The sequence below is a fragment of the Danio rerio genome, chromosome 5 (genome assembly GCF_049306965.1).
Source record: "Danio rerio strain Tuebingen ecotype United States chromosome 5, GRCz12tu, whole genome shotgun sequence".
NCBI lineage: Eukaryota > Metazoa > Chordata > Actinopteri > Cypriniformes > Danionidae > Danio > Danio rerio.
Genome location: NC_133180.1, coordinates 38,844,497 through 38,904,350, shown reverse-complemented (window position 1 = coordinate 38,904,350; position 59,854 = coordinate 38,844,497). Strand labels below are relative to the sequence as shown.

General features: G+C 35.2%; 4 protein-coding genes across 9 annotated transcripts; 2 read left to right on the top strand and 2 right to left on the bottom strand.

Annotated features, from left to right (window-relative positions):
* The first annotated feature begins 2,808 nt into the window (after positions 1-2,808).
* Positions 2,809-19,133, top strand: rnf214 (ring finger protein 214). 2 transcript variants are annotated; one of them, XR_012406173.1, is made up of 16 exons: positions 2,809-2,971; positions 3,135-3,224; positions 3,305-3,461; positions 3,540-3,599; positions 6,219-6,359; positions 7,080-7,213; positions 8,460-8,528; positions 8,621-8,717; positions 8,812-8,900; positions 8,991-9,078; positions 9,165-9,260; positions 11,113-11,687; positions 13,201-13,318; positions 13,416-14,963; positions 16,034-18,320; positions 18,410-19,133. XR_012406173.1 is itself a non-coding variant. In XM_001921490.9 (16 exons), the coding sequence occupies exons 2-16, from the start codon at positions 3,169-3,171 to the stop codon at positions 18,470-18,472; spliced, it is 1,986 nt and encodes a 661-aa protein (XP_001921525.5). In that variant the 5' UTR covers positions 2,809-2,971; positions 3,135-3,168; the 3' UTR covers positions 18,473-19,133. The 2 variants fall into 2 exon arrangements, 1 of the variants encoding a protein (XP_001921525.5); XM_001921490.9 differs by having other exon boundaries at positions 13,416-13,565; positions 18,228-18,320.
* On the bottom strand, positions 19,071-22,077 carry apoa1a (apolipoprotein A-Ia). Its single transcript, NM_131128.1, is given in 4 exon segments — positions 19,071-19,816; positions 21,230-21,374; positions 21,858-21,909; positions 22,061-22,077. Coding segments are annotated over 3 exon segments (789 nt in total). The 5' UTR covers positions 21,901-21,909; positions 22,061-22,077; the 3' UTR covers positions 19,071-19,215.
* Positions 22,078-27,076: 4,999 nt separating this feature from the next.
* pafah1b2 (platelet-activating factor acetylhydrolase 1b, catalytic subunit 2) lies at positions 27,077-37,375 on the bottom strand. 4 transcript variants are annotated; one of them, XM_073950792.1, is made up of 7 exons: positions 36,720-37,375; positions 35,790-35,827; positions 34,007-34,087; positions 33,815-33,904; positions 31,597-31,713; positions 30,933-31,055; positions 27,077-29,915 (listed from the first exon to the last, which is right to left on the bottom strand). In XM_073950792.1, the coding sequence occupies exons 3-7, from the start codon at positions 34,082-34,084 to the stop codon at positions 29,637-29,639; spliced, it is 687 nt and encodes a 228-aa protein (XP_073806893.1). In that variant the 5' UTR covers positions 34,085-34,087; positions 35,790-35,827; positions 36,720-37,375; the 3' UTR covers positions 27,077-29,636. The 4 variants fall into 4 exon arrangements, with proteins under 4 accessions (XP_073806893.1, XP_073806892.1, XP_005165401.1 ...); XM_073950791.1 differs by lacking the exon at positions 35,790-35,827 and having other exon boundaries at positions 36,652-37,375; XM_005165344.6 differs by lacking the exon at positions 35,790-35,827 and having other exon boundaries at positions 37,016-37,375.
* On the top strand, positions 36,759-53,459 carry mpzl2b (myelin protein zero-like 2b). 2 transcript variants are annotated; one of them, XM_073949913.1, is made up of 4 exons: positions 36,759-37,481; positions 42,941-43,110; positions 47,044-47,254; positions 51,429-53,459. In XM_073949913.1, exons 2-4 carry the CDS (start codon positions 42,961-42,963, stop codon positions 51,590-51,592), a joined length of 525 nt encoding a protein of 174 aa, XP_073806014.1. In that variant the 5' UTR covers positions 36,759-37,481; positions 42,941-42,960; the 3' UTR covers positions 51,593-53,459. The 2 variants fall into 2 exon arrangements, with proteins under 2 accessions (XP_073806014.1, NP_997928.2); NM_212763.2 differs by lacking the exon at positions 36,759-37,481 and adding an exon at positions 40,845-41,063 and having other exon boundaries at positions 51,429-52,314.
* The last annotated feature ends 6,395 nt before the right edge of the window (positions 53,460-59,854 follow it).

Below are 59,854 nucleotides of genomic sequence, written 5' to 3'. Positions count from 1 at the left end.
GATCCATAAAAATGAGAGAGGTCTCCTAGGGCTTCACCTACCACAATATGTCATTGTATGGGACAATGTGAATTTCCACTGTGGTTTGCTCATCAGGGCCTGGTTTACTACCCCTCCTAGGATGGTCATGGTGTTCCCAGATAGATAGATAGATAGATAGATAGATAGATAGATAGATAGATAGATAGATAGATAGATAGATAGATAGATAGATAGATAGATAGATAGATAGATAGATAGATAGATAGATAGATAGATAGATAGATAGATAGATAGATAGATAGATAGATAGATCGATTTATGATAATCATAATTTTACATAAAATATGTAACGCAAAATAACCGCCGTTAAATTACAGAAATTTATCAAAAATTTAAATTTATAGACATTTCTGTAATTTAATGTCTAACATTTTACGGCTGCAGGAAAAAAACAAAACAAAAAAAAATAATTTTACAGTGTATGTTTATAGGGATAGTTGATTCAAAAATTGAAATTCTGTCATCATGTGTTCTCTCTTCAGTTGACAAAATTATTTTAATTTATTTCTTCTGTTGAACACAAAAGCAGTCACTGACTTCCATGTAGTAAATTCTGTAATGTCAATGGCTGTTTTTCCCCAACATTTTTGAGAATATATTGTTTTGTGTTTAGTTGGACAAAGAGAGAAAGTACTTGGAAAGTCACTTGGGTGAGTAAATTGCAAGGACATTTTCATTTTTGGGTAAACTATCCATTTAAGTCATTTTAAGGTTTATTTATAGCATGTCTAAGAAAGAAAAAGTCAGAAAAGGCAAATTTGACTGATCAGGAAAATTATCATTATTTCATAAACATTTTGGGAGATCAATTGTACAACTGATACAATTGTATGGCAAGATAGCACTGCAATAGTAACAGGCATTTGAACAGAACAAGAGCTTGAACAGAGAGTTATGTAGCATGCTTTAGGTGTCTATATAGGTGGATTTGGTTATGATGTGTAAAGTTCAACTGATCATCAAACACAACTCTAAAGTTCTTGGCTGTCTTGGAATGAGTTTTAGTTGATGCAAAATAGGCTATGGCTATTGTTTTAGACTCAGATTGTTAATGTTAACCAGAGTTTGTTGGTTTCAATGTCTCTACAGTCTAATCTTCAATTGCCATTCGAATATCGTATACAATATTGTTTTTTAAACCCAAAAAGAAATACATTTTTCTTAAAAATGTTTCTCTTTGAAATATACAATTTTGTGTGATGCAATGAAGAAAATACAAATAACAGAAAGCTTTCCTACAAAAACCTACAAGTAGCCAACCGCTTAAAAATGTTGTGAATCAATCAAATGAGGACATAGTTTTGAACTCTGCCTGTACTTACTTAAAATGTATTTTATCCAAAAGAAGTTAAAGACTGCATCTATAATGTGGCGACGCGGTGGCGCAGTAGGTAGTGCTGTCACCTTACAGCAAGAAGGTCACTGGTTTGAGCCTTGGCTGGGTCAGTTGGCATTTTTGTGTGAAATTTGCATGTTCTCCCTGCGTTTGCGTGGGTTTCCTCCGGGTGCTCCGGTTCCCCCCACGGTCCAAAGACATGCGGTTCAGGTGAATTGAGTAAGCTAAAATTGTCCGTAGTGTATAAGTGTGAACGAGAGTGCATGAGTGTTTCCCAGTGATGGGTTGAGCTGTGAGGCATCTGCTGCGTAAAACATATGCTGGATAAATTGATGGTTCATTCCGCTGTGGCGACCCCAGATTAATAAAGAGACTAAGCCGAAAAAGAAACTGAATGAATGAATCTATAATGTCCTTTGACATGCCGGCACTACTCCAGAAATGTGAGAGTGGTTTATGTCAGGAAGTTCCAGTCTGGAATGATTATCCTCATCATCAGTATACCTGACATCAGTATTATTCCTTATTTAAAGACCCATTGTTAAATGGCACACAATTAATAAACATTTTTTTACTCATAGCATTACATTTAATCATGTGTTCAACAGATTTATGTACTTTATGTTATTAATTTATTTTACTTATGGCATCTTGCATACTTTTGTTTTTGGCTTATATATAATATCAATAATTATAAAATATAATCATCAACTAATTTTTACTTATTCATTTATTTTTTATATTCATATTTACATACAATACAACACAACAGTTTATTGCCAGACTTGCATCTGAAAGGTTTCTTGAATAACAGCATGATAAATACTCCTTACGGACACAAAGACAAACAAAAAAAGTGATTCATTTTACACAGGCCTTATTCAGCTCCAAGACAGTCTAATGTACAAATGCCTTTTAAATTTCACTTTATTAAAAATTGGGACTCCAAATCGACAGTCAGACTTTAATGGTATACATTCATGATTCAACACATGACTGGTTCAAAATGATGTTCCTTGCCAGCCTTGTGATGTTGTTGTAATACGAACTGTGAGATAATTTACTAATTTACATATGATAAACTTTGTTTATTTAGGTTAATAAAGTATTCATTTAAATTATTTACATTTTTATTTTACTATTATAGATTTTATTAAACATTTTAATACACTTTTATGCTTCTACTAACATTTTCTGGGACCCCCTAGTGGCCACCGGCGTGGTTGATAAAAAAATCCTGGCTTTATGTTGATTTTGGGAAAAAAAATCTTGAGAAAATAAAACAAATCTGACCTCAAACGTATATTTGTTTTTATACATGCCTATATCCAAATAAACAGACTTTGATTTTGCTAAAAAAAAATATTAGACCACATCGCAAATCAAAACGCAACGCGCTCCAAAATGCGTGCGACGTCACGTGAAGTCCCGGAAGTAAAACAGGTTTTGATGATGTCACGAAAGTTGCGCCAGTTGTCTGTGCCTTTTTAAACTAAAATAACAATTTTACTAATCGACTTACATGACCTACTTTATCCTCCGAGCATACTGTTAGCTATTTGTCCATCAAGACCAGCTTTTCGAATGTTTAGAGTGAGTTTTGCTTTAATATCTGTGCGCTTTTGTTTATTGCTCTTTGGCGCTAATATTTCTGTGGGAAAAATAATCTTCATCAGTACATTGTCGGTGTTCATGAAATCCCAATATATGTTCATGTAATTGTGTCGCATTCGTTATAACTCTGTTGTTTTTTCAGATCCAGAGTCTTTGGTCGCTGAGTTTGCCTGTCAATGGAAAGTGAAATACACACCGAGTGGAGCTGGGCTTTAGAGGAAGATTTACTTCAGTGAGAACACAATGGCCTGAAATACAAAGAGTGTTTGTGCATGAAGTAAGTCAGCACTAATGTAACTTCTCCATCGACAGGAATCCCGTTTCAGCAGTGACTCGGCTGGACTCATCCCCATGGAGTTCATCCGCCGGGCCCTGGTCCACAGAGAGCGGCTTCCCGACAGTGCCGACACCGTATGAAGAATCCAACACGTTTACAGTCAGCAAAGAAACACAGAGCCAAACTGTACAGGTCTGAAACACATCCTAATCACACACAATGTAAAGTTTATCACCTATATGTTTTGATTGATTGCTGTTTCCAATATAGACAGAGGATTGGACGGGGGAAAGAGCTACGAACACAAATGAGGACTGGGAGTCTGAGATAGTAAGTTTTCATCAATACCTCAAGTTTTCTTCATGACATGGTGTGTGTAGAAATGAGCATAATGTCTGTGCAAATGTGATAATGAAGCGAAACATGTTCTAAAATGACATATGAAATGCTCCTAGCTTTTTAAAAGCTTTTAAATGGGGTAACACGTTTAGTTTTTTTTGGTAAATGGTTTGTGTGAGGATATTTATGCTAAAGTTAATCTTGGTTTGTGTGATGGGAGCCTTGAGCTGCTGGACACATCGACCATGTTTTTGTTCTTGTAAGAGATTTGTCTCTTTGAATATATCAGTAGTTTTCAATCAAATGTGCGTTATGAGACCGTTCAGTTTCAAACCACTAGAGAAAATATTTTTGTGTTGTGTTTTCTGATTTTACAAAAATCTTTTCATTACAAAATGACAACGTAACAACAGATATGTTTGAATGAATTGATGGTGTGTCAAAGAGCTGTCTCCTTTTAAACCTGTACCTAAAATATAGTTAGTCATATTACATTTAGACATTTAGCCAATGTTTTAATCTAAAACAATGTACAAAATGAGGATAATCGAAGCACTTCAGGTCTCCAACGATAATCAAGTTAATAAGTGGTCGTAATAAATGTTATAATATTATATGATCAAAAAATGACCAAAGTTTGATCCTAAATAGAGTCCTATAAAGGGATAGTTCATCTGAAAATTTACTCTGTTTACCCAATGATTCATTTGAAATATTTAGCCTGACATCTTTACTGCTCCAAAATATTATAAATGTTTCCTAATTTAAAATTTATTTTGTTTAATGGGGGAAAATGCTTCTTCTGTTTTTTTACCCAAACATATAAAAAGAACTTATTATAGAGCAGTAATCACTATACTGTGAAACCGTAATATTTTTATCCAAGGTTATTATACGGTCAGAAACTTACCGGCCCAAGCCTACTTTGAAACCACCTGGCAAAGAATAAGTTCTTTTTATATGTTTGGGTAAAAAACAGAAGAAGCATTTTCCACCATTGAACAAAATAAATTTTAAATTAGGAAACATTTATAATATTTTGGAGCAGTAAAGATGTCAGGCTAAATATTTCAAATGAATCATTGATTTCTGCTGTCTTTATTAGTTTCAAAAACACAGATATCTTTACAATTTAAAATTTAAAACTTTACAATTTACTCCATCCTTGGAGATCTTCTCTGCTAGAAAAACGGTTGTCCTAAAAACAAAAACAAAAAAATGTAAATAAAAAAAATCTTGCATATACCTTAGGAACGGTAAAGCAGAAAATTTTAAAACATTTTTAAACCGTGGTATACCTTGAAAACGGTTATCACATTCCTCAAGTGAGAATGATTATGTTAAAGCTAATGTTTGTTTGTGTGATGTTAGCCTTGAGCTGCTAGACATATCAACCATGTTTTTGTTCTTGTAAGAAATTTCACAAGTATATAAGTAGTTTTCTATCAAATGTGAGTTATGACACCCTTCAGTTTGAGACCACTAGAGAAAATATTTCTGCTTTGTGTTTTTCAGATTTCACTTGACATTTTACAAAAATCTTTTCTTCACAAAATGACTGTAACAACAGATATGTTTGCATAAACTGACAGTGTTTCAAAGTGCTGTCTGCTTTTAAATAAACAAAACCACAACTTTGCTCATTTTATTAATGATCTAAAAATAGGGAACCATATTACTATTGTCTTGCTAGTATCACAATTGTCTTTTTAATGTTTCAAACAGCTAGTATTAAAAAAAATGAAGTATTGTTTCTTTTTTGTCTTTCACTGTAACACATTTATGTAAAAATAACGCAACATACTTGTTCTAACCTGTACTTAATATATAATTAGTCATATTGCTTTTAGTCATTTAGCAGATGTTTTAATCCAAAACAATGTATAAAAGGGATAGTTGACTAAAAAAAGTCCAAAAGCTAGTCCTTTAAAGAGATAGTTCACCAAAAAATTAAAATTTACTCTGTTTAGTCACCGCCAGGTGGTTTCAAAGTTGGCATGGGTCAGTATAAGTTCCTAACTGTATGATAACCTTGGATTAAAAAAAATCACAATTTCACGGTATTGTGATTACTGCTGTAAAATATATTATTTTTAAATGTCTTGGTAAATAAAACAAAAAACGTTTTCCCCTGCTGAACACAATATAATTTTTATTAGGGAACATTTAAAATATTTTGGAACAGTAAACATGTCAGGCTAAATAATTAAAATAAATCATTGATTTCTGCTGTCTTCATTAGTTCCAAAAACACAGATTCCTTTACAACGCATAAAAAACACATTAAAAAACCTTACACTTAGGAACAGTATAATAGAAATTATTACAGTTTTAAAACCTTGACTTTTCCAAACCGCTGTAAACCTTGAAATCAGTTATCGTCTCATCTCTATTTCAAATCTTTATGTTTTTTTTTCTGCAGCTAAACACTAATGTAGAGTTCACATTGCATGATTTTAGTCCTGATTTTCACTCTCTGAGAGGTTTTGTGAAATATAAACAAATGTCCCAAGTCTGAGGCAAATCGATGCTCATTCATACAAGCTATCTATTTCAAAGTTTGGATGCTTTTTATCTGATTCATATTTCTGTTTATCTCTGTCTCTTAAGCGTGCTTTAGTAGACTGCACTACTGAGTTGAGTGAGCAGTATGAGGCTTTAGTGAAGCAGCAAGCGGCAGAGCAAGAGGAGCACAACCTTCATGTCCACAATCTCCAAAAGACCAGAGATGACCGGAATCATCAGTACCAGGTTCAGCATCACATCTGTACATCACAGACCATCGCTCATTACACACAGCCTGTAGAACAGGGATGTCAATTCCTGAAGGGCCACAACCCTGCACAGTTGAATTCCAACCCTGCTCCAACACACTCTCCTGTAAGTTTTAAACAAGCCTGAAGGACTCAATTAGTTTAATCAAGTGTGTTTAATTGGGGTTGGAACTATACTGTGCAGGGCTGTGGCCCTCCAGGAACTGAGTTTGACATCCCTGCTGTAGAGCATTCATCTCTTATTCATCTTGAATTGTACATATCCACTGAACTTATACATTTGTAATTTTTCACATCTATCTGCATACTTCTGATTATTAATAGCAACCTGTACATTTATTCATCTATTGTAAATCTCTGATCATAGTTAATCCAACCTGTATATAATGTATTTAGTAAACCCATCTGTAAATATCACCATTGCTTTCTATAATTGCTCTTTATAACTTAAAGCTATATCTTGCACTTGCTGCTATTGCACTCCTCGTTAGACCTAAACTGCATTTTATTGCCTTGTACATGAGTAATGACAATAAAGTTGAATCTAATCTGATTTAATCTAGAGGATCACACTTTTACGCATAGTCATTTGAATAGCAAAAGTACCCATGATTTAGTAGGGAATGTTGATACTTTATGATTAAAAAATGTTACTTCTAAAGCCTAATTTTATTTGGTTTTCTTATCATTTTTACAGGAGTTTATTGAAAAAATTGAGTCTTTACAAGTTAAATTGAAGCTAAATAGCAGCAAGACTACACGGAAAAACTTCATGGTAAAACGACAAGAGCTGACTGCAGAGAAAGAGCGAATGGAAGAGGAGAAAACTAGGTAAATGCACAGCAAAATGTTTGTGAGATCTACCCACTTCACCATGTGCATACAGTCAAAATAAATTGCTGTACTGTTTACATAATAGTAATAGACTTACACAATAGTTGGTCTGTTAATACAGTTACGCTGATTATATTATACAATTTATTTATATAATTGATTGTATTACATAAATTCTGACATTGTGTTCAAGACAAATGTTTTACTGTCAGTGTTGATGCCAGATGTGCTAATATTTTTGTTGAAAAATTTAGGGCGCTTTCACCCCTGTAGATCGATTGTTTTTTTCCGAAACAAGGATTAAAATTGTTATTATGTTGCACTTTGTTCTTTGTGCTCTTTGCTTTCACATGGCAAAGTTTCTAAATGGACCAAAAGAGCTAAAACAAGTCACGTGCGAGTAAACACTCATTACATTGGTCAGAGTTCTACATATTATTTTTCATAGTCCTGCTCAGCTGTCATGCGTACTTATTTTAATTAATGACAATGAGCAATAAGACATTAGGGAAAAGCTGCACTTTCATTTTAAATGGTGACACCAACAGACATCGTCACCAAACTAAAACCAGACTTTTTCATACATAGCAGTTGGCTTATGCGTTATAGCCTTTATATTATAGAGAGAAATAACAGATAAACCAAGACTGCAATTTTCCTAAGGAATAAACAGCTCTCATTAATAGCCTAGCATGCTTTCACTTTTGTATTTGACATGAAATGCACATTAGCCGGTATGAAAGATGACATACCGCCCTACTCATAATTCTCCCCTCATATAGCCATATATGCCTATTGCATGTCCATAATACACTGTGATATAGCCTGGTTCGTTAGTTTGTTGTATCATATTGCTTTCTCACTACAATCGATCCGCTCCAGAGTTCGCTCCAATCAAGCTGAAATCACCTTATTCAGGTGATCTCCGTCTGATTGTTTTGGTGTGAATCTAGCGTGATTTCTGGATTCACATATGGCAAACGAACCTCACTAACTCAGGAAACACGCCAGGTTCTTAAACAAAAGTCTAGGTGTAAAAGCAACCTTACTCTTCAGAATTTTTTTTAAATAATAGAAGTCATCTCTCTCTTTTCATCAATTTTATGAATCCTTGCTAAAAAGTACAAATCTAATAAATAAATAAATTGTACTCGCCCCAAAACATTTGAAAAGTAGCATCTGATATTTTATAGGTATGGGACTAATATGTATGGGTCTAAAATTATTTATGTGTGTGTTTTAGACTGGCTCAAGAGCTGGAGGGCACAGAAAAGAAACTCAAGATGCTGATTGAAGAACAGAGTCAAGAGAAGTAAACATTCAAGACATAAAAGAAGAACCACCACCTACAGTACCAGGCATCTGTGTTTTATATGTTTATTTATTTTTATTTTGTTATTTTAGGCTGTCCTGGGAGCAGGAAATAGCAGACTTGAGGGTGGAGATGGAGACGCTGTGCAGACAGGCCGAACAGGCCAGTCAGACGGTTCTTCAGGATGAGGTCAGGCACTGCAAACGATTACTAGAAAAAACCCCAGTCGATGTAATGAAGCATGAATATTATTGTCTGACTGTGTATCTGTTCATGTGCGCAGATAGCTGCACTTGAGATGCAGGAAAAGCTTGCTCTTTCTCAAGTAGAGGACTGGATTATCGATGCTGAAAAATATCTGAATTTTCTCAGGTACTTTGTGAATTGATGTCTAACATGTATAGATGTGCAATAAGTATACATGCACACAGGATAAAATTAATTTGTATTTATTCTGGACAGATTAAATCCTTCCCAGCAGCACTTGCTCCAGCGGCAGAAGTGGGAGCATAATGTGGCGATAGTACGCAATAGTGTGGTAGGGCTAAAGGTGAGTGAAAACCTAATGTTAGAGGATTATGGGGGGAAAGAGTTACTGTTTATTCTTTACTTCGTCATTCTGTTTTTCTTTTGCAGAATAAGTATAATGAAAATCATCAACTCTTGCAGAGGGGGGAACAATTGGATAGTTTACCTTTAGTCCAGCTGCCATCACTTCCACCAGTGCCTACGGTGAGAGCCAGTTTAGTTATATACATATAGATACTATCATTCACTATCATACAACATTTTTTAAATGATACAGTAAGATGGCTTTTATGATCATGTCAGCATTTATTTGATCAGATGTACAGCAGATATTGTATTATTATAAAATGTGGTGTTAGTTCAAATTAAAAATACATTTGCTTAGTTGTTTATTTGAAAATTAGATTTGTTTTGTCATTTTAGAAACATAAAAATTCAAATCCTTCTAGATAGAGAAGGTATTAGACTCTTAAAACCTTTGAACGTTTCTACTGTGCACTTACACTGTGCTTGTTGTAGAATGAACATTCTGGTAGAGAGCTGCTAAAATGATTAGCTGGATTACAATGGTTTGAACATGACCGTGGTTATATTTTGTTTTGTAAGCTGACAGTAGCTCCATCCAAAGATGCAAATTAAATTAATGCGCAAAACTGGAATATTGCATAAAAGACGTGGGAATAAAGCAGCGTTTTCATCAACGAGTCAAAGAGAACAAAATCGTCACTTCCTGATTAACCGACGCCAAATATCAACAGTAAAAATGGACTTTACTGCAGTCAGAGATGCATGAATCTTTAATAAATTACTTGCGCCTTAGAAGAGAGTATGCCGACACACAATGAACGTGTGGTGGCGTCTGAGCCACTGAGCACAGAATAATTAATAACAAAATAACACTAATACTGAAATAATTAAGGCGTTTTAGAATGACCAAAACAACATTTCAGATGTTTTACAAATGTGCTCAGCCTGCTGGTTTGTCCATTCACACATTTTTATCATCACATGATCTCTGATAACAAAATCACATGACTTTTTTAATGCCCATACTGGAATTTGTTCAGTAAAAGTGTTTCGGTTGTAGTTCTTTTCTAGATCGAATTCTTTATTCGATTTATTTCTTATCGAATAAAAAGTTTATCCTACTCAATTATGTGCACACATTTTATGCAGATTTTCAAAATTAATGCGCATCTTGCTGTTTTCATCAACTGTCTTTGATGCGCATATCCAAAATTCACGTAAAAATGGGTGGTTTGAAACATAGCTAGAGTCAGAGCAGAACATTTGTCAGGTCTCAAAGTTACAGTGCAGTGTTTCATTCTTGAACAAATCCAGTCAATGATATAATATACCATTCTTAGTTAGTTTAGTGCTTTATTTATAAACAAATTGTTTTTTTTTTTTTTGGCATTTTTTTTTAAATAAATTTGACCAAATCCTTTAGGATCTGCTGTAAAGTCCTTGCTCATTTATTCAGGAATGAAACAGTGGTGCTGCTTTGAAAAACAACTTTTGCTTCACCTTAGTTTAAGTTTATTAACATTGGAACAAAAAGGTAAACTGACAGCTTTGGTTATTGTGAATTACTAAATTAATTCTATAAAACTAGTTGTTCTGGTCCTTTTTTCCAATTGAGCCATGTTCAATGCAGTTTTAAAACATACACCTGTAACTGTTTTTATAACCATTTCGCGTTTTGTGAAACTTTGCTGTATATAATAACTGTTTTATAAATGCAATAATGCCTTTGAAGCTGTGGCTTATAATTCATTTATAACAGCTAAGGGGTTTTAGAGATTTTTGCACTGTAAAGCACAGCTTGTGGCTTATTGCTTTATTTTATTGTATAAAAGTATTTATATTTTATCTATAATATTGTTTTATAATATAAAGAACAAATAACCATTCAGGGATTTCTTTTTTAAAAAACTTTTTTGGTATTGCTATTTTAAGTGACATACTGGAAATTGTTAGATCACAGTATCAACAGTCCTACTGATGTGAAGAAATGTTTCTACTGTATATAACTTTTATCTTTTGCTTTTCATAGTTGGAGATGATAATGAATCCTCTTCAGAATACTTCGTCCCATCCTGTTTTTAACAATGGTCTACCAACTACAACAACTTCCCCTCCTATAATTCATCCCCAGCTTCACCATTCGGTTACACCACCCCAGAGAGCCACACCACCACTTTCTGCCCCATCTCCTCAAAACACACCATACCTACCCAACACTATAGGTCCACAATCTTCACATGTCCCAAAGATGTATGGCCCTATGACAGCTCATTTACCTTCCCCTCAAATACCCATGCAAACTATCGGCCCACCTCCACCCTCATCCCACGCTCCTGTCACAGCAGCACCACATGTCTTACATCAAACACATGGAGGCCCCTCCTATGCGCCCTCAGTTACACCAGCAAGCAACTTCGCTGGATTAAAAAATAGTCATGGTGCCAATTTTCAACCCCAAGCTGCAGTGCGTCTTCCCCAAACCTTCATGCAAACCACATCTATACGAAACCCCTCCCCTCAGCCCCTACCTTCCAATCCGGCACCGGCAGGCAAACTGGACAAGCTGCTGGAGAGACTGGGCTCACATTTCCCACAGTGCACAAGGTACTAAGCTCATGTTTACATTAAGCCACTTTATGCAGGAATATATATATATATATACGATCATTAAAATGGTGTACATTTTAAAACAGACTGCACAAAATGCTTCAGGGGACTTCCAGACCTTCAGTGGCTCAAATGAAACTAAAGGTTCTATGTTGCTTTCTTGGTGCTTAACGGTCGTTTTTCAATTAAATAAGTGACTCCAAATCTTCCAAATAATCAGGTGTCAATAAAATGCATCTGATCAGAAAAAAATGCATGAAATGAGAACTGTAAATAAGCCCAAACTGTTGTCTAAGCTTTATTTATCTGTATGAGTAAGGGCTGTGTGATATGGGCAAAAGAAACCCATCACGATTTTCTTGAACAATATTGCGATCGATTTTAATCACGATATTGTTACAGACAGACTGAATCTGTGTTTACAGTGTAAATCTGAAACATATTTCAAAAGGAAAACAATTCGATTTTTAACAAAGACCTATAACATGTCTCTTAAACAGACATAAAATAAAAATGAACTAGTAAAGCTGTAACAAATTGTCTTTAGAACAGACCTATGGCAAATCAAATGTGTGTCTGTTTGAGCTCGCAAACTCTAATAAGGCTCTGATGTTTTGCTTGATTAAATATCAAAAGTAGTTGCAAGTGTGTTCACAGATTTCTTTTGTCATGCATAGATCTGCTGTGAAATAGGCAGTTTACATATCGTGTCTTTTGTGCGCACAAGTCCATTTTTTTCCAATGGAGGCTCATTAATTGCGTGCACATATTGAGAGCGGAGCATGCGCGTATTCCAGGTGAACCCAGCTGAAAACCTCTCTTTTCAGACAAACTTTGAATGCAACTTTTCAGAATGCCGCACAGCTTGTTATGTAACAAGAACTGATTGATCTGCTTCATACTTTGTATGGAATATACACATTTCGGTTACTTCAGACAAACACAAGACATTCAAACACAAAGTGCTTTTTTTCCATACATAAAACTTGTATTGGAGCTGGAGTAATATTTTGTTGGTTTGTCATCCTTTAATAAAACGATCTTAAAGCACATTGAAAATGCTGAAGCGCTTACGCTTTTGTCGTGCTTTTAGACGCAATATACGAGTAACTTACAAAGTACCTGTTTCTGCCATACATCAGCCTTTCTGAATACAAAGTAACTTAATCCCATACCACAGACTTTTTGGCACCAAGTCCGCCTGTGCTGAATCATCATCCCTTTGTACGCAGAATTCAATCTCCTGTTCTCACGCTCTGTTTAAGCGCGATGTCTTATAATTGATATAAATACCATACTGCGGGAAAATCATGCTGTAAGACAATTTAGAAATCGCTCGTGTCCAAATCGCGATTTTGATACAATTTCAATTTATCACACAGCCCTTGTACGAGTCAGTGAATTTTTGTGCTTTTAGTTTTTAGTTTTTAGATTGTTGGTTGTGGTAATGTAGTTAACGATTCAATGTAGATTCATGTTTGAAATTGATCTCTCTGTTTGTGTTTTTCAGGGATCAGTTAACTCGTGTACTACAGCAAATCAAAAGTGAGCGTGGTACTATGGCTGGCATGTCGATGGATGATGTCACTCAGCAAGTAGCACAGAGACTCGTACAGAACCAAAGACCGGTGTGAACATGTGCTCTTCTCTCTCATCCTCGTTGAGTTTTCAGTGTTTTTTTCTCTCTGTTCTGTGCATTGCTTATATGTTTCACTATTGTTTTAGCCACCAGGCCCTATAGCACCTCCACCTGGAGCCAGAGCTTTTCCTGGTTCTGTTGGTCCTATCCAGCGTCCTGTAGTGCATCCACCACATCCCATGCGGCCTCATTTCCCACCCCAAGTTGCTCAGGTGTTCCACACAAGACCCCCGCAGGTAAAACGCTAATTTAAATCATTTTTCTTAAAGGGGTTTTTTATGAAATGTCTGCATTCAGAGTTAAATGTTGTTAAAGACCTTTTGGACTCGCATGAAAATTATAGACCCAGTGGTAAAAGGTTTTTATACATATAAGAATATTTCTTTGTCAAAAAATGTACTTAAGGGTTGGAACTGGTTTTGGAAATGTTTTTTCGAACATGGTTCTATCTGACATCATGAAGAGTGAACTCCTCATAAGCCCACTTCTCATGGTAGAGTGTTCACTCAGGATAAGGAAGTTACTGCAATACGGTACAGGACTTGTTCAGTTGTAGTTTATTTAACTCTTCCACACATAAGTTTTAAATACACAAGCTGATCCCCCTGTGTGAGTTTTACCTCAATACCTCAATTCATCAACTTTTCCAAAACTACATGAATGCAAGTGGCTGTTTAACCCTTTAAGCCAGGCCACCAAGCCACCGTCAGAGAACTGGCACAGACTAAAACCAACCATTTTTTACCTGGCGTCAGCTGTGCCAGACTTAACCAAAAAGATGCATGTGAACACACCAAACGGATGACAGCCAACAGAAGTAAGAGTGCGCGTTCTGTATCTTTCCACTCCTGGGGATCAGTAAACTATTTTCTCGTTCCATCTGAACTTTTGATGTGTAGATACCTGTTTTTTTGCATGTACAATTACTCTGGTGTGATCAGCTGATAAATTCAAATCTGTTTTCCCATGATAGATTGTGCTGAGGAAAACGAGCATGGTGCTTGTCATATTTCAAAGTTTATCAATGCTCTCATTTAAATAGCTTTTGTTTTGGGTTGCTGACATTTAGATACACAATTATTGTGTATCTAAATGTGAATATTGTGCAAAAGTGGTATTTAAGGTTTAATATTGTGCAAGAGTTAATGTTGAAGCAAGCAGCGCAACATTATTGTAGTTCATTTATAGTAAACATTGTTTTTATTATTGTTCTCGTAAGATGTAGTTTAGATAAAGTGTTAGGTGCATGAGAGAGAAGAGTGTATCTACGGGTGGTTTGTCAAGCTTACTCACCTGATTGAAGAACAATTTAAAATGCACAATGTTTCCAAGAGACATGGAATGAATAAGAAAACGTCTATAGTGCAAGTGTGCAATCTAGTGCAAGAGCCAGAGACATGATTAGGTGTCTTTTCTACAGGTGGTTTGTTAAGCCCACTCATCTGTATGGGACACACTCAGGAAGACTTTCCAGACCTTTATAAATTTCTTCATTCTGTTGATTGGCATCTACTATAGAGGTCAATGGTTACTGGTTTCCAGATTTCTTCAAAATATTATTTTATTTTATTTTTTTTTTGAGAAGAATATCAAACATCTTCGATAAATAAACAATGACAGAATTTTCAGTTGGGGTTAAATAGGGTTGTAACGGTATGAATTTTTTACGGTATGATAATCGTCTAAAACAATACCACGGTTTGACGGTTTCGCGGTATACGGTATGTTACAAATGTTACAAAATAATAGAACAGTGAAGCAAATTTGACTTTTTTCAAAATAATATATTTTTAGTTACTATAAACAACACCACTTACAATGAACAAATAAAAAAATAAGAAAATAATAAATAATGTGTCAAAGTCCAAATAAACATGGTGCAAATCCTCAGTAAAAAAATAGATATAAATATTTACTATACTATAAATAGCTACATAACGAAACTAGATTCAATATGGAACATCCTTAGGTTTTATGTGCCAGCATGGATATGGTTGTCTGTGGATATGGATTTGGATTTGGTTGTATGCAATGCAGACAAACAGCTGCACTTTCATTTGTGTCTTTTGAAAACAGCAAGAGCAGCAGTTCGTCTTTGCTGTGTCACTGTTTTGTCATGTTTCTGTGCTGCTGTGCATGCAAAAGTACTTAGTATGAGAATTATTTCATGCAAAACTTTTTTTTTTTTGCGTTTTATTTAGCCACGCATAAATGTATGCCTATCTCTCATTCCGTGTTGTTCAAAAAGCTCATTGTTTGGTCCACAAACAAAAGCGAAACCTATGCTTATTGGTTGTGATGTAGCGAGTTTGAACCAATCTGGGCATGGAGGAGGGACAATGCATCAATGTATCATGTCTGGTTTGTCCGGAGACACAGTGACGAGCGTTTCTTTGTCAAATCAGCATGGTCAAATTTCGATGACGTAACCGCACTGATTCCGGAGCCTCTGAAAGTCCGCTGTTATGTGATACAGCACTGGAAAGCTGAGATTCTCTTCTTTATGCCAATCTTTGAATTGTATGAATCGGATCAGCGGATCAAAAGTTATTAAACATTTAAGAGCAATACTTATTTTTAGCCGCGGGCGGCTGTCTCGGTCTTTAAGGGTTAAAACCGTTGATATGCAATTGTTCATGGTATGATAATCGTGCACGTTCAAATCGTGGTAGACCGTCATACCGGTATATTGTTACTACCCTAGGGTTAAATATACCTTTTATATTTCAATAGACGAAATGAGGATAATGCCCATTTTTAAATCCAATGGTGGAAAGTAATAAAGTACTTTAATTTGTAATTTTACTTAAGTATGTTTTTTTTCAAGTAATCTCCACTTTAGCTGTTGTTTTACTACATTGTAAAGCATACCAAATTTTTGCCTCTACATTTCATAAAAATATATGGTTTGTTATTCAACAGCTGATTCAAATAATCTTGTCAAAGTGAGTAAAAACAGGAGATTTAGTTTTTTGTTTTCCAAGAGATCGTCCTTGACCCTTGAAGCTGTTCTGATACATGACAATCTGTGGTGAGCATTGTGGGCAGGACACACTGTGTCTGTGAGCAGTTGGTTGTTGTGGCTGTGTGGTTTAATCATTGTCCTTGTGGGATATGTCAGCCACATATTCCACTCAGGTTCAGACATGAAGTCCTGGGGACACTTACCATGCCATTTAAAGTGAGTTTAGACACACCAGATGGTTGATGGAATCAGTCAGGGGAAAAGTAAATATTGTCATTTTTAGCGCTTTTACATCGTTTTTTATGGAATTATATGCCATTTGATGTAAATAGTTGGCCTTGATTCCAGAAGAGTTTGTCAATTGAATTAAATTGAATTTAAATTGTCAATAAAATTAAGTCCTCTCATGTTTTTGGAGCCATGTACTTTGACCAGGGGTGGACATTTTAGGTTGACTCATTTGTATTTACTGAATAACGAAACACCACCTAAATGTAATTACTGCCAAGCTGCTCTTATGAAACATATTTTGTTGGAAGAAATAAATCAATTTTGACCAGGGGTGGGGATAGTTGATACTGGTGAGCTCTGCAGAGTTTAGTAGTTTCTACCCCAATAAAATAAAGATGAACAACTTAATAAAGGTGTTTAGAATTAGTGTAGGTATTTTTTTTTTCAGGTTTGGAGCTAAACAGTGGCCCTCCAAGATAAAGCTTTCTCACTCATCATTTAACCCAAGAAAACTTGGAAACATAAAGGATCGTCTTGTAGAGCTGTGGAATAAATCAAAAAGTAATCGAAATCAAATTTCAGAAGCTATAATCGATCACATTTTACCTGGACGATTTTTTCAATTACTTTCCCTAGGTGTCACGTGACCCTGCTCTGTTAAAGTCTATAGCTTTGCAGCCACGTCTGATCCGGACAAGTAGGACGATGGTTTCATTCTCGAGCCTTACTTTGCACTACATTGACAATGATTGGAATCTGAGGCAAAGATGCCTTTTAGATGGCATATAAAACTGTATCAGTGAACTATAAGGGGATTTTTTTTTTTTTTATATAAATACAAAAATAATTGTTTATTATTAATCATAATCGACTTAAAATGTTAAATTAATCAAGATTTTGATTTTAGACTAAATCGGCCAGCCCTATCATCTTGTACTGATTCTTCACCTATTTTCATCATTTATTTGCGGTAGTGAATACTAAAGCAGCAGCTTATGATCCACATGATCTGGTCCCACAACTACCCTTTAGTCTCACACCTGGTTTATGCCATCGATTTGCATGCTCATTTTTAATATTCTGCCTGTTTAGTAGCTCTAGATTTACAGGACTCACCTCTGTGTTGTATTGGTCCATAATAAAGTTTGCTTTTGAGTTCTGGCAGTTCTGGGCAGATTGAATGTATCTCTGTTTTAAGAAGTACAATCGTTTTTAGAAGTCTGTGGGCATTTTTGCAGCAGAGATATTCTGAACCATTTTGAACAAGAAACATTTTCATCTGATGACAGGTGGCTTGTTTAGTCTAAAGTTTAGATTTTTAGTCTAAAGTTTAGATTTTGCTAGTAACATTTTAGTCCAGAATGTTTGTAGATTCGGTGTTGATGTTCAGCGCTGTGTCGTTTGAGCATCGTGCTGATGAACAGAAATTAAAATTAGGAGACAAAATGTGAAAGTGCAAAGCATGGAGCATTAATCAAAAATGTTCTAACAGTAGATGAGTTTGATAATGTAAATCGCTTTTTAAAGCTACTATATGCTACAGTGCAATTTACTGTATATATTTTTTCTAAAATATAACCAACATGTTAAAAAGGCATTCAGTGTTCAGATTATATATATGTTTTAAAATTATTTTCAATATCATGGTCATTCAATTGTGGATCCTCATTAACATATATACTTTTCTCTGTTCCTATTTCAGTCCGCTCCTCGTAAATTTTGTTTAATGTGTCAAAATCCTGTGGACACTGCAACCCAGTACAACACAAACTGCTCCCATATAATGCACAAAGATGTAAGTGTGGAACTTTTACAAGATACATTTAAGCCATTGCTTTGTCTGTGTGGTGTAATAACCGAGTAATTGTTTCTCCTTTGCTTTAGTGTGTTAGTGTTTGGCTGAAGACCAGTAAAAATAATTCCTGTCCTTTTTGCCCATCCAAATGAGGACCGACTTAAGGAGAAAGAAAAGAAAGTCACACTCAGTTAAGCCAATACCTACAAAAAAGGGAAGTGTAATGATTATATTAATAGTTATCAAGGCATTAAGTTTTGGTCATGATAACAATGTAGTTAATTATTTTTATAAAGGACAGCATGTCGATATACTAATTGATGTTATTTAGCAGATCAGGCGAGATCCTCACAATATGAATTATACTTATTTCAGTATTCAGTGTTATCCAAAGATTTTCAAACATACCCTGAAGTATAATCCTCATTATGTAAGCTTTTCATAAAGGTGTGTAACTTAAACCTCTGAAGAAGACGACGATGTTTCTTTCACAACTTTTCCAAGTGATACAAAACTGTACCTAACTGGAAACTGTTCTCTAATTCTGTATTTTATTAAATTAAGGATCCACCGAGGCCTTTATGTGTAGTTTTTATACATAAAACGTCAAATAAATTGATTAATGACTTTGTTTTGAACTTAATATTTTTATTGAGATTTAATATTAAGGTTTAAAATAAATTATAATATTGTTTAAAGTAATAAACTGTATTGTGATTATATAACATGAGAAAAAAACACTGACTATTCTTTTTTTTGTGATTTTTATTTTGTGCATTATTTAACTTGAACATAATAAACATTCATCACACAGCCTTTGGATCTTCTCTCCTTCTATCACCAAATGCAAGATTATCTGTTCTTTGATGTTGCTAGAGGATTAGCGTGTGCACTTTTATGCCTGGATGGCCTTGGCGATGGTCTCATACATCTGTGCGAATGTGGTCCTCACGTTCTCCATGTAGGGCTCCATGCGAGTCTGGAGGTCCTGGGTGTGTGGAGCGATCTTCTCCCTGGCCTCCTCGACAGCCTTTACCAGCTGCTCCTTGTACTCCTCGGCATAGGGGGCAGCCATGGTCCTCAGGTCCTCAAGACGCTCGGTCAGCTTAGTGCGAACAGCCTCGACCATTGGCACAACTTTGGACTTGGTTTCCTCAATGTTGGACTCGAAGGCCTTCCTAATGTCGTCCATCAGGGGCTCCAGCTTGGCACGCAGCTGCTCAGCATTTTGGCGGTTCAGAGCGGAGTACTCCTGGAAGACGGGCTCCAGCTTCTCACGGTACTCATCGATGTGCTTCTGCAGCGCGGTGTACAGCTCGGCACGGTGGGGCTCCAGCTTGGATCGGAGATCCTCAACGTCAGTCATGACCCTCTCGCGCAGCTGCTTGGTGTTCTCCATCAACTGGGTGGAGATGGTCTCGGCGTAGGGGGTCAAAGCCTGGGAGGTGGTCTGGGCATATTCCTGGAGCTTGGTCAGGCTCTCAGAAAGCTGGAGTCTGGAGAGAAAGGAACATAAAATTGAGAAACTCCGACTGCTTCAGTTAAAGCTGGAGTTTAGATTCTTAAATGAAATTGTGCTCATTCTAAGACCAGAGGAAAACTGAGTCTGGTTTCTTCAAGATATTTTTTTTCTTAACTATTGTCTACTCCTGGAGTTCAGGTTTTGGCTTTGGCTTGTTCAGTTTCTCATTTAATATTCAGTAATATTCTATTAATTTAAAAAATATAAATATAAAAAAAACTATACTCTTTTGTAGTTAAAAATAGCCAAAATCAATGAAAATCAATAATTTAATTGTATTGTAGAATGTTATTTATATTTCCATGAACAAAACCACCATCTAATGATGTTTCCGTATTGATTGACGTGTGGTTAGTGGATCACTCACCATCAGCATGAAAGCGATTTAGGCCTGCTATAGTTTATGTGGAGATAATACATGAATGACCATCAAAAGGTATGTCAATACATACAGGTCAATGTACTGAAATGTATCACGAATTGCATAATCGGTTTTTCAACCGCGGAAAAGCATGACATGAGCATATTTACCAGCATCAAAAACTCGTTCATAAACAAGATTTTCAAATAAGTAAATAAATGCCATCCGTCCTGTTGTTATTGCACTCTGAGAAATATGCTAACACTAATTTTATGTTGCAAAATGTTTCTGAATGATGTTGATAATGATAATAAAATAGATAGACACGCATATAAAACATTAGGAAAACGTACCATAATCGTTATATACAAATGTGTTATTCTGCTTAGTTTTCTTTTTTAACTATTTCCCAAATAGAGCAAGGACATTTTCTCACAGTATGTCTGATAATAATTTATTTTAGCTAAAATGAAAGCAGTTTTTAATTTTTAAAAAAAAATTTTTAAGGTCAAAATTATTTACCCCTTCAAGCTATATTTTTTGATAGTCTATAGAACAAACCATCGTTATACAATAACCCCTGGTTAATAATCCAAGTTAACCCAATTAACTAAGTTAAGCCTTTAATTTCACTTTAAGCTGTTTAGAAGTGTCCTGGACAAAAGAATATCTAGTAACATATCTAGTAAAATATTATATACTGTCATCATGATAAAGTAAATCAGTTATTAAAAAATTTGTTATTAAAACTATTGTTTAGAAATGTGTTGAAAAGTCTTTTCGTTAAACAGAAATTGGGGAAAAAATAGACATGGGTGCTAATAATTCAGGGGGTTTAATAATTCTGACTTCAACTATAAGTTGGCCTATAACTTTCAGTACATTACTGGAACAGTATTTCTTAATTGAGAGCTTTGCCAGAACATTAACCAAAGTTAAAATAAAGTTAAAAAAATTTTAAATAAAAAAATAAACTACAAAGAGAGGTAACAAACCACAAACAGAAGATTAAGACAAGTCTCTTACTTGTACTGCTCATAGTCGGTTCCGTCCAGGTTGTCAAGGGCTTTCTCAGCCTGATCCTTGACCTGGTTCAGGTACACCAAGGCTGCTGCCTTGTAGTGCTCCAGCTGGGTCGGGGCATCAGCCTGGAACAAATTGGCCTGGGAACCTGAGGAAAGATACAAGAGAGATTTCAGAAACCAAAGTGATTAATTACCTATATGACCCTTTAAAGTGATAGATCACCCAAAAATGTACATTCTTTTATCATAGATTCACCCTTTACTTGTTCTAAACATATTTGAGTTTCCTTCTTCTGTTGAACACAATAGAGGATATTTTGAAAAAGGCTGCTTGCTCAAACCCGTTGGCTTCCATAGTAATTTTTAATTCCTACTATGAAAGTAGTCCCAACAGGCAGCATTCTTCAAAATATTTGTGTTCAAAAGGTGAACAAAAACTCATGAAGGTTTAAAACCCGATGCAGAATAAACCAAAAGGTAATTTTCATTGAGTAAACTATCCCCTTAAACACACGGTCAAACTATTAACAAAATAATCAGTTTCATTAGTTTTTAAGTAATTTGTAAATTCAAATGACTAAAGACAACACTACGACATTTTGAAGTGAGAGGCGAGACATGTTGCTTACCCAAGGCCAAGAGAAGAGTCAGTGCAAGAGCCACGAATTTCATGATTAAGCCCTGAAAGAAAACCAAACTATTATACCATCATGCCTTTTAACCAAGGTCTACTTTGATCCACTTCTTAAAGTGAAGCATATTGTTCTCAGCTGTGCCTATGCTAAAGTCTGTGTTCTCTTTGTTTGTCCTTTCCTGCTGTTTGAGCTCTTACCTGAGAGGTGCTGCTCTGAATGTTCGAGGACAGACAGCGCAGGCAGGGCTCTTTTATACTGCAGGAACGGTGCCTGTGTGGAGTTGACCCCTGTCCTCTTACACATCAGAGGTCCAAAGGGTGAGTGCAATAAGAGATGCCTTTAAGATATCTGTAGACACGTCGATGCACTGTCAGTCTCACATATCACATGCGTTCAGTGATATCGTTTCACAGAAAACATGCCACTTAAAAGGTTAAAAGTATTGCTTCTTAATTACATTTGTTAAACAACAGTAGATCAAATAGCAGTGATTTTATGGGATGTTTTGTAGTTCTTGGGACAAATATATTCTGAAATTGAGCAACTTTATATTTTGATGTAGCAACAAGTTTGGTGTACAGTGTAAATTAGTTTTATTTTTATCCATTTCTCAGGGAATATGGACAATATATTTTGGTTCATTTGAATAAAGTTTTATTCTTTAACCCTTTAACTGCCAAACCAACAAAAAAAAAAGAGTTGCATCTCTTAACTCCTAAAGTCGCTAGATAACACACTCAATGCACAACACATCCCATCATTTCTAAAATATCAACCTCTAGCAAATGGTTGATGTTGGTTTATGGTAAAAGTACCGGAATTAATACATAAACTATGAAAATATGAAGTGTAAGACCAATTTATTTTTTAAAAATCATCAAAATAAAACATTTTGAATAAAAAATCATCTTGATTGTTTGCCATTAAATATTTTAGATTCTCATTTAACATTATTTAACCTGTCTTGTTTTTTTTTTTTTTTTTACAACTAAACTTAAATCAAGTGTAGCAGTGCAACAGGATTATGTTTGCTTATTTTTTGTAAACAAACAATGCTGTGTGTGTAAACCATTATTTAAAACAGTCATTCTTTGAACAACTTTAACAGTCATTATTTAAAACTGTCAAAATATAAAAAAAATAACAAAAACAAAGTTACACAAAAAGCTAAACATATTCAACCAAATTTTACATTTTTATGGTAAAATTACTTTTTGCTTTTCTCCCTTTTTATTAAAGTTTCATTTAATATTTTCTAACATTCATTGGGGTGCTAATTTTTGCACCTTGATTATGGTACTGACTAATGTAATATGTATATACACTAATATCTTAATGTATAGCATTTTATAGATAGTATCTTTTTTACTAATATATTAATTGGATTTTGTTTGAACTTCAGAACAAAATATAAAGAAAATAAAACACAAACTGGTTCTGAAACATTGAAACATCAGGAATCCGACAAATGATTAAAAAGGTGAAAATAAGTGACAAATTCAAATAATAACTTGGTAACATACTTGGTTAACATAGAATAATAACTTGGATGCATAGTTAAAAATAGATAAAGGTTAATAATACATATTATTGTACATTTACATTTGACTGCTTTCAAATGTGTATACAAGTTTTTTAATTGTTCTGCATTCTTTAATCCACTGAGCTTTTGAGTCTCCTTCTATTTTATAGTAATAACAGGCTTCGCTTTGAGACAGTTTCATTCTATTAGTTTGTGCTTGCTTGTGTTAATGTCAAATAGAAAGTATTAATTTAAAAGAGAGATCTGTAAGTATGTATTCCTTTACGCTGGCCAGTGCACTGTATATATTAGGTATTGTTGGTTGGGGCAGAACAGTCATACATTTATTGGTTTGTGATTAAGGAGTTTGTTATTGAGCACCGTGTGATTACATCTCACTCATAAACTGGCAATGGTGAAAGCATGACAAGACTGTAAAGTTATCTCAAAACATTTGGCAACGTGTAGCAAACCTTGATCCTATCCTCCTTCAGCTCCAAAACCCATTTTATCAACTGCCAATCAGAGAAAGACTAGTCAGAGCCATTGATCAATTGGTTGTGTTTGTCAGCTGATTCACTCAGCTGCTCATATTCTTCAGTAGAGCTTCTTTATTAAGTGGTTAAATGCTCAGCTCTATTTTAATTGAATCTGAAGACTTTTTAGTTAAGTGTAAATTAATTATAATGCTGATTTAATAGTTTTTACGGGTCTTGAAATATTGTGGAATTTTAATAGCTTTAGTCGATAGTTATTGATATTGATATTCTGGAATTTTTTTTGACATTGATAGTCAGGGAATTTTTATTTTGTTTGTCCAAGTCGTGGAATATGAGGGACTTTGTCAGTTTAAATTTTAAATTAATTTCTATTTAGCAGTATGTTTATTTTAGTACATCATTGTTTCATGTCTATAGTTATGGTTAGGCTACTTTTCAGCTCCATTTTGTTCTTTTTTCACGCTGTTCAACTGACAGTCACTTTAGACAAATTACATTAGCCAGAATATACCCGTTAACTTTAAGAGCTTTAACTTTTTAACACCCAGTCTTTGAAGTGGTCCTTTTAAAGCCAAACGACAGAAATGCTAAATCTTTAAAACTCCATTTGAGCTTTCAAACATGGGAGATTAAAGGATTCACATCCATGCAAAGTTTTCTTTCAAAAGCTGAGGTAAATTATTATTATTGTTATTATTATTATTATTATTATGCCGTTTCAAGGTGTCTACGGGTCATGAAATATCATGGAATTTTAAAAGCTTAATTCCTGATATTGATTGTCAGGGAATTTTTATTTAGTTTGTCCAAGTCATGGTTTAAATTTCAATATCTATTTAGCAGTGTGTTTATTTTGTTACCTGTTTAACTGTTTCAAGTCTATTTTTATTTTTAGGCTTTTCAGCTCCATTTAGTTTTTTCACGCTGTTTAACTGACAGTCACTTAAGTCAAATGCAATAACCAGAATATATCTGATAACTAAAGTCAAACACGTCAGGATAATATACCTTTAAAGAGCTTTATAATGACCACTCAAACACTTTTTGGTTAAAAGTTGATGACAGAAAAGACATGGGAGAGGAGTAGCTTCACATCCACACCAACAGCAAGTACTTCAGGTGTTTTTTTTTTCATAATCTGAGGATAAATTATCGATTGTTGTTCTCACATAGGCTGTTAAAATCATGCAAAATGATATTCAAGCTAAAACCATTTTAATTTTATGTTTATATTTTAACATTTGCTAATGTTTAACTACAGGGCTGCCGACTCTTACATGGCAGTATCCTCACGCCCTATTCCCCTCTTATCCCCCACCGCCCGGTCTTCCCTTACTCGACCAAACAACCACCCCTCGCCCCCAATCTTCACTTTTTTGGGTGAAAATACCAATACATAGCAATATATTTTGGGGTCGGGGAAAAAAAAAATCTCATTCCTAGGTAAAACCAAAAGTTAGCAGCCCTGTAATATATAAACACAATGTCAGCCTGTATTTACATTCCATAGATATCATGGAAACTGCACTTTTTAGTCTGTGAAAGTTAGGGAATTTTATATTTGGCTAAGAAACCTGTGATTTATTGTTACAGAAATGAAAAAAGGATGTGGAAACCTTTAAAATATCGCACACGCACGCATATACGTATGTACGTTCCTATATCCCACTGGGGACTTTTATAGACTCTCATAACTATGTTTCTACAACAAACCACATATTATATCCCTCAACCCAAACCCTGCTCCTAAACCCAACCCTCACAGGAAACAAATCGCATTCTTACATCTTAAATGTTTTATTTTGTGTTATTTATAACAGTTTACTTCAGTTTTGGTCCCCACAGTGTCCTGGTTGCATTTTTATATCCCCAATAAGGTATAGAGCTATCTAAAGGAAGTGATCAATCTTTTTAGTTTATTTAAAAACTATTTTGAAAATAGAGATATTTAGTGCAAATATCTGCCCAGTTATTTTACTAAATTGTAACATATTTGGGACTTTAAACGACACTGCAAAGTCCTCATCTGTAATAGGCAGAAACAAAAATGGTCTGTACTACAGTATGAACTGGTCTTTATCAGCAGTATCTTATCACTGTCTTGAGGTTTACGCAACATGTAATGGTAAGTACCCATAAATAGACTAAGTTGCATGTCATTGAGTACTATGCAAGTTATTTCATGTCATTTTTCTTTTTTTATTTTGGAGAGAGATTAATATTTTAATAGCATAAATTCTTCTAAGGATACTACGGTGTGAGATATGTTGTTTCTTCCTCTTTAACAATAAAAATAATACTTGAATACAATCTAGTAAGTATAATGATTATAAATAATAATGCAAAAGAGATGCTTAAAAATTATATAAACTTCAATGTAAAAAAAAGTTCATTAAAACAAAAAACATACAAGTGATAATAAAAATTAAATAATAAGATTAAAATAAGATTATTTTTAATAAGATGAATAAGGTTAAAAGTAGTTAAAAAACAACCTAAAAATATTTATAGTTTTTTACATAAATGCATTAATATAAATAGAAACAAGTAAATAACAGTTTCATCTAAAAATTACACAATTTATTAAAATTATATAATATAAATATGAAATATCAACTGAAAAATGCATTAAAACTAAATAAAAAATGCATAATAATAATTTAATTAAATAAAATATTTCAATAAATAAAGAACTACAATAAATACAAAAGATTCAACTAATTGCACACATTGTTAGGTGCTAAAAAATGAATAAGTTATAAATATAGGTGTTTTGTTGTTAGGTGCTGGGTGATGACCAGCTAAAACTAGCTTGACTAGCATAGCCAGTCTGAGAGCCCAGCTAAAACCAGCTTATGTCCAGCTTAAACCAAGCTGGTCTTAGCTGTTCATTTCCCAGCCTGGCCAGCTGAAGACCAGGCCGAAAATGGCTGGAAACCAAAACTCCTCTAAAACCAGGCTGGTGGACCAACTTAATCCAGCCAACCAGACGTGGCTGATTTTAGCTGTTTTTTTTTTTTTCATCTAGGAAAGAGCAGCAAAAGTATTTTTCTTTCAGTGTGGAGCTTGAGTATGGGATGCATGTTCCCTGGATCCATTAGAAAGCATTATATGTATATGCTGTGAGAAGAAACTAATATAAACATCATGAATTGACAGCTTGTAAAAGACGGCTGCGTACACGCTTGAGGTTTGATCCCTGCTGTTTTATTGGAATGCTTGGATCTAAAGCATGTGGCAGTTGTGCCGCAGTAATAGTGCACGCTTTGCAGACCATACAAATAGTTACAGATGGGTGATCTCTTACACTCCAACACAAAAAACAAACATTCACATACAACAGCACCAGCTACATAAGCACTTTGCACAGAGCACATTAATACTAACAGATTTTATATATATATATATATATATATATATATATATTCATTTATGTATATACACACACTCGCACACATACTCGCATACAATTTTATACATCACTTCTTGTCCATTGGCTCATCCACACATACACCAACTCTTCACATAATACTTTACAAAGCGCCAGGACACAAACAAAAAACATGGATACAGGTGAGGTAAATATTTACACTGAAAACCTCATGGTTGTGCATTAGATTTCACCCAAAAATAATTATACTAAACTCTGTTATTATTTACTCATACTCCAGTTGCTCCAAAACTATTTATTTCTTCTGCTGAACATTAAAGATGTTTTAATGTATTTCAAATGTGTTTTAATGACACATTTGGAACGTTTTTCCACTCTATGAAGTCAAAAGAGACTTTTTGGTTACTTGAAGATGCTTTTTAAGTCTACTGTTTTTTTAAAGTGATGGTCCAAACCAGTTTTACTTTCTTCTGTTGAGCAGAAAAAGAAGATATTTTGAAAAAAGCTGGAAACCTGTAACCATTGACAACATGCATAGTGTCTGTTTCTTTCTCTGGTAGAGTCAATGGGTTTCAGTCATAACAACACACACGAAAAAGAGCGAATGACTCAGTTTTCATGCACATTATGTACATTTGTAATTCTTTTTCCACTCTGATCACCTTTAAAGTGTGATTTCATCTTATTTTATTTATTTTTATAATGATTTTTTTTTCATGGTTTTTACCTTTATTTTTGGTTAGGAAAGTAGTGAGAATTGAAAAGAAAAGCATTGGGAGCAGAGAGAGGGGATGGATCGGCAAAGGACCGCGAGGCGGAATCCAACTTGGGTCGCCATGAGCACCCATGTGCATGTGTCGACGCACTAACCACTACATCACTGGCACTGACATTTAGACTTATTAATAGCGTGAAATTAATGGTGGCTAATTCTCAAATGGGTTTCAGTTTTCTTCAAACAGTCTTCTTTTGCATTTAACAGAAGAAAGAAACTCAATGGTTTGTAATCACTTGAGGATCTTGTATGGAGCTAATAATATGCTAAAACAATATGAATTTGAATTGTTCATTTGAAGTATTGACAATTGTAAGTTAATGAATCTGAATCTTTATATGCTATTAAAATAGTTTTGAATTTGAATTTTTTTTTTTCTTAAATTGAATTAGAATGTCAAAATTTGATTTTTGAACATCTGAAATTTAAGACGACTGAATATTTTTATAGACGCATTTTCAAACTGTTCTGATTTCCTAGACTGCAGATATTGGGTTTGTAAAAATACAGTTTCAGGTTTTAAAGATAAAGAAATTTAGAACATCAATATCCTAAAATTCAAAACCAGCAATTCAGATTAAGCAGAAAATTAGTCAGGGGTGACCAACAGGGAAGAGTAGATGATCACCGAAAAGTCAAACTAAGCTTCACTCACCTCTGCTTGATTCATGGTTATGGACGGATTACAGGGTGTGAATTATGAGAATGGGGGGTTTGGGAGGGTCTGGAAATAGGTTTAAAAAAATATTTTATCTACCGTACATATAGCCTTGTGTAAAATTAAATTCATATTTTTTTACCTTTAAGTATAGGGAAGGCTGCTTTTGGTTTTATTATTAAGAATTATGAAATTCAAATGAAGAAAATCAAATTTAAAACACCATTTTTAACAGCATTTAAAATTTCAGATTTATTTAGTCAATGATTCAAATGAACACAATTCAATTTCAGATTGTTTTGGCATATTATTACCTCCATAATCTTGATGAGTAAATGAGTAGATTTTCATTTTTGGGTGAACTATCCCTTAGGAGGGGCTTTCTCACTTCAAACTCGCAAACACACAAGGAATGACATGGTTTGATCACTCCAGTCTCTAATATATCATATTTGTGTTACTGGGAATATGAAAGGGCAAAAGGAAAAGAGAAGGTTTGAGATGCATCTGTGAACTGAAAAATAGAAGCAAGACAGATATTTCAAAGGCATGATCTCTCTGTTGTGAACTATCATCATAACACCGCTGTGAGTGTGACCGAGTGCATGTATGAAGGCACGGAGAAGCTGGCAGAGTAAGTGCTACTATTAAAGGATTTTTAGACCGTGACGATGGGATTTTGATGAGATTCAGGTCCCACTGCTGTCCTAAGAAAAATCTAGTCTTGTCACAAACATCTACTCTTCATTCTCCTAGTGTCTAGCATCTTGGACAACATATACACATTTTATACTGATCATATAAAATCAGCCACTGTCCTACGTAGCCTTTTTGTTTCGCATGTTGCCCAATCTTTTAGTAAGTACATCCTTAATATGCAACTTTTCTAAAACGCTGCCTCTCCAGTGATGAATCAAAGTGGGCTTTTTAAACCAGTGAAGCCCTCCTCTCCTGAGGCGTTTCCTCCAGAAGTTGAAGCAGCAGCTCGTGGAGAGTTGTTGAAATGGTCCTGTAAGCACTAGCGGTGAGATGCAGGTAGTCGAACATGTCTCGAGAGGAAATAGTCCCATCCGAGTGAACAAAACTACTCCCCATGTCGAGAAACTGTATGGGGCCGAGTCGAGGGAGCGATGCTCGAAGTAAATTGTTCACGGATGCATTTTTCTCTCTCAGGGGGTTTGGAAACTCTCCTCTCGGCAATAGGCCCTGAATGACAGGAATGATACGACTAATCAGTTTTGAATGAATCAATGAACTGAAGTTAAACTGCAGGAGTGGTAGAGCCCTATGAAATCTTTTATTATTGTTTCTAAAGATTTTCTTTGCTCCATTTTAATAGTTGATACATTTTTGGATAAAAAAAAAATTAATGGTTAACATACATTTTAGTAACCTACAGTGTAAAAATGCTGGGTTCTACACATTTCCTACATGTTGTCTTAACACAAATCAAGTACATTAAAGAGCACCTATTTTACAATTTAAGATAAATCTTTTCTGTATCCAGAATGTGTCTAAAGTTTCAGCTGTGCCTCAATCTTCGGCTGTGTCCGATAAACAGCACAGTGACAGACATGAAGGAAGCATATCACACATAATGTTTGTGAGAAATACTACAGTAAGAACTTTATCAATGATAATTTCATGTATTTGTTGTGGTTAACTCAAGATTTTCGATGTGTCACACACAATGTCATTACACAGTTCACGCACACAGACACACACTTTGCAGTGTTTTTGCATGGCAGATGTGACAGGATACACGTTAATATCCACTGCTGTATGGATATCTGTTATGTTAATGTACAAATAAACCCGACTTAACATCCAAAAACTGGGATTGAAGCATCTTTTATAATTGTACTGATACGCGGCTTTGCTGGTAAAGACAGTAAAATCACTGTAATTCATTACAACTAGCAGGATTTTCAAAATGTTTTAAACTTGTAAAACTTATTCTTGATAACATTTGATGATGATTGATGATCACATATTGTTCATTCACATATTTATCATTCATATTAATCATTCGTGGTTAATTATTAACACTCATCATAAGTCATTTCAAAATGATTCTGTACAGCACCACTTATTCAAAATCCACATTTCCTGAATTCTGCAATTCAGTCTGAATTTGTTCTGCATTATGAAAATCATAGGGCCCTAGAGCTGATACACATTAGTAACAACAACACATCTCATATCATGATTTTTGTAACTCACCAAAACAATCATTTTGGACTTGGGGAGGCGAGACAGAAGTAACTGTGCAATAGCGAGTATTCCTCCTGCAACCTGATCTGCAGTGTGCTCATGGTTATTAGTTCCTACCCATACAACCACAACCTGTGGAAAAACCAACAAAGACATAATTACAGCTGGTGGACACACAATAGGGCTATATGCACACAGCCTTTTCATTTCAGCCAGCCAGCCTCAGCGCTTCCGGTGAGCTGTCTTTCGACATTGTGTCTTTCAAAAAAAAAAAAAAGTGATCTTCACTGCCTGATAGATATACAATATGAAGTGTGATCTCAGACTGGACAAGAAGCACTGCATTAAATCTTTTTCCCCCCACCATGTCTTTAAAATTGACAGTTTATTTTGCCCCAGTATTTTCAATGGAGTTTCTGTGCTCGCCTGCTGATCTGACGGCGTTTTATGACGTTTTATGCTTGAACAACTAAATGAACGCTTAAGTCTATTAAACTGAATGTATTTTAATTACATTACAACATTGATGCTGGAAAAGGAACCTTTTGAAATTGAAAATAATCACATTAAGCTTTCACCGAAAGTTTAGCATTGGCTGAAAAACACTAGCTGTGCATATAGACCACTGGCTTTATAGTAAGCATCACTGTAACAAACCCAAACTCCTCCTTACTCGGGGTCTGATGTTCTCCAGTTCTCCATTCTGTAGTCTCCACATCACATTACTGGTTGTGTCTCCACCAATCCCAAAATTAAGAGCATGGAGAGGGGAAAACAATTCCCTCCACACCTGAAAACAGCACAGATTGTAAATCAAACATGTACATTTACTTGGACACATATTTAGTGCTGATAAATATTAATAATACGAAATAATGTGTGAAAACTAACAAAATCTATTAAATGTACTGTTAAATTAATAATAAAAAGTAATGTCTTCATTTTTTTTCTTATTGCAACACTATAATTTCGTACTAATTGGATATTATATATTTATTATTAAACAACTGAAAATGTTTCATGTAAGGTTCATTTAATTGCAGCTGAGGAAATGTTATCACAACAACAAAGGAAAGGTTTTGCGAACAGACGACAACATTGTCAAAACAATCCTCATTCACACCTACAGTGTCTGCGAAAACGACTAAAAACATATCTTTGTTGTTGATGCCATTTTGTGTAAAAATGTGGTTGCACACACAAGCCACTTTTCTACACTTTTGTCGAACTGTACAGTCAGGTATGGTTCTAGTTGTGTTTCTACTTTGGCAATGACTGACGCTTTTGTATACATTCCACAGAGTTAGGGATGGCTGATGTGAAACTGACGTTTCAACACCTGAAGCGTGTCGAAAATCCCGAAGTGCAAGTCTTTTGAAACACTGCACCGAAGCATGATTCGAAACACCAGGTCACGTGACTAAAGCAATCCAAAGCATCTGTCGTTTCAGAAGCATTTCAAGACCTGGCGATTCTGCGTTTGACTGACAGGGTCAGAAAAAAATCAATCTCATGTAGTCTAGTGGACCATGCGTGTGCACAGAGTAACTGTGCTGCAAATGGCCCGAGTTCAAATCCTGACTTATAAATACTCAGAAATTATGACTAGATGTATTTAAATAAAGTTACTTTTTATGACCAAACCAACACCTATTTATTCACAAAGTGTTGAATCGGATGTCAAACCATTGTTAAAACAAAACACGTTATAAGAACGGTATATAAAGAGTAATACATAGAGCTGCATCACCCTGCATTCGAACATATTATCTCTGCATGTTAGTGTGAAACTCTTACCGCTTCACTAAATCGCTTGAAGCCTCAATTCAACAACGTGGAGTTTAATACCTTAATTTGCTTAACTGTTTGTTTGCTGTAGCTGCGCCTTAACAATACATACACTGACCACTAGGTGTCACTGAAGAGACTTTTTTCGAAACGTTTCAAAGCTTCGCGTATTTGTTTTGACTGTTTCAGTGTTTCATGAAGCCTCGCTTTGCCCACCACTACACAGAGTTCCGTTATCAGCACCACAGTGGACAATGAAACGGATCGGCAATGGACTGGTTAAAGGTCCAGTGAAGTGATTTGAAATGTGAATTTTTTTCTAATTTGATGTAATATTAACTGAAAAATGAACAGAGGGTGAGACAGAGTTTATTAAAACTCCCCTTAAATAAACAGCCAATAGTGTTTTGTTTTAATCACAACTCTGCCAATGAGAGTGATTCAGCTCAAGTGCTCAAAGGGCGGGACATGTCAGACACTAGAGAGCATTTGATTGGTCAAGATTTGATTAGAAATTGAAGTATGAAAAATTAAAAAATGCCTAAAATCTAATTTAGGCAGACATTTTGTCACTGTTTTGGAGCACACCAACTTAAATATTTATATACTTAAAACTAGTAGACTGAAACTAACATTTACATTTTTTTGCAATCTTACATGACCTTTAAGCAAACTGGACTGATAGTGTTAAAAACACATTTTCTTTATCTATCGTTTTTAAATGTTGGCATTAACGTTTAAATTAACAGCCAAACTACATAATACATTTTATATTTGTAGTTGAAAATGGCATAGCATCATTGGCTCCCTTGAAACCACAGACTAGTAGTTACTGTATGAAGGAAGAATAGGTGAACAGGCTTTTCCGTGAAATAAAAGACTTCAAAGAACAGCCCTGTACTCCATTAAAAATATTTAAACTTCAAATGAAGTTATAAAATATAACTATAAATTGCATAAAAATGTGATACTATGCTAATAAGGATTCTTTTGAAATGCTTAATTAAGTTTATTTTCTTTCAGAACAAATGAAACTGTAATAGAATGTTTAGAACGCATGATTCTCCTCTCATGGACCGACTCATTAACAGCATAGCAATTACCTCGTACTGCTGCATAAGCTGCACCATTGAGTCCCCCACAAACAGAACATCAGGCTCTGCATCCTTACACTCCTGCACAAACCGGTTATGCTGCAACAACAACAGGACAAATGCAAGCATGATACACTAATCCTAACTGGGGTGTTGCAAACAAAGAGAAGATTTGCATGCCTTTCAGATTTTATTGCACACCTGTGACATCCAGCGTCCATCACCCTGCACGTCGGTCACAGGTGCAGGTTCAGCAGCGGGATTCTCCTCCGCACTCATTCTCTACAACACAAACACAGGTGGCACAACAACACTAATGAGGAGATGTGTTGACGTAATGCAAATGAACTAGTTTGAGCCAGTCAAAATGTCATATTTGCAAATACAATTCAATACTTTAGTGATTGAAAGAGCAGTTATGAGAGTAAAATGAAGACCAAGTAAAGATAAAAATAATTAAATTAAGCCACAGTAAATGCATTGTGCTACAGGTCAAAGTTTCAATTTATACTTATAATTTAATTTTATACTTTCAACTGATCTCCAATACATTTTAATCAGTTTTTTTTTTCAAAAAGCTTGGGATCTGATTGTTTTCCATTCACTAAAATATCTATCAGATAAATTATCAGATGACACTGCAAAAAAAGTGATGGTTTTCCAGTGCAAACATCTAAAAATTGCGATACAGTGCATCCGGAAAGTATTCATAGTGTATATATATATATATATATATACATATACATATACATATACATATATATATATATATATATATATATATATATATATATATATATATATATAAAATTGTTGCAAATTTATTTAAAAAAATAAATAAATCACATGTACACAAGTATTCACAGCCTTTGCCGTGAAGCTCTAAATTGAGCTTGGGTACATTCTGTTTCCACTGATCATTCTTGAGATGTTTCAGCAGCATAATTTGAGTTCACCTGTGGTAAATTCAGTTGATTGGACATAATTTGAAAAGGCATACACCTGTCTATATAAGGTCCCAGGGTTGACAGTGCATGTCAGGCCATATCAAGGGACCAGGCCATATCCTGAGCTGCTGCTGTGCTGATGGTCGTGGGGAATGGAGAACATGAGTCTGATTCCAGCGACGCTCCAGGGACAGACGAGTCTTCATTGAGGCCATCTTCCAGCATAAACCACGGCGAATGAAGTTCTGCACAAGACTTTTGGCCAGCGGAGAAATTAAAATGGTCGTGCCCAACTGAGTCTGGTTCTCTCAAGGTTTTTTTTCTTCACTCCCATCAGGTGAAGTTTTTTTTCCCTCTCCGCTGTCGCCACTGCCTCGCATGGTTCAGGATTGGTAGAGCTACGCATCGATGAATTTGCTCTTCAGTGTTTGAACTCTCAGTAATGATTAAATCACACTGAACTGAGCTAAACTGAACTGAACTGAACTTAAACACTAAAACCTGAACCACACTGTTCCAGTTACTATGACCATTTATGTGAAGCTGCTTTGACACAATCTACATTGTAAAAGCGCTATACAAATAAAGCTGAATTGAATTGAACTGTAATTGCTGCCAACAGTGCATCAACAAATTGTTGAGCAAAGGCTGTGAATAGCTACATATAATTGTTTTTTTTAGGTTTTATTTTTTAAAAATTTGCAACCATTCCAAAAATCTTTCTTCATATTGTCATTATAGGGAATTGTGTGTAGAATGTTGAGGAAATAAATTAATTTAATCCATTTTGGAATAAGGCTGTAACAAAAAATATGAATAATTTCTGGATGCACTGTAAGTCTAGTTGAGAGAAAAATTAATCAATGTAATGATAACTACAATTACAAAATATGTCAAAGGATTCAAAATTAATTTTCATTCATGCTCACCTAATGTTTCTCAAAAAACAAACAAACAAGTCTTTACATATTAATTTTGCATCTTGTGAACTGTTATTTAAGAATATTGATAGCTAACCAAAAAATAAAAATTCTCACCCAAGTGGTTCTTATGGTGACCGAGAGAGCTTAACACGCTGCAAAAAACACATGCAATTACAAAAAACATCAGTAAATAAATATACAATCTTCAATTTGACAGCACATGTGTTGCAAATTCTCATAACAAAATCAACTGAAAAAAACACGCTGCATTTTCCCACAACACAAACAACTGAAGAAACGTGCTGCATTTTGTCACAACATTTTGTTATAACCTGCAGGGATATAGAGGTGTTACCATGTCGTGACTGTTGTTCAGGGAAGTTGTTGGTGGTCTTTAAAAAATGAGTTTTTTTTTTATTAAATGATTCCATTGTCTTTTGTAAATTATTAACCAAAATAAACTGATGATTAAATGTTACAAGTTATTTAATAGTATGCAGCGCGTGAAATAAATGCAGCACATTTTTTTGTTGTTTCTTAAGTTGTTTGTGTTCTGAGAATTTGCAACCCATGTGCTGTCAAACTGATAAGTGTAGTTTCTTAATTTGCAGGTGTTTTTTTAAATTGCATGTGTTTGCTTAAACTGTAGTGCGTTAAGCACTTCTAAACATGTCTATTTTCCTGTTGAACACTTAAGATATTCTGAAGAATGTTGGAAAAAGCAGCCAATGATATTCATAGTACCATACACAAAAATACTATGCAAGTCAATGGCTGTTTTCCCCAACATTATTAACTATAAGTTAGTTTTAGTCGAACAGACTTGAAAGAAGCGGAGGACCAAATTCTGACATGAATTTCATTTTTGGGTGAACTATCCCTGATTGTATTAGAAAATAACACAAAAATACTGATGGGGTTTATTTAGTACAGCAATGCATGCTAGCAAGCAAAACATAAAAGGATGCCTTTATACATTTGAGAGTATATGCTCATATTTTCATCTTTTTAAGCAAATGTGTTTTCAAGACATGCAGAAACCACCGTTAAACGCTGCACAAAGAGCGCTAATGTTTTGCTTTCAGTCCTGAGGATGATGATGATGATGATGGACCCCGGATGAAGCAAGCACACAGATGAAGCAGCAGATGTTGTGCATTGAAGATTATACAATTCATGAATGTCTGCAGTGACTGGTACAGACAGGGATGATCCCGATAATGTTAATCTAATGATCTAACGGAGAAGAATGAATCAAATAGCGGGACAAAAGAAAAGGCAGCACATTGCCGGGCGCTCGACAAACGGGTCTCTATGCGCGCCTCCTCCTCTCGACTGACCTGGCGACAGTGTTTACAGATCCCGAACGAGCTGCGGGTGTGCAGCAGGGCAGGGCTCCCTCAATCACGCACAGCAGCACCGCAGTCCAGTCCACTGAACGACTGTCCGGGGAAGAAGATGCGGACGATTGTTTCTGCTGCCGCCGCGCACCCCGACTTTGCTGTTCCAGCCCTGCCTTAAAGAAATGCAAGCTCACGTGACAGTGTTGGCTGTTTAATAATGGTGTTGGGTGGTTTAATTAAGCGGTGATGAAGCGCGACGTCTTTTCAAGAAATCACAGTAAATGTTTGATTATGTAAAGCGAATAGCATCCAGCCAACCACCTCCCGCTTCCCTGCGCAACCGCCCTCGCACTTTCTGGAAGCCTCACTTCCGCCTACAGCCTTCGTCACGCACTTCCCATTCAGACCACCCGTCCCCATGAAGGCAAAATACAGGCGAGAGCTGTGACTGGAACACACACAGGCAAGTGTGTCCTGCTTATAATCAGTACATTTAGTTTAAAACTGATCAAAATAATATTTCTAAACTTGTAAAAACTGTTCCAACTGCATTACATTTGACATTTAAGGTCTCTGAATTCAAAACTGTTAAGTGCTTCTGTGGTTTGGCTGTCAAATCTGTTTTTTTAAAGCAGGAATTTTGATACAAAAGATGAAGAAATGCACTATTTTATTGTTTTAATCATGTAAATAATGCTAAAATGTAATCCACTATAATGCAACGGTATGTCCCCCACCACAACAAACTAACTTAACTTTGATAAAACTAAGAATTCAAGGGGTGGTCCACTATGATATCATATTTTAAACTTTAGCTGAAGGGTAATGTAGCTGTGTGAACATAAACAACATCTCTGAATGTAAGACGCTCAAAGTTCAATGAAAAGGGACACATTGGCTTTTACGGAATTAGCTTAGCAAAGCTACAAGAAAGCAGAAGTTTGTGGACTACAAAAAATAAAAAATAAAATACATCCGTGTTAATGATGTCATAAACCCTTCAGGTTTCAAGCATACACCCCCGCAGCAAAGAGGCAAGGCCAGATGTGCTCTAATGTTATAGCAGGATGTTTCCTGGTGACATAGAGCCGACCCGTGAATCTCAACATTATGTTAGCTGACCAATCAGAGACTCTTGAGGGCGGGCTTTTGGAGGAACTAGGAAATATGACAGTCATTGTCATGTTAGCTGAGTAGCTGTGTATAATAAAAGACATATGAAAAAATAACATGATTTTTCACAAATTAAGCATGAGCTCACATTGCTTTGCACCCCATCATCACTCTGGATCACCCCTTTAAGCTAAATAAATAACCTGTAAACATTCATTGGAGACATAGACGTAACATTTAGCCTAGATTTATATTTTAAGTAGACCTAGGCTGATACTATTAGCCTACAAAAACCTCACTTTTGGTTCATCTAACAACACTTATGTATATATACAGGCCATAAAATCCTGAATTTAGCCTGAAATCAAATCAGATGTGACCCAAAAAAACAAACTACAGAATGTATTGTACAATCTTGTGAAAGTTTTATGCAAGATATTTTGTCATGCAGAATCAGAGTCTGAAAGAGGTCTGGGGGTCTAATTTTACACATTTCATATTTCCAGTTAATTAAGCACAGGTACAGAGGTGCACATTTTAACTTCACATTTCAAAAAAGACTTCACTTTTTGTTTGCCAACCCCCTGAAAATGTTCAGTTGTATTCAGAATCAGATAATATTGAACAAAACAAAAAGTGATTGGTTGTTTTGCATATATCATCTTGTGCTTTTGGTTGTCCTTGACCAGTAAAAGTTGCAGTGGAGTTGCACAGTCATTCTAAATCAGGGGTGCCCAAATTTTTTCCTATGAAGGGCCAAAAACCAAACTTGATAGAGGCTAGCGGGCTGAAGGTAAATATATTTGCTATGGGTAATTTCTAATTTATTTAATAAGGTTTAAAAATGACTAGAAAACATTGCTTATATTAACAAATACAGTATTTTTAAAAACATTTTATAATTAACTTATTACAGTAAAAAAATATTACAGAATTATACTAGTTTTTGTCTGATTTGCACACAGAAGTCTTCTGCATCCATCAGCTGACAGTATTTACATTTTTAAAAATCAGATTCATTTAAAACATTTCATTGAAACATTTAATTTCAGTTTGTTTTTTTTAGCTTATGAATAAAACAGACAAAATCAAATTATAAATGATGATCTCTGTGTTAAAGGCATTCGCCGCAACCATCTCCCATCATTATCTTATGATATCTCCTCTCATATGGTGGTCCAAATCAAAGGTTACAAAGAGCCAACTTTGGGCCGCGAGCCCTACTTTGGGCATCTCTGGTCTAAATCAGTGACTATGGTTCTATATCACTCCAGCTTTGTAGTTCCACTCCACTTTTTCCATTTGCCCCAAAAAAGGCTTGTCATGAAATCACACAACTCCTCCACACACATTGCTTTGAAACACTGTGGACACAAACAACTGGGGTATTATGCATTCCCAGTACTGTTGGCTCAAAAACATTTGATTACCAACTGACCTCTTGGTTTAATTTAACACACTTTTGTGCTGTATATTCGCATGCAGCTGTGCAATATGACTGAGTAGTTTATTTCTGTTTTATTCATTTAATACATTTATATGGTAATAACCACATTTTTTAAAAACTAAACTTTTATTTAGAAAAGAAGAAATGTACAATATACATCAGGAAGTAATCTACAAGAGACTTGAATACAGTTACACAGTGAAAAGAACAATAAGTAACGAAATAGAAAAGGAAAAAAAGTACAAAATATAGACAGGGGAAAGACAAAATTAAATAAAAAAACACAGAAAGCAACAGACTAACTTATTGGAAGCATGATATTTTGACATGAAGTTTCTATTAACTTGCAGAATTTTTTGTTGTTAGATAAACGTATAGCTTTAAGCAAGGAAACAATTCCAATTAAAAAATACGAACAATCACATCATTTTTCATTTATTTTTATTGCATAACAAGAACAATAACATTAAAAAATTAATACAATGCTTGCATATTTTCTACATCAGAAGAACAAACCAGTAGAGAATTAAAATAAATAAAAAGAAGATTCAAGCGTTTATATAAATTACAAAAAAACTATTTGCATAAGAAAAGGATTCCAAATTTGCATACATCCTCATAGCTTTTTTTTTTGTGTGTGTCTTTTAGGGTTTCGATTTAATGCTTAAGATTTTAAACAATAAATATTAGGCTTATTATTTGACCATTTTTGTATGTGTACATGCTACTTCCCATATATTATCATTAAATTAATAAACAAATTTTGCTCAAAAGTTTTGTTATTACTATTGTATATCAAAAATTATATATTTACAAGAAAACTGAATTTTTAATTTTGTAAGTTTAAATATAAGATATTTAACATCAAATCAAAACATTTGGGGGGAAAACCACATCATAAAAAGGCTTGTGTGCATAATAATGACGTCACGTGAACCCTAGTCTGCGCTTTTTTAATATTCCACAAGATGGCAACAGAGTCAATACACTAAATGTCACACCTGATTATTAGTATGCTTTTTGATTTCAATTCCAGAGACACGTGTTTAGTAAAGTACGGCTTATAAAACTATTTTCAATTTCCCAAGAAAAGACACTGCGTTAATTGTCATTTCGATGTTGTTGCCAATGCCACACATAAGAAACATGTTGTAACATGAACTGGAGAAACAGAATGGGGCAGGTTATTTTTCTGTTTTTGGGAATTGCCGTGTAGCTAGTCTGCCTTGCAGGTTTGTTGACGCCCTTTTAACTCCTCCTCTTTTCACTCACGGAGAAAAAGTGATTTAGCATGGCCGCTGTGCTCAGGAGTGCCGAAGTTTAACCAATACTTATATACTGGGTTTAAATACTGTACGAGGCTTGATATTTAGTAAACAGGAGTCTACCGACATTTCCAGGAGCTCTGATAGCTCCTCCACTGTATTCTAATGAGGAGAATGTGGATTTACCTGTCTTCAGCGCTATGTGCGCTTGTCTTTACAGGTGAGTTTCCCACTTCCTGAATGCTCCTTTTCGGAAAACCTTTAATACGCTTAATTCACCAAATGCGGTTAATATGTAGATACCTGTATCTAGTGACTATTTGTGGCTTTAGAAACACAGTCTGCTTGTTTAGTTTTCAGTTTGAAGACGACTGCTGTGTTTTAATCAGGACAGGCACATCGTGGTTGAATTGTTTATGGTTTAACCACTGCTCATTTTAGTGTTTCTGCGGCACCTATTATACACTTACCAGATTTACACTGTGCTGCCGTTGATAGAATAAGATTATACGAGATTAGATTGATCCTCAGGGAGTTAATACTGGCATTAGAGCAGCTTCAAGTGGATAGCAGGTGCAGTAAGAAAGATTTACGATGGGTTAAAAACAAGGTGTAAATATCTAGAAGAAATGCTTTATTACAAAGAGTGAATCTTATTTATTTATTATTTTGGTATTAATGTTTTAAAGAGTAAATAAATAAAAAAATCTCCATATCTAAATATATCAGCAGTCTTCTGTAGGGGTAGAGTGTGACCTAGTGAAGCAGATTTATAGGATAGGAATGGCTGGAGTCTCAGCTTAAGCTGAGTTAAACACTCTGATCACAGAGAAAGCTTTACTGCTTAATTAATAGATAGTTTAGGGTAGTTCTAGCATAATATTTCCTAAGTGAACAGGATGTGACTGAGTGAAACTAGATGTTGCTTCATTGTAGAAATAGTTCAGATGATGCAAATAGTGGTGACTCAGTTTGAAAGACTGACTATGATCTAGTTGAATCATTTGTTAGCTTTAATAAAATTGCATTCATTATCTTTTTGTGTGTGTTGCGTCTGGGATTTAACATGGTTGTCAAAAACGTAATGTGTATTGTAATGTTTTTACAGTAAGGCTGTATTAGTAAATGTTACTTGATGTATTTAATAACATGAAAAAAGAATTTTATACATTATTATTCAGGTGGTTCGAAAGACTTACCCCTTGCTGAAAAAGCTCCAGAATTTGTCCCATACATGAGCTCATTTGTCTTATTGTGACTGCTATTCCATAATAAATTGTGAAGATAACCAATCCAAAAAGGCTGAAATATCAAGCGAAATCCGAGAAGTCACGCTGTGCCAAATTTGGCGTCTTAAATTCTGACTGGGGAAAGTTGAATGTGCTGGCCAGTTTGTCATTTAATAATTTTAAAACTTTAGCATATTCTTATTTTTGTATTTTAATAATAAGTATTTTCATATTTTTTTTTTATTCTAAATCTTTAGGAAATGCTTTCAGTACGTCAAAAAGTATGGTTACGTTGACCGTCCGACAAGCTAATCCAGCAAAAAAAAATAGTGCTTAAAATGTAATTTAAATGCAGTATTTCAACCTCATAATTAAATAGAAAATGGGGTGAATGACTGAAAAAAGCCCACTTTTTGAGAACAAATAACCACCCCTTTCAACAGGCTGGCTACGGGCCTGTTAGTACATGTTGAATTATGATTATTGCATGCTGTACAAGTATTGATCATTATTAGTTCATGTTAGTAAATACATTAATGAAACCTTATGAAGTCGACTGTGTCAAGCTGGTAGCTATTTATGTAAAGGCACTGAAATGTTTTAAATGTCTGTTGATTGATAAAACAAAAAGCAAATCAAAGAGTTCATGACTTTCATTTCAGGGGTTTCACTATGTAGTGGCATGATTAGGCTTGATCGTGAGAGTTTTGACATGACTGCAATGCTCCAACCTGCTCTTCGAGAAACTGTTTGTTATCTATAAATCTGTCATGAAGTTATGTAACACCACTATGGACGTTGTTTCTGGTTGTGCTGTTACTTTAAGGTATACACTTCATTTAATGTCTTTTTCATTCATGGTTACCAGGTGTATATCAGGTGGAAGGAATGGAGGTGTTTACATCTTCAGAGTTGGAGGCAGTCAATGGGACAGAAATACGTCTCAAATGTACATTTAAATCTAACCGTCCGCTCTCTGAAGAAAGGACCTCTGTATCCTGGAGCTTCATGCCACTTGGAAAGACGAAAGAAGAACCTGTGAGTCGATCATTCAAAGCATTTAAATAATGTGTTGAATGTCTAAATCCTGGCTTCTGATTGGCTGGAAATTGTGCATTCAAACTGTATAATTCACAGGTAGTTCCTATCAGTTCATCACTGTTTAGTGTTTGTGTTTTACAGACACATCCAAAACACATCACTCGCACAATTTAAGCGGTGCCCACTTATTTTTATTTCAAAGGTTACCTATAAAGCATTCTGGTTGTACCTAGTTAAGTGAGATCAGTAAATAGAAATGGTCATATCGTGAGCCTCAGACATTGTGTCCTCATTCTTATGTACACAAGTGTAAAACCTCGATGGACAACAGGACAAAATCAGACTTTTTTTAATTACTCTTGGGTAGGGCCAGACAGAGTCTGTGGACATTTTTTTGCTATTTCTGCGCAGAATTGTGTAAAAAAATTATTGGAATAATTTTAGGAGTATTGTAACTAAAAATGTTACTCCTTCATACATTTTCTTTTTCGTCTTTGTCCCTTTATTAATCTGGGGTAGCCATAAAAAAAAGGTATATCTGAAATAAAATATAATACGTTTTTTACTTTTATTTAATGTTTACAGTGCAAGTCCAATTAAATCCACTTATTTGGTAAACAAAGCAAGTCTCTCATAAAATAGGTCCACCAAAAAACAGAAAATTTTACTGCACAAACTGTAATGTAAATAAACCGGATGAACATTTTCATATTAGTCTATAATGAATAGCTATAATAGTCCTGAAATTAATAAAAAAAACTTAATAAATATAAATATACACACATTTACACAAGTAAATGAAAGACTCTGATTGGCTAAAAAAAAAAGCGAAAATTTTCGCACACGTATTGTTTTTGAGAGTGTGGGCTTACTCATGCATCACACTCTCAAAATTTGCATCCAGACTCGACGAACAGCCAAGTCTTCAGGACATCACCAAACAAAATGCAGACTGATATATTTGCCCTCAAGATCATTAATATTCAAACTAGGCTTGAGCGTCAAAGGGCTTGATACCGTCAAACCTCCTCCCTATTTTACCTTGGTATCTGGTATTACCATGCATGTTAAAAAAAAATTATGATGTAAGGCTCAGACAGCGTCACCAAACTTTTGGCTTGTGCCTAAACCATTCAGAAACTCAATACCGTTTATGCAACCTTAGGTTCGCGGTCACCTGTTTGTCTTGTTCGTATTCTTCTGTGTAGGGCGCTCTCTCATTCACACACATGCACGCATGCGCACATACACAGAGAGAGAGAGTGAGACAGCACCAAGCGACGCACAGCACCACGCTCTCTCTCTCTTGATCTCACAGACACACATACATAGAGAGAGAGCACCAATGCAACACACAGGACCTCTCTCTCTCTCTCTCGATCTCAAACACACACACGCATATAAAGAGAGAGCACCAAGCGATGCAGAGCACCATGCTCTCTCTCATTCTCACACACACACATAAACAGCATCCACGCGGATATGCGCGCGTGCTCGCTCGCTCGGGAGCGACATTGTTAGACCGGGCGCCCGGTCCCTTTCCAAAAACACCAGAGTTACCGACCGTTCCCGCGATTCATTCAGAAATTTATTCTGGCACCGCAATAAATCTGGTCGGGTCCCGCAGCTCCTGCAGTACAGCAGCGGGAATGCAGACCTCTCTCTAGTTCGTATTTACCACGTCTCCCTTCTTAGTCGGTCAAATATGGTCAATAAGGATAAGCACCTTCTGATTCTAGAGGTATTTTGTTGAGTAATAAATGAGCATATAAAACCATTTCTGGAGATTGGAGAATGAATGCAGTAAATTGCACATGCAGCTCTCCCTTCTGTCTGTCTCATTCTTACACTCAACAGAAAATTAATTTAATAGTGTCTATTATGTTTTTCAGCAAGGAAGGGGAAAATTGCTATAATGAGTTCAATTATAATTATTAAAATTACTATAAAATAATGTAACTCACTTTGAAGTAACTAAACTTGCACACAGATGAAGCCAGGTAATTCATGCAACTTTCATTCTCTCTCCCTCTCTTTTATATGTTGTTATAGCAAGGTTCATTATGTTGGTAATACAAGGCCTAAGAATTTTGTGTATCAAATATAAGTATTAGGGCTGCGCGATATTGAAAAAATCAGACATTTTGATGTTTTGTTTTTCTGTTAAATATATTGCGATATAAGTACAGTCACCAAATGATCCCTCAGAATTCAGGCACAGAAATTGAATTATCAAATGTAAAATAGAGATGTTCTTGATCTACATGTAGATTCTGACCCAGTGCTTATAATATTAGGACATTTTGATTATACATATTCATTGAGCAGTGCACAACAGAAATTCCTTGCATTTTATTTGATAACAGCCAAAAAGCTATTATTATTGTACTGGAAAAATGTTTTGCATCCAACTACTAAACTATGGCTTGAAGAATTAATATCTACTGTGCACTTGGAACAAACCAAATATCTTTTAAAGCAACATTGGACAATTTTACTAGATTTGTGGCCCTTCTGTTACTTAATGGAGAATTCTATTCCCCAAAGCAATGTTTTAGAACTAAAAAATAGTTTTGACTATCCCTGTATATGAGTGGTCTCACTGTAAATAAGTGAATTTGGGGGGGTTTGATTGTTTTTTTCTTGTTTGTTTTAGTAAGTTTATGCATATCAGAAAATTAATCCTGGAAGTCTATTCAATGACCACTGTTAGAGAAAAGGAATTTATTTTTATTACTTTTGTATTTTTTTATTAGAAAAATGTTTAGACTAACAACAGATTAATTAATCTTTCTCTTTTGTATTATAAAATGTCTTGACCAGACAAACTTCCTCTTTTTTACTGTGCTGCATACTTTTTAGAAGAACTGCTGACTAGTGGAAAAGCAGAATAAGAATAAATTGAGGGTGGGGGCCTTTGTTCCAGAACTATAGTCTAGACATGTCACAAGTTGTCCTGATGCTTGTAGAAGTTGTGAAATATATTAAAGATGCACGTAATTGTTCAGTTCTGGTATGCAGAGAAAGGTTGCAGAAAGAGGAAGTAATGTCCAGGGGTTGCAAAGAGCCAAGGGACTGCAGAATGACTGATAAGTGACGTTAAACCAAAACTCCACCTGTTAAGATCAGTTGTGTATATATATACTGGAGTCAGGAAATGTAAGTCAGTTGCGTTGCGAACCTCCTGAATGTAATTCTTGTATTGCATTGGGGTAACGTAACCCAGAGCTCTGTCATCGAATTATTCATTTGTATCTAATAAATTACTAATATTTTTGGCATTGAAGAAAACCCTCTCCAGACCTTTTCTTATTGAACACGCATGGAATAGAGGTAGATATTCCAACACCACATAAAACTTTTTGTCAAAAGAGTTTTTAAAATGTGGAATTCCAAGAGCCTGAATGCTTTAAACTCTCTTGATATGCTCATAAAGTCACAGGGCTTAACATGTAAATGATAAACATTTGCTCCTGGTCAAATATAATCCCAATTCAACATTGCAGATCTTTGCAATGTGACTATTGCAGATGCACTCATTGCGATATTGATGCTGAAACGATATATTGTGCAGCCCTAATAAGTCTGGTTAATCTATAGAGTGCTGTATGCAGTTATTTGTTCACAAACTAAGAAAGAACATAACAGATCTGCTTACAAGACATGCTCTTAAAATTCTAAAAAAATAAAAAATAAAAATAAAATTTATTCATACCTCCCTCTCTTAGATTTGTCTTTTTTTTCCACTTATTTCTTGTGTAACTTAAGTAAGCGTTCCTAAAGCTCAAATATTAGAGCCTGGGCACTGGATTTGATTACCAGGGAAAGCAAGATTTGATCAATTGTGTACCTTTAATCCAGTGTCACTTTGCAATAAAAAGTGTCTGACACATGCTTAAATCTACACTATTCCCTTTCTTTCTTTTTCAGTTTTTCCACTACCAGGGACATGCATATCTTCCTCCTGGCGGCCTGTTTAAGGATCATGTGGTATGGTCTGGTGATGTAATGAAGGGTGACGGATCCATCACACTGCAGGATGTGCAGTTCAGCTTTAATGGTACCTACAGCTGCCAAGTCCTAAATCCGCCCGACATCCAGGGCTTTGCAGGAGAGATCAAACTCCGAGTCGTTCAGAAAGGTGAGAGCAGATGCTGTGACGCACGGCTGAAAAATGAGCTCGAAAAATCATTTACTCAGACCTGTGTGGCGGTGAAGGTGAAGGTGAAGGTTGTTGTGTTCTTTCTTTGATCTCAGCAGCTGAAGGACGGAAGTGTCTTATCAGTTGAGGTAGAAGAGCAGACAGACTCCTCAGAGAGTGTTATGATACAGAAAGCAAAAATGCGTAAGAACAACAAGAGTGGGTGAAGTTCTATTTGCTGGCAGTCCTCTGATAAACTTTCCCACACTCGTTGCTTGAACAGATTCGTCACCTTGCGTTATTTCAGTTTAAAGGGATAGTATAACATAACACAATATATTATAATATGATGTAATATATATAATATAATGCACAATTTTGGCCTAAGCTTAAAAGGTTATAATAACCAAAATAAAATAGTGATTTGTTTTATTGTACATAAATGGATAACTTTAATAAAACTAAATATTTAAATCAAATTAAAGCCCCGGTTAGATCACATGATTTTTATTGTCGGTTACTAATGTCACTATGTAAAATGATGCGATTTTTGTCTTGATAAAATCTTGACTTGCCGTGGGTAACACGTGTCAGACTACATGTTCCTTTATGATCAGTCATTGTGACATTTAAAACGAATCTTATTTCCCAGAGCAGTCATAAGTGTTGCTATAACAATATTTCTTATCTTAATTTCAATGCTTTTTTTTAAATCTTATTTCAATCTCTAAAAACTCTGATGCTTGCTGACAACTCATTTACCATTATTTAAGGGAATTCGTTTTGACATTGATCGGATCAAATGTATATTTTATTTTTAATGTTAAGATATTTTCTTTTAAATCTAAATGTATATTTTCCAGCCATGGGTTTCTTATTAAACACTCCCTCGCCTGAACTTGCCGCGAGAAAATGAAAGCACATCAGCACCAAGAAAAACCAGATGCTTAAGACAAAATGACATATCAAAACATTAGCAAATATATGACAGATGTTTGTGATACAACAATTACATGAAGCCTTAATTGAATGCTTATTTTTCATAGAGTGAAACAAATCAGCCACCCACACAGTTGAGTAGTGGATGGGTACAAACAAAAATATAATTCAAACGTTTTTTTTTTTGGAAAAATATATCTTTTTGAAACCTTTTTGTTTGGTATAATTTGTAAATTAATTTTAATCTATTTTTGTTGGTCAGTTATCTACTAGATAAACAAGAGTAACGAATAACATCTGAGGTGATGTGCTTCAAAACCAGTCCGATATATGCACCAAAGCACAAACTGGTTTGTTAAATAAAATAAAATATTCACAATTTCAGAGAAACCTATATTGAACTGTTTTTTCATTTTTAATAACAAAATCATGCATTGCCGGTGAGATTCAATTTAAGTAGTTTGATCAAGTAATTTAAATAAGCAAGACAGGCTTTTACAATGTATTAGCAGCACTGAATGTGTTCCCAGATTACCTTGGAAGAACTAACTCAATTGAAAGGGTGAGTAAACTCATAAACACGTGAGAATGGAGATGGCTGCACATTTGTGCCAGTCTGTCAAAAAAAATAGCCTTAACACCTTAATATTTTAGAGAAAATAGTTAAATAAGCATAACCAATGGTTGATCTTATCAACCCGTGATCCAACCATAAGTAAATATGCACCCAATTTTTTGTTTACCTGACCTGTGGATTAACGGCAGCACCCGCAGAAATGACTGAGAAATCATGTGCTTCTATTTCCCAGTGTCGCCCATGTGACTGAACTCATCATGAATATCAGGGGAAAAATTTAACATGCTAGACTTTCTGCGATGGTGTCATGAGGCGTCGCAAACATGTATCCGTTCTCATGAACTGTGTCACATTACATGTGAAGAAGCGATTGAATTGTCCCAACACCCATTTGTCGTTTACGACTCCCCATGACACCCTACGTCAAGAAAATCATGCCAAAATCTTGTGCTCTGACTAGGGCTTAAAATGCAAAAGGATTAGAGAGTGCAATAGGTGACACTTTACAATACAGTCTCATTTAAATGTTGGTTAATGCAAAAATAGTGTTAATTTAATAAAATGATTACAACTTTTGATGCAATATTACGCATTTACAATTAAATTAACATCACCTTAGATAAAAGTAAAGTTAATGTAATGACAGCTACTAAAGCATCTATTAATTTAAAGTAATGTTAAATGCAACCCTTTTTTGTAGAATTAACAAAAATAAGGCCTATAAATAGTCACAAAACTTTCTATGTTGTAGGCCAGATTAACATGTGAAAATGTTTTTTATATATATATATAAATCACCCAAGTGTTGAAGCATTTCATAGCATTAGCATTTCATAGCAAAGCATAGCATAGCATTTCAGTAGATATTGAAGCATTTGTTTAGTGAAAACAGATATAAAGGAAGAATTTAAAAGAGAGAATGTTTTCAGTCATGACTCCTCCCACTGAACGTCCCCTTATTTCTTATTGGCTGATGGATGTGACCGATGCAAAACTCATTTCACAGTACATGACTCCTCTTGTAGAATTGTCCAGATATTTAGCATTCGTCAGCACTTTTCTCGCAAAATGTCTTTGGTAAAACATACTATGCAATTGTGTTATTCATTGAAACAGACACTGATTTGCCTTCACTTTTAGCCATTTGTCTGCAATTTCCAATGAAATGTCAGCAAGTGAAAATCAGGGCTTAAATTGCACGTTATGTTCCTGGCTTCAATAAAATAAAATAAAATTTTATTGGTTGTGATGGAATGATAACTGCTGTAGTCAATAATGAATAGTGAGTTAACTATTGTCTATTTTATGATTATTTTGTTATGACATGATCATTAACAGTCCGATAAGAAAATAAATGATCAGCTAATCAATTCTGGATTTAGTCAGTTTATGCGTGCTGCTGTCCTTGAGGGTTTTAAATAGTGTCTTTAATGATAGTGCACATCACACACTGCAGATCTGCACACTCTAGAAGAGTTTATGCTATGGAAGGACAAGATATCGGCAATGTACTGTGCAGTTTGCTTGTTTTCCTACAGTTTGGTTTTTAAGGTCATTAAAATAAGTCTCACAAAAATCGATAGATTTATTTAACCAATATGGTTAATTAAAATAAAAGTAGTAACATACCATTAGGGCAGCACGATTCTGGCTAGTTGCTTTTTTATTTTGCTTAAAATCAAGATGATTATGTTCTCACCATTCTGTAGATGTAAAATAAAGGTTCATACAAGTAGGCTGTTATTATTGTTATTTTGCACACATATGCTAAAACAACAACAATAATAATAGGCCTATGTGTAGTTCTACTGTTGGCTATAATGCTAAACTTTGTATAGACTTGGAATGGTGGACTTGAACAGACTTGTCCTGTTTCTTAATACACAGTAAAGACATCAGAATACGACTATTCCTAACTCTGAAGCTGAATTATTGTGTTTGAGAGATATGCTTGCAATCTATCTATGAGAACATTATTAGACCGCTTTTTCACTGCTAAAATGAGACATTTCGTCATTATCAGATTCCCTCTTGCATTATATTCAACAATATATAGGCTAAAGTACTGTAGTTATAGTGACCCAGTAAATTGTCTTTAAATGTTTTTAACTTTTGTAAGTTTAGATGCATGTTTTTAACTTTCAAATAACAACGTTATTTACAACTCTATTACCTGTTATTCACAGCCTATTCAGGTTCTGTTCACTAAAGTACACATCATTGGGCACGCGCGCATCCTGTCGGCAGTAAACAAACAGTGCTTGATGATTTCATAGCCACGAATACGTCATAACATTAAGACAGAAATGACATTTTTGGGTGAATTATACAATATATATATGTATACTGTATGTGACACTTTTAACACCATTTGGATGTGTTCATGTTGCTGAGCAACGTATATTCAACAATATGAAGACTTGTGCATCTGCGTTTATGCTTCTCTTCTGACCTTGAAAATATAATTGGCTAAATCATAGAAAAGCTGAATAAAGATCGTGTGGAGGATCGAATTGAGATGGCAAACTTTTCGATTTATCGTGCAGCCCTACATACAATGTACAAAAAGAAAATAGAATAAAGAAAATTAGCATTATAAATTAGCATTAGCATCACAATTACTGTAGCATTGAGACTTCTCTCTTTTTTTTCAAATAGTTTCATTCTCTGAAATCGGGATTCTGGCTATAGCTGTGGGTGGATCGATTGGCGTCATTCTCCTCATTCTCATCATCTACATCGTTGTGCGGGTATTTCGGAGACGAGAAGAGGACATGACCGTTGAGACGGAGGACCACAGGTTAAAGGATCAGGTTTTGTGAAAGAGGATTTTTGACTCTGGGATTTAGTCTGCTTTTCGATTCCTGTCTGGGATATGACTAGTGATATAAGAAGTAATAACATATTTTGCCACAGAATCCTCTGATTATATGAGCAGAATATATTGCAGAATATCTTGAAACCATATTGATCACTACAATATTACAGTGAAATGTTGTTTTTTTATCCTGATATGTTTTTATTTGATGACTTTTTTAATGTTTGAAAGTTAGTGCTAAATTTAATTCCATTTTATATAAATAAAGTGAGAAAATTAAACCTTTCTATTTTTAAAAAGATATAAAATATCAGTTCACATATGTACATAACTTTATTGACTGTTGCTGCTTTTTATCTCATTATTTTGTAACTATTGAATTATTGCTGTTTTCCAGCAGTTTGTACTATCACAGATGTATGTGATCTGCCTATTTACATGCGTGTCTCCATACACGTTGATGCATTTCTGTGTTTGTACATTAGATGTGGTTTATAGACCTGTGCAGCAGAAAAAATAATATCTGTAAATATCTGTAAAAGAGCAGTATAATTTCTAAAACCAGTTAAACATTTTGAGAATGTATATGAATGGATGAAAAAAAACTGCATCAAATAATAATGATCGAACAAATGTTTATTGGTGCTTGTTACATAAACCTCAAATCTCCAGGGTTGTGGGATTCTCTGTTCATAAATGCTGGAATGCTTAAAAAGCTTAAACATCTTTTCAAAGTGAATTTATTTATTCTTCAGTCCTAGTTTAATCATACTGTAATAATCTGCAATTTTAAAGAATTGTTTTTATTCCCTTGATGGTTTTGTTACAAATACTACAGATACATTTTTGAGAACATTTTGTGAATTCTCTTTCTTTCTTTTTCTTTCTTTCTTTTTCTCTTTCTTTCTTTTATATTTGACATGGTACAACTAGTTTTAAAAGCCATCATTTTATGTTAAGTTAAATTGGGCTTTTTCTTTTGCAAACATTTACTATACTTTTGGTTGAGCTTTCATTAAGTTTTCAGATGTTGACAACTCAGTGCTTCCCACACATAGACTACTTGGGCGGTCCGCCCAGGTATATTATCGACTGCCCAAGTATATTTAATGACGTTTTTTATTATTATCAACCTTTTACATTTTTATTTTGTATCCACCTAATAGCCAAACATCCGCAATGGATTAACGAGTGGCAAATCTTATTTCACACGTTTCCCATTTCTCGTTGTATATGTGCGAGAACATTCAACACTCCCACAGACAATCTCACATGGTCTGCAGAGACCTACAGGAAAATGTCAGCAGCAGATTTTATCTGTCAGTGGGTGCACATGGCGCCGGAATAGAATAAAAGAAAGCAAATAGTGGATTTTTTTTATTTTAACAGTATTTTTTTATTCAACCCATTAAAAAGAAAGTGCATAATAGTGTCATAATAAATAAAAAAATATTGTTAATCACTTTTTTTTGTTGCATGTGGGTAATCGTGTGTGTCATGGGTAAAGGTGTTTCAATCCAGCTACCACTGCAAGTACATTTCAAACCTGTGGGAGGCACTGAACTAGAATACTATTTATTAAAAGTAAACTGGTGTAGTAATGATAAAACCCCAAAGAAAAAAAAAAGTAAAAACAAAAACAAGGATGTTTTTATTTTTATTTTATTTTTTAAGGATTTCATTGTGGTTTTTGTATTGACAACGAAAATGTACTATAACTTACCTAACCGGTACTGTTATATGCCTGGGGTGGCCAAAGCTACTTTAGGGTTACATAGAGCAAAAAGAAAAATTGCAACTAACTGTATTTTCTGACATCAACTAAGAAAGAATGAAAAAAATGAAATAAAATTTGCTGTAGAGAATGGAAATCTACTTGTCGAGTTCCACCCTGTTTTCAAACATGCTCAATGTAAATCAATGCAAATAACCACAGAAAAAGCTGACCGTTTTAAAGTAATAATATTTTGAAAACACACTGCACAACCCAGAATTAAGTGGACTAACATGCAGATAATGACTAGAGAAGTCGAATGCTGATACAAAGAGTGGATCAAAAAAAGGAACACAAATAAATACATAAACAAGCTGTTCATGCACTCCACCTTCAGTGCATCCAGAAAACATTGTTAGCCCTTTACTTTTTATGCTACAGCCTTATTCCAAATAGATTAATTTATTTCCTCATAATTCTACACACAATACCCCATAATGACGTAAAAAAAGATTTTGTGATATTTTTGCTAATTTATAAAAATAAAAAACCTGAAAAATCACATGTACGTAAGTATTTACAGCCTTTGCTCAATACTTTGTTGATGCACCTTTAGCAGCAGTTACAGCCTCAAGTCTTTTTTGAATATAATGCCACAAGCTTGGCACACCTGTCTTTGGGAATTTGTGCACATTCCTCTTTGCAGTATCTCTCAAGCTCTATCAGGTTGGATGGGAAGTGACTGTGTACAGCCATTTTCAGATCTTTCCAAAGATGTTTAATAGGATTTAGGTCTGGGCTCTGGCTAGGCCACTCAAGGACATTTACCGAGTTGCACCACTCTACCATACAGGCTTGATTGGTGGATTGCTGGAGATGGTTGTCCTTCTGTAAGGTTCTCCTCTCTCCACAGAAGAACGCTGGAGCTCAGACAGAGTGACTATCAGGTTATTGATCACCTCCCTGACTAAGGCCCTTCTCCCCCGATCACTCAGCTTATGCCTAGTTCACACTAGAGGATTTTAAGCCTGATTTGAGCCCGATTTGGAAGTTAACGAGCTCGCCGACAGATCGGGCTGTGATCGGGAAGAAATCTGCGGGTGCACGGCGCTCGCTGCTCTTTATGTGTGAACTACTAAACAACGCATCAACGAGGTTAGCCGACGCGTCGCCGACACCTCGCAGACGGAAATCCAACATTCAGCATGCTAAATATTCCAGAGCAGTCGGCCGACTCAACCCCACGTGTGGTCAGATGTAGTGACGAGCTGCAGCCAGTGAGAGAGCATATCAGCATGAGCTGAATGCCTGTGTGTTCAGGAGCTCAGCAGAAACATCTGTGATTGGTCAGAATGGGCATCGATGCACTCGCTTCATTCTGCGTTAGCACAGACATGAGAGTAGGCTATATTAACAGTGGAACTAGAATTCTGTAACTATTAGAATTACCATACTGCTCATTCTGACCGTTCTCATATAAAACGCCATATTGTCACAACATATTTAAATTCAAAGCTATTATTGAGATATTAAAATTAAGCTTTGAATGTTTGGCATCATATTTAATGACACTATTACCCTAAAAATATAATCTTTTTTTTTGGTAATACAGCCTATAAATATGTAGTTAAGATACTAGAACACGCAAAGGTCTTGGCTTTCATTTTCACTTTCAAACAGGAGCTATTTCACAGCACAGAATATGCTGTTTTGAAAGATATCTGAAGTAAATTGATGTTTTTGCCATCAGAAAGTTTGGTTATGTTAGCAGGAAGTTGCTAGGCAAGAAAATGCACACATATTTAAAGTCACAGCGAAAAGTATCAGACATGCATGCAGTCATTTTAACCAATATGGTAATTTAAGGCAGAAATGCTCAGTTCTTTACTGTTTTGTGATTAAAAAAATAACAATGTCAGAAAGAAATACACTGATAGTTAGAAAACGGCAGGGTGTTATAAATATGTTAGTTTTATTTCAAAGAGTTATACAATTACAAAAATTAAAAACTCTCTGTGTATCTATCCACTGGAACCTTGCAGATGAGAAATTAATCCACTGATAAATCAGCTGATTTGACGATGTTTTTAAATGCTTTCTCCAAAGCTTGAAAAGCTGTCAGTGATGTAATCAGCACACAAGCAGCCAATAGTGTTCAGCTTTTTTCTGACGACTCCTCCCTCAAATTTTCATTGGCTGTGGTTTAGTAGCTTGAATGAGCTGATGGGGAATGAGATGTTGTCAAATCATGTAGTGTGTGACCCCCCTATTGTGGATCGTTCACGGAGTGTTGCGTAGTGTGAACACCACAGAGATTAAAAGACACAAAGTCAAGTCATGTAGTGTGAACAGCACAGCGATCTGCTGATGTTTAAAATCCTGTAGTGTGAACTAGGCTTTAGATGGCTGGCCAGGTCTAGGAAGATGCCACTGTGGCATGATCAGTGGAAACAGAATGTACCTGAGGTCAATTTAGAGCTTCACTGCATGATGTGAATACTTACATGTGATTTTTAAGCTTACATGTGATTTTTAAGCTTTTTTATTTTTAATAAATTTGCAACAATTTCAAAAATCTTTTTCCACATTGTCAATATGTGGTGTTGTGTGTAGAATTTTAAGGAAATAAATGAATTTAATCTATTTTGGAATAAAGCTGTAACATGAAAAAATGTGGAAAAGTGAAGCGCTATGAATACTTTCTGGATGCATTTTGTTAAGTGAGATATCTGTAAGCAACCAGAGTAACCTAGTTTTTAAAATAAATAGCACAGTATTTGGAGTTTTATTTTGTGGGTTTAACGCATATGAAAACATGGGCAAGAATTAAAATCAACCCTAGCGTAAACAGATCATCATACTATCATTACCCTGTTCGAATGATAAATAGTCTTTAGATGAGATTCTTTTACCTGCTGCATTACCCTTGAACCTCTTAATGCAAAGAAAAAAAACGTGGCCAGTCAAGTTCTGTTGGGGCATGCATATTAATGAGTCCAAGTGTTACAATGCAGTCTGTGTTATGTTCTGATCTGCATGTTTTTCTGTAGTCCTTTGCTCAAACAAGATTTATATAAGGTGAATATAAGTTGGAGGCTTACAATATGTCATTTACATGTACTTAACTCTTATCATATGCATTTCTTCAATTTTTTCTTTTCTTCTTTAAATTCTTTTTTTTTCAGGTCGTGTCTTTAAATATGGATATTAATTCTTCCCCAGTATTTTCAATGGAGTTTTTGTGCTAGCCTGCTGCTAATGATAGTGCCTGCATTTAAACAGTTTTTCGTTTTTTTTTAACATTTCAGTAACCAAATGGGAAATTTAAGTCTAAACCAAAAGTCTTTTTAACTGATTTCATTTAAATTACATTACAGCATCAATTCTGTAAAAGAAACCTTATGAATTTGAAAATAGTCACATAAACCGTTCAGCAGAAGTTCATCATTGGCTGAAAAACAATAGCTGTGCATATAGACCATTGGTCAATATATTTGCTAATGATTTTGTCCTTGTGTAAATTGAAACCAAAAACTGCCGGGTAGATTTTCCCAAGATGAATCACTTCTAATGACCATAACTAACTGTTATTTAGAGACAGCTTTATTTTATTGCTGTCAACGTGTGTTTTAACTAACCATATTTTTAACTTGCACACTGAATAAACATTTGTAAAAGCTGTTCAGGAAACCAAAACAGGCTAGTAAACCACTTATGATGCAAACCCAATGACAAATGACACATTCTCACGTTGAAGGAATCATCTTATTAGCCATTCCAAACAATCAAGTGTTTTGCTAAAAAATGACACATTCCTCAAGCCTAGGGTGATGATGATATGATTTTATTATGTACATTAACAGCGATGTGAAACCCATGTAAAGTAAAATAATTGAAAGCTGTCAGTGGTGTTAGAGAATTTTGAATAGTAATGTGTGAGGCGCTCTTAAACCTTATTCTTAATACAGCTTTCCAAATGCTCGTTAATGCAAATCACATGGCAACAACTCAATTTATTTGGGCATGTAGACATGGCCAAAGCGATCTGCTGCAGTTCAAATTGAGCTTCAGAATGGGGAGGAATGGTGATTTAAGAGACTTTGAATATTGCATGGTTGTTGGTGCCAGATGGGCTGGTCTGAGTATTTCAGAAACTGCTGATCTACTGGGATTTTCACGCACAACCATCTCTAGGGTTTAGAGAGAATGGTCTGAAAAAGAGAAAATATCCAGTGAGCGGCAGCTTGTTGATGCCAGAAGTCAGAGGAGAATGGCCAGACTAGTTCCATCTGTTAGAAGGGCAACAGCCCAGCCCAAATAACCACTTGTTGCAACCGAGGTATGCAGAAGAGCATCTCTGAACACATCGAACCTTGAGGCGGATAAGCTACAGCAGCAGCAGAAGCTGAGGCTACAATTCACACAGGCTCACCAAAATTGAACAATAGAAGATTGGAAAAATGTTGCCTGGTCTGATGAGTCTCGATTTCTGCTGTGACATTTGGATGATAGGGTCAGAATTTGGTGTCAGCAAGATGAACACATGGATCCATCCTGCCTTGTATTATTGGTTCAGGCTGGTGGTGGTGGTGTAATGGTGTGGGGGATATTTTCTTGGCACACTTTGGGCCCATTAGTACTAATTGAGCACCGTGCCAACACCACAGCCTACTTGAGTATTGTTCCTGACCATGTCCATCCCTTTATGACCACAGTGTACCTGATGGCTACTTCCAGGAGGACAACGCATCATGTCAAAATGCAAATAATCTCAGACTGGTTTCTTAAACATGAAAATGAGTTCGCTGTACTCAAATGGCCTCCACAGTCACCAGTTCTCAATTCAATAGAGCAATTTTGGCATGTGGTGGAACGGGAGCGACGCATCATGGATGTGCAACTGACAAATCTGCAGCAACTGTGTGATACTATTATGTCAATATGGGCCAAAATCTCTGAGTAATATTTCCAGTACCTTGTTGAATCTATGCCACGAATGATTTAGGCAATTCTGAAGGCAAAAGGGGGTCCAACCTGTACTAGTAAGGTGTACCTAATAAAGTGGCCTGTAGGTGTTCATTAACAGTGTGTAGTGGTACATCAAATAATTGCTCTTTTTTTTTTTTTAAGGTGGTGGAATTGACTGTCACTCACTTTTGGGGTGGCACCCAGATTGGCCAATCACATGTGTGGCTCTGCCACTGTACTAAACAATCTTTTTTTCACTAAGCAGTGGATATAATGGAAAAGCACCCTCTGCTGGCTGTTAAACTCTCATAAAATAATAACACAAGTTTCATTCAATACTGTGAACAGACAGAGATCCAAATGGAGAAACATTGCACATGCTCCTGTGTTTAATGTGGCAGTGATCAGCACATCCACGTGTGTTTGTTGGTATAGCAAAGCATATTTAACACATAACAGCATGTGTTTGAGAAACAAAGAGACAATGCAGTAAATCACTGCTCGTGCAACTCATCTGAGGTCAGAAATTAGCCTATTTATTATAAACACATGCGGTGTTCTTCTGATGCTCTGTGTGTGTGTTGTACTGAGATGGATGAGGGGCTTCTGGGTCTTACACTTAAAAGGACTAATTGAATTTATAGATTTTCAATTGTTTCAACTTAATAGAGAACCCGACTTCCTGTACATGAGTTTTTTGTATGTGTGTGCGTATGTGTGTTTGCTCGCTCACTGCGGTATACCAGAGAGTGCTGAAAGAGGCTCGTCCCCTGCCAGACTCTTTGCTGCACCAGCAGAGGACACCTCTCTCTCTGTGTGTGTGTGTGTGTGTGTGTGTGTATGTGTGTCTGATGAGAAAGAAATGCAGCATTGGTGGGAACTGGTCCAGAAAAGCAGAAAAAACCCTCATTCAGTGCAGCATGGTGCTGCAGAGCTGCCTTAAAAGGGGGTTCACAAATCCAAACTGCAGCCCTCAACTCACAAACACGCACACACACAGACAGACACAAACACTCCTGCACTGTCCCAGTGTCAAATACTCTGATGTCATCACTGGGCACTCGACACTTTCTGATTCCTCACTTGTCATGCTGTATAGGAATAGTTAGTATGACATGCTGCATGACATACTACTTTAATAAATATAATGCTTTTTGTTTTTCAGATCTTTATCTTTATTTCAGATGTTATGAAAAATATTAAGGGGATTGGGAAACCATAGTTTAAATAAATGTTATTGGAAATTTAAACTTAAATCTTGATGTTCAGTAATAATAGTATTGTGTGTTTAACTGCAACATTCAGCTAGCTCAAAATGAAACCATAACCCTATTAAAGCTTGTTATATTTATTATCACTTGTTGCTTTGTTGGATTACATTATAACAAGGACACCTTACAAGTGTAATGAAAATGTTCATATGTACTATTTATCAAAATTAAATGCAGGATTGAGTAATACGTTTTGATGTAGGTTTCTCTTAACCTCTTTTTCAGAACTGCCAGATCATTTTTGAAAAGTGTTCTAAAAAAATTTTCCCCTAAAGATGTTTATTAAATATTTAAAGAGTTAAAGAGAAAGCCC

Coding starts and splice junctions, on each gene's coding strand:
- rnf214 (XM_001921490.9), top strand. CDS start 3,169: ATGGAAAGTGAAATACACACCGAGTGGAGCTGGGCTTTAGAGGAAGAT. Junction 7,214..8,459: donor ATGGAAGAGGAGAAAACTAG/GTAAATGCACAG, acceptor TGTGTGTTTTAG/ACTGGCTCAAGAGCTGGAGG. Junction 18,321..18,409: donor CCCATATAATGCACAAAGAT/GTAAGTGTGGAA, acceptor CCTTTGCTTTAG/TGTGTTAGTGTTTGGCTGAA.
- pafah1b2 (XM_073950791.1), bottom strand. CDS start 34,084: ATGAGTGCGGAGGAGAATCCCGCTGCTGAACCTGCACCTGTGACCGAC. Junction 31,714..33,814: donor AGCTTATGCAGCAGTACGAG/GTAATTGCTATG, acceptor TGCTGTTTTCAG/GTGTGGAGGGAATTGTTTTC. Junction 31,056..31,596: donor TGGAGAACATCAGACCCCGA/GTAAGGAGGAGT, acceptor GTTTTTCCACAG/GTTGTGGTTGTATGGGTAGG.
- mpzl2b (NM_212763.2), top strand. CDS start 41,009: ATGAGGAGAATGTGGATTTACCTGTCTTCAGCGCTATGTGCGCTTGTC. Junction 43,111..47,043: donor GAAAGACGAAAGAAGAACCT/GTGAGTCGATCA, acceptor TTTCTTTTTCAG/TTTTTCCACTACCAGGGACA. Junction 47,255..51,428: donor ACTCCGAGTCGTTCAGAAAG/GTGAGAGCAGAT, acceptor TTTTTCAAATAG/TTTCATTCTCTGAAATCGGG.